At 39.4% G+C, this 69,474-nt stretch overlaps 3 protein-coding genes across 3 annotated transcripts; all 3 read right to left on the bottom strand.

Moving 5' to 3' along the window:
- Nucleotides 1–33,477: 33,477 nt before the first annotated feature.
- LOC110865323 lies at nucleotides 33,478–35,817 on the bottom strand. Its single transcript, XM_022114566.2, has 2 exons — nucleotides 35,611–35,817; nucleotides 33,478–34,369 (listed from the first exon to the last, which is right to left on the bottom strand). The coding sequence occupies exons 1-2, from the start codon at nucleotides 35,677–35,679 to the stop codon at nucleotides 33,719–33,721; spliced, it is 720 nt and encodes a 239-aa protein (XP_021970258.1). The 5' UTR covers nucleotides 35,680–35,817; the 3' UTR covers nucleotides 33,478–33,718.
- Nucleotides 35,818–37,219: 1,402 nt separating this feature from the next.
- On the bottom strand, nucleotides 37,220–39,002 carry LOC110865324. The gene is made up of 3 exons (XM_022114567.2): nucleotides 38,880–39,002; nucleotides 37,711–38,730; nucleotides 37,220–37,630 (listed from the first exon to the last, which is right to left on the bottom strand). The coding sequence occupies exons 2-3, from the start codon at nucleotides 38,722–38,724 to the stop codon at nucleotides 37,370–37,372; spliced, it is 1,275 nt and encodes a 424-aa protein (XP_021970259.1). The 5' UTR covers nucleotides 38,725–38,730; nucleotides 38,880–39,002; the 3' UTR covers nucleotides 37,220–37,369.
- Nucleotides 39,003–41,125: 2,123 nt separating this feature from the next.
- On the bottom strand, nucleotides 41,126–48,491 carry LOC110865326 (peptidyl-prolyl cis-trans isomerase PASTICCINO1). Its single transcript, XM_022114568.2, has 20 exons — nucleotides 48,227–48,491; nucleotides 48,042–48,126; nucleotides 47,518–47,587; nucleotides 46,615–46,712; nucleotides 46,381–46,503; nucleotides 45,936–45,968; nucleotides 45,744–45,802; nucleotides 45,532–45,616; nucleotides 45,283–45,441; nucleotides 45,124–45,181; nucleotides 44,857–45,005; nucleotides 44,683–44,780; nucleotides 44,112–44,181; nucleotides 43,917–43,976; nucleotides 42,904–42,960; nucleotides 42,703–42,771; nucleotides 42,551–42,628; nucleotides 42,349–42,450; nucleotides 41,765–41,836; nucleotides 41,126–41,681 (listed from the first exon to the last, which is right to left on the bottom strand). Exons 1-20 carry the CDS (start codon nucleotides 48,301–48,303, stop codon nucleotides 41,412–41,414), a joined length of 1,872 nt encoding a protein of 623 aa, XP_021970260.1. The 5' UTR covers nucleotides 48,304–48,491; the 3' UTR covers nucleotides 41,126–41,411.
- Nucleotides 48,492–69,474: the final 20,983 nt, after the last annotated feature.

The following is a 69,474-nucleotide window of genomic DNA, read 5'->3' as shown; positions in this document are numbered from 1 at the left end:
GAGAGTACTCGGGGAGTACGTAAGCATAATTCATGTCAACTGAGTATAATTTAAAATGAAACATGTTTAAACTTCAAATATTCTGAATACAAGTCCAACTAGTCTGAGTACAAGGTCGAATAGTCCGAGTACAAGGCTGAGTAGGCCGATTTTGACCGATTTTGACTAATTAAAAGTCAACAAACCACGTTGACCGACTAGGCCGACTCTTTCCGACTACGTCCGACTAGGCGCCAACTAGGCCGACTAGGCGCCGAGTTTGACTGAGTTTGACCGACCGACTAATTGAGTCCGCCTAGGAGGAAGTCGCCTCGGAGGGGTTCCGAGGACCGAGTACTCGCCGAATACTCGACCTTGGAATCCGACTTTTACAACACTGGTCATAATAAACTGATAATAACAACCTAAGTTATAACGACATAATATAGTCACTAAATGTCACACCCCCAAAGTCCACCCGCGGAGTACCACCGCTTGGAGGCGTGACATGACCAGGATCGAGCCATCAATCATATCAAACATTGTGTATAGTAGTTAAGTAATTCATAAACCCAATTCAATACGATTGATGTTCAAACCAAACTTTGTTTAAGTAGCGGAAGCATGTAAGTAAAACCCAACATAATTAATAATGTATGAAATGTCATAAGTGTTCAGCAAGCATTCACGATCCATTGCCCACAACGACCTGCTCCTCCCTGTGCAAGCTCCATAAGTACCTAAGGTCCTGCAAGGCATGCAGCAGAGAGTCAACAACTAGTTGAGCGAGTTCACAGTTAACAGTTCAGTAATAGTATAGTGTGAGTAGCATTATGTTCGTTCGTTATGTCATGTATCGTATCAGTTTCCACCGCGGCCTCCCAGGCAGGTATGCGAAGATTAGGGATGTTCTTCCCAAGTATTCTAGACTAGGTTTATTCGTATCGCGGCCCCCCAGGCAGGTGTGCGAAGATTAGTAAATTTAGTTCGCGGCCTTCCTAAGGCAGGTATGCGAAGTCGGTCATAATATCGCGGCCAACCCTTGGCAGGTGTGCGAAGATCAGTTCAATAAGTGTTACTAGTCTAGCCGTATCTTGTCGTTAGGTTCTATCATCTGAGTATATACAATAAGTCATCCAATCCCATTCCCACCCGGGAACCCATGCCTTGGCTGTGTGAACTCACCTTGGTTTGCTCGGCAGATACACAGAAAGTAAATCAAGCTATATGGTGATCAACCACGCCCTAGCATGGTTATCATACAAGTCAGGTTCGTATTCGAATATAGCACGTATGTTCTACACGTAATGTACACAAGAAAAATCATGGCATGCACAAGTATTTCATAGCAGTCAGACACGTAAACAAGTCCAAGTATCCGGCCCAATCAATTGGGCTCGTAATAGTGAAAGTCCAATAGTGTGCAAGTGTTCATGGTCTCGAGTCGAGACTAACGATCTCGAGTCGAGACTAGTCGGTCTCGAGGTGTACTGGTTTCGAGGTCTCGAGTCGCAACAAGGAGGTCTCGAGTGGTCATGGTCAAGTCGAGACTACACGGTCTCGAGTCGCAACGGGACTCGCAGACGCTGGTCTCGAGTTGTGCTGTTTGTGTGCGAGTGTTGTGGTCTCGAGTCGAGACTAAGGGTTCTCGACTCGCAACCCTGGTCGAGACAAGCAGATTGTAACAGTTTCCTTATTATCAGCTCAATCAGTTCCGTAATATCAGCAAACAGATTAGGCAGTTTCGCAAACAGATCAAATCAACAATTAATCCATATTTAAGCATGTTCATAATCATCATCATCAAGAACAAACAATCGGATTAACATTGTGACAACTCGACCTTTTGACTTTCACTTTCGCATTGAATGCACGATAACTTTGACCATTGACTTTGACTGTTTACGTGTTGACTTGATTGACTTGTAATTGTATACGTTGTGTTATGATGAATACGCGTTGTGTTGCATGAACATGTGTGATTGTGTTTGCAAAGTAACGTGTTAGTCGTGTAAATGCAGCATGAAAACTTAAATGATTAAACCCTTACGGACCCGACGAATCATATGTGATTCGCCACACAACATCTCGACGAATCAGAATTGTGATTCGCCAAGAACCATTCGACGAAACAGAAATCCTGTTTCGCCAATCCTGTTTCGCCGGCCCAACCAGTTTCGCCAAAGCCCAGTTCGGGCCCATTACAATATAACGCGTATATTAACATGAACAGACCTATGTTTCATACGTTTTAGCAAAATAAGAAACCCTAGAACCCTCCCCACTTTGACGGCAGCCCTGTGATACTCACGCTCTCGCTCTAAGCGATCTAAACCATCATCTTCGATATCTCGGTTAGTTGTATGCTTGTTAATCGGTTTCTTGATTTCCTGAATTTCTCTGTACACATTGTGTATGCTTGATTTACGATCGGATGTGAGTACATGTGTAAGATAATCTTGATTCGTATGCATGATTAATCGGTTACGTATCCTTATGCGAATTATGATGTTGATTTAGGAATACTAATAACTGATCGGATTAATGTGATTATGTGATATGGTGAAATCAGAATTTGTGATGCTCATGACGGTTTGGACGGTCGTTAATATTGTTGATTGAATACTGATCAAATATATGTTATTATAATGAATCTATCTACGTTCATATAACTTGCGATTCGTGTACTGATTAGATGATGATTTCATGATGAATGACTTATGTATGATCGATGATGTGACGGCAGATTAGGGTTTCCTGTGATTTCTGTGTAACTGTTGAATGTGTAACTGATATGTTGACGTAACTGCTGCTTGACGAATTAGAGTGTTTGGCGAATTAGATTTTGTGTTCCGCCCAAGGATATTTGACGAAATGGAGTGGGTGTTTCGCCAAGAGTGTTTGACGAAACAGCTGGGCTGTCTCGCCAAAGGACAGTCAACGAAATAGAACCCTATTTCGCCAAAGGGTAGTTGACGAAACACAAGTGTTTCGTCAAACATGTGTTTCGCCAAGTATGTGATTCGCCAACTTCTGTTTCGCCAACTTGGATAACCTGCACAGTAAACTGATTTAATTCTGTTAAGTGTTGACTGAGTTAACTAACTGATGTTAAACACTATGCATGACTTGTGTGATGTTGATTAGTGATGTGTACTACTTGGTGATCATTGATTATGCTTATACGTGAACTGTATGAATTCAAACTGATTGTGTACATGCATACTCTAGGACGTGATTGATTTACTTTGAGCACATACTTAGCATACCGAGCAAACCAAGGTGAGTTCACACAGCCAAGGCATGGGATTCCCGGGTTGGGAATTGGGTTGGATTATTTGAAATGGATGATTACTCGTACTTACGCTATTGCTAGACTATAGACCATCGTCCTCAGGATAGTCAGGACACTTACGTAAAACCTACGTAAACTAGTATCTACCATTGTCTCCCGGGTCGGGAGGACACTTACGTAAAACCTACGTAAACTAATACCTACTACTGTCTTCCGGGTCGGAAGGACACTTACGTAAATCCTACGTAAACCCCACGCGTACCACTGTCCTCGGGGAAGGGCACTCACGTAAATCCTACGTGACCTTGTACGTATTCCTGTTCTCGGATTAAGAAGAACACATGGTTGCAAATAGTCTAGTAAGTACCATATTGGGAAGCCCCCATTAGTAAAGATAAACGTGGGAATCCCCCACTAGTAATTTATATATATAAGCATGGGAAACCCCCACCATTAGTACATACATGCATGGGAAGCCCCCAACTAGATGAACATACTCATTACTATTACGAACTTATTTTCTGTGAACTCGCTCAACTAGTTGTTGACTCTCTGCTGCATGCCTTGCAGGACCTTAGGTATCATATGGAGCTTGCACAAGGAGGAGCGGGTCGTTGTGGACAAGGATTCGTGAATGCTTATTAAACATTTTATGACATTTCAAACTATGAACTATGTTGGGTTTACTTACATGCTTCCGCTACTTAAACAAAGCTTGGTTTTGAACATCAATCATGTCGTGATGAATTACATTATCTACTTTTATTATTAAATGCTATGTTTGATATGATTGATGGCTTAATCCTGGTCAGTCACGCTCCCAAGCGGTGGTACTCCGCGGGTGGATTTTGGGGGGTGTGACAGATTGGTATCAGAGCCATTGGTTATAGAGAACTTGGTTTTAATATGGGAAAAACGTTTTTATTAAAACCAGACTATAACCAGAACAGTGCTCTCAACGATCCACAACGACGCTTCGCTCCACGTGCAAGACTCGACACCCTAGGTAATAAGGTTTATATTTATTACCTGCTTGCTAGAACTGCTTAGAACTTTGCTCGTAGTATGCTAGATTACACTGCTTACCATATGTCGTTACACGAGAACCCCTATGTGCTTACACTCTTCTGTCATCGCTCTATTCGCGAACCTCTCTAACTCATGTTGCATTTGGTATGAAGATCATGTCTGGACGAATTAACATGACTCAGGCCCAGCTAGAGGCTCTCGTTCAAGCTCAAGTTGCTGCGGCACTTGCAGCTGCTCAAGCAGGTAGTATACCCTGCAGTATAGACTCACACTAGGATCTTTAGATCCTACATTAACTCTCGTATTTAACTTTGTCCTATTCGTACACAATAGGTCAACACGCGCAGCAGCCTGTCTGCACTTTCAAGAACTTCATGGACTGTCGTCCAAGCTCATTCAGTGGCACCGAGGGGGCAGTGGGACTCCTCCATTGGTTTGAGAAGCTAGAGTCAGTGTTTGAAATGTGCGAATGCCCTGAGGCTCGCAGGGTCAAGTATGCCACTGGCACGTTGGAGGGGATTGCGCTCACCTGGTGGAACGCGCAAGTACAGATCCTAGGGTTGGCAGCTGCTAACGCCACACCTTGGGAGGATTTCAAGGAATTGATTAAGCGTGAGTACTGCACGCGAGACGACATCCACAAGCTGGAGAATGAGCTATATCACTTGAAGATGACGGGGTCAGAGATTGAGGCTTATACGAAACGGTCAAATGAACTGGCCATCTTATGTCCAATAATGGTGGACCCTCCAGTTAAGCGCATTGAGTTGTACCTCAAGGGGCTTGCGCCAGAGATTCAGAGCCACGTGACGTCGGCTAACCTCAACAATATCCAAGACATTCAGCGTCTTGCCCACCGACTCACCGATCAGGCAGTGGATCAGAACAAGCTGCCAAAACGCATCAGTGCTACTACTACTGCTGTCACTACTTCTGCTACTCCCAGTGACAACAAAAGAAAGTGGGATGGGGATTCTAGCAAAGGTTCAGCAACAGTTCAGTCTCAAGCTCAGCAGCAGAAGACTGACCACTACCAGAGTCCTAGTCAGCAATCCTCTGGTGGTCATAGACAGAGAAGGTATCAAGGGTTTCACCCCAAGTGTCACAACTGCAACAGACATCACAGCGGCCAGTGCAACAAGGGTCGTTGTCAAAGATGTCTCAAGATGGGTCACGAGGCCAAAGACTGTAGGAGCCCACGGCCTGCAAATCAGAACCAGCAACCGCAACAACCAGCTCCACAGAACCCACAGCAGCAGCAGCCACAACGTGGAAACCGGGGATGTTTCCAGTGTGGAGCAGAAGGTCATTACAAACGCGATTGTCCTCAGTTGAACCAGAATCAGAACCGCAACAACAACAATCAGGGCAACGGGAACAATAACAACAATAACGGGGGAAACAACAACAACAATGGCAACGAAGCTCGGGGTCGTGCTTTTGTGCTAGGTCGGGGTGACGCAGTGAATGATCCCAATGTGGTTATGGGTAAGTTTCTTCTCGACGATATTTACGTTACTGTCTTATTTGATTCGGGTGCTGATACAAGCTATATGTCTTTGAAAATGGGTAAATTGTTAAAACGTACACCAACACCCCTAAACACCAAACATGTAGTAGAACTAGCTAACGGTAAAAGTGTAGAAGCCGCACATGTAATCAAGGGTTGTAGCATCGTTCTAGCTGGTCAGACCTTCTCGATTGATCTTATACCCATAGTTTTGGGTAGTTTCGACGTCGTTATCGGTATGGATTGGTTATCCCAGCATCACGCAGAGATTTTGTGCAAGGAAAGGTCATTCGTATTCCGCGTTCTAGTCAGGAACCTCTTGAAGCTCAAGGCGACAAGAGTGGTGCTGTGGTTGGCATCATCTCTTTCTTAAAGGCGCAGAAATGTTTACGAAAGGGACACACTGCAATTCTGGCACTTGTCACTGACGCATCAGCAAAGGAAAAGAAGCTGGAGGATATTCCAGTTGTACGTGACTTCCCTCAGGTGTTTCCTGAAGATTTACCTGGATTACCGCCTCACCGTCAGGTCGAATTTCAAATCGAGCTCGCTCCAGGAGCAGCACCCATAGCTCGCGCACCGTATCGTTTAGCTCCAACCGAACTGGAAGAGTTGTCAAAGCAGTTACAAGAGCTCTTGGAAAAGGGCTTTATTCGTCCAAGCTCTTCGCCTTGGGGAGCTCCAGTACTTTTCGTGAAAAAGAAGGATGGCACTTTCAGGATGTGCATCGACTACCGTGAACTGAACAAGGTGACGGTGAAGAACCGTTATCCTCTTCCGCGTATAGACGACTTATTCGACCAGTTGCAGGGGTCGAGTTACTACTCCAAGATAGACTTGAGGTCAGGGTATCATCAGCTGAGAGTCCGGGATGAGGACGTCTCCAAAACCGCTTTCATAACTCGCTACGGTCACTACGAGTTTCTAGTCATGCCATTCGGGCTAACGAACGCGCCTGCCGTATTTATGGACCTGATGAACAGGGTGTGCAAGCCGTACTTAGACAAGTTTGTGATTGTCTTCATCGATGACATACTGATTTACTCCAAGAGTCAGGAGGAGCACGAACATCATCTGCGATTGATCTTGGAACTTCTTCGAAAGGAACAATTGTACGCCAAGTTTTCCAAATGCGACTTCTGGCTTCGTGAAGTCCACTTCTTAGGCCATGTGGTGAACAAGGATGGGATTCATGTCGATCCATCCAAGGTAGATTCGATCAGGAACTGGCCTGCACCGCGTACACCAACGGAAATACGCCAATTCTTGGGTTTGGCGGGTTACTACAGACGATTTATAAAAGACTTCTCCAAGATCGCACAGCCGCTTACACTACTGACACAGAAGGGTGTCACCTATCGCTGGGGAGAGCCCCAGGAGACCGCTTTTCAGTACCTAAAGGATAGGCTTTGCAGCGCACCTATTCTCTCATTACCGGAGGGCACAGATGACTTCGTGGTTTATTGTGACGCATCGATACAGGGACTTGGGTGTGTATTGATGCAACGGGATAAGGTTATTGCCTACGCTTCTCGTCAACTCAAGGTTCACGAACGGAACTACACGACACACGATTTAGAGCTGGGAGCTGTTGTTTTCGCGCTTAAGATATGGCGACACTACCTGTACGGTACCAGGTGCACGATTTACACCGATCACAGGAGTCTCGAGCATATCCTTAAGCAAAAGGATTTGAACATGCGTCAACGAAGATGGGTTGAACTTCTGAACGATTACGAATGCGCCATCAAGTATCATCCAGGCAAAGCCAATGTGGTGGCTGACGCTCTCAGTCGGAAAGACACTTTACCTAGACGCGTACGAGCTTTGCAGCTCACTATTCAGTCCAGTCTTCCTGCACAGATACGAACTGCTCAGATAGAAGCTTTAAAACCCGAAAACGTCAAGGCTGAAGCCTTACGCGGCTCAAGGCAACGAATGGAACAAAAGGAAGACGGCGCCTACTATGTAACGGGGCGTATTTGGGTCCCACTTTTTGGCGGTTTACGCGAGCTGGTAATGGATGAAGCTCACAAGTCCCGCTACTCGGTACATCCAGGGTCGGATAAAATGTACCACGACATCAGAACAACATACTGGTGGCCTAGTATGAAGGCCCACATCGCTACTTACGTCGGCAAGTGTTTGACATGTGCAAAAGTCAAAGTGGAGTATCAGAAACCAGCGGGCCTACTTCAGCAACCCAAGATACCGCAATGGAAATGGGAAGAAATTTCCATGTATTTCGTTACGGGCTTACCTAGATCCCAGCGGGGGAATGATACCATATGGGTGATCGTGGATCGACTCACCAAGTCTGCACACTTTCTGGCTATAAAGGAAACGGATAAGTTCTCCACTCTCGCAGACGTCTATCTTAAAGAAGTTGTTTCGAGGCACGGGGTGCCCACATCCATCATTTCGGATCGCGATGCACGATTCACGTCAGAACTATGGAAAGCAATGCACAAATCTTTCGGCTCACGATTAGACATGAGCACAGCATATCATCCTCAGACGGATGGGCAGTCTGAGCGAACGATTCAAACTCTTGAAGACATGCTTCGGGCATGTGTTATCGATTTCGGCAACGGCTGGGAAAAGCATCTCCCTTTGGTGGAGTTCTCATACAATAACAGTTATCACACCAGCATACAAGCCGCTCCATTCGAGGCATTGTACGGGCGTAAATGCCGGTCACCTCTCTGTTGGGCAGAGGTGGGGGATAGTCAGATTACGGGTCCAGAGATTGTAGTGGACGCCACGGAAAAGATTGCGCAAATACGACAACGCATGGCGGCAGCACGCGACCGTCAGAAAGCCTACGCGGACAAGCGTAGAAAGCCTTTGGAATTTCAGGTCGGGGACCGGGTTTTACTTAAAGTTTCACCCTGGAAGGGTGTGGTTCGTTTTGGCAAACGGGGCAAATTAAATCCGCGATATGTCGGACCGTTCGAGATCATTGAGAAAATAGGCAAAGTGGCCTACAAGCTAAACCTACCAGCTGAGCTCGGTGCAGTTCACAATGTATTTCACGTGTCGAATCTGAAGAAGTGCCTGTCAGATGAGACCCTCATAGTCCCTTTCAAGGAACTCACTATCGATGAGCGGTTGCAGTTCGTCGAGGAGCCAGTTGAAATCACGGACCGGGATGTTAAGGTCCTCAAAAACAAGAGAATCCCTCTTGTTCGAGTTCGTTGGAACTCCCGTCGTGGCCCAGAGTACACCTGGGAACGCGAAGACCAGATGACAGAAAAATATCCCCAGTTATTCGGAACCAATACAACCACTACTGAGGCTGAAGCTACTACCACGGAATTTCGGGACGAAATTCCAGATCAACGGGGGGAGGATGTGACACCCCAGGAAAACCAGTGAACGATGCAACCTATCTAGCTTCCTCAGTAAGTACGTACCAAATTTCGGGACGAAATTTCTTTCAAGTTGGGGATAATGTGACAACTCGACCTTTTGACTTTCACTTTCGCATTCGCATTGAATGCACGATAATTGTCATATTGCCAGTCATACATGCAGTCGATTTCATGAACACTAAGAATCAACAACATAATAATTCATGCTAACAAGAACCCTAGATCATGTAATCCGATTAATAACAACATCATCACAAGATCACACATATTAAACATGAAATCAGTAAACATACACTAACCGGATTCGAAGATTAAAAACCCGTATGGTCTCGAGTTGCAAGAGGGTTGTTGCCGGCTTCAAGAGAGAGAATGAGAGTGTGTACTTCAAGAGAGAGAATGAGAGTGTGTAGGGTTTGTGAACTTTGTGTATGTTTGGTAAAAATGTGAGATGTTTACAACACCTCATATGTTATGCGATTTGGGGGATGGGCCGAACCCATCTTTGGGTTGCCTCTTGGTCTCGAGTCGGACAAACATACATGGGTCGAGTGGGTTGTGTAGTTGGATCATGCAACCATATAAACAAACATTCACAATTTCACACAAGGCACATATAGCATGTTATTCAAGTAGAGTTCACATAATCACGTAATGTTACACGAAAGTAGGTTCGAAATACGGGTTGTCACATTATCCCCAACTTAAAAGAAATTTCGTCCCGAAATTTGGTACGCACTCACTGAGGAAGCTAGGTAAGTTGTATCGTTCACTGGTTTTCCTGGGGTGTCACATCCTCCCCCCGTTGATCTGGAATTTCGTCCCGAAATTCCGCAGTAGTAGCTTCAGCCTCAGTGGTGGTTGCATTGGTTCCGAATAACTGGGGATACTTTTCTGTCATCTGGTCTTCGCGTTCCCAGGTGTATTTTGGGCCACGTCGGGAGTTCCAACGAACTCGAACAAGAGGGATTCTCTTGTGTTTGAGGACCTTAACATCCCGGTCCGTGATTTCAACTGGTTCCTCGACGAAGTGCAACTGTTCGTCGATAGTGAGCTCTTTCAAAGGGATTACGAAGGTCTCATCTGACAAGCATTTCTTTAGATTCGACACATGGAATACGTTGTGAACTGCCCCGAGTTCAGCTGGTAGGTTTAGTCTGTAGGCTACTTTGCCTATTTTCTCTATGATTTCGAATGGTCCGACGTACCGCGGATTTAGTTTGCCCCGTTTGCCAAAACGTACCACACCCTTACAGGGTGAGACTTTAAGTAAAACCCGGTCCCCGACCTGAAATTCCAATGGCTTCCTACGCTTATCCGCGTAGGCTTTCTGACGGTCGCGTGCTGCCGCCATGCGTTGCCTTATCTGTGCAATCCTTTCCGTGGTGTCCACTATAAGTTCTGGACCCGTGATCTGACTATCCCCCACCTCTGCCCAACAGAGAGGTGACCGGAATTTACGCCCGTACAATGCCTCGAATGGAGCGGCTTGGATGCTGGTGTGATAACTGTTATTGTATGAGAACTCCACCAAAGGGAGATGCTTTTCCCAGCCGTTGCCGAAATCGATAACACATGCCCGAAGCATGTCTTCTAGAGTTTGTATCGTGCGTTCAGACTGTCCATCCGTCTGAGGGTGATATGCTGTGCTCATGTCTAACTGTGAACCAAAAGCTTTGTGCATTGCTTGCCATAGTTCTGAGGTGAATCGTGCATCGCGATCCGAAATAATAGAGGTGGGCACCCCGTGCCTTGAGACTACATCCTTCAAGTATACGTCTGCAAGTGTGGAAAACTTGTCCGTTTCTTTGATTGCCAAGAAGTGAGCAGATTTGGTGAGTCGATCCACGATCACCCAAATAGTATCGTTCCCACGCTGAGATCTAGGCAGGCCTGTAACAAAATCCATGGAAATTTCTTCCCATTTCCACTGTGGTATCTTTGGTTGCTGAAGTAAGCCTGCTGGTTTCTGATATTCTGCCTTGACTCTTGCACAGGTCAAGCATTTGCCGACATAGGTGGCAATGTGGGCCTTCATGCTAGGCTACCAATAAGTAGTTCTGATGTCGTGGTACATCTTATCCGAACCTGGATGTATCGAGTAGCGTTGTGTGCTTCATCCATCACAAGCTCTCGTAAACCGCCATAAAGTGGGACCCAAATACGCCCCGTTACGTAGTAGGCGCCGTCTTCCTTCTGTTCTAATCGTTGCCTCGAGCCGCGTAAGGCTTCAGCCTTGACGTTTTCGGGTTTTAATGCTTCTATCTGAGCAGTTCGTATCTGTGCAGGAAGACTAGACTGAATCGTAAGCTGTAGCGCTCGCACGCGCTTAGGTAGGGTGTCCTTTCGACTGAGGGCATCAGCCACAACATTGGCTTTGCCTGGATGGTACTTGATGGCGCATTCGTAATCGTTGAGTAGTTCAACCCATCGACGTTGACGCATGTTCAAATCCTTTTGCTTAAGGATATGCTCGAGACTCCTGTGGTCGGTGTAAATAGTGCACTTGGTACCGTACAGGTAGTGTCGCCATATCTTAAGTGCAAAAACAACAGCTCCCAGCTCTAAATCGTGCGTCGTGTAGTTCCGTTCGTGAACCTTGAGTTGGCGCGAAGCGTAAGCAATGACCTTGTCGCGCTGCATTAACACACATCCAAGACCCTGAATGGATGCATCACAGTAAACCACGAAGTCGTCTGTGCCCTCTGGCAATGAGAGAATAGGTGCACTGCTAAGTCTATCCTTCAAGTGCTGGAAAACAGTTTCCTGAGTATTACCCCAACGGTAGGTGACACCCTTCTGTGTCAGTAGTGTGAGCGGCTGTGCAATCTTTGAAAAGTCTTTGATGAATCGCCTATAATAACCCGCCAAACCCAAGAATTGGCGTATTTCCGTTGGTGTACGTGGTGCAGGCCAGTTCCTGATCGAGTCTACCTTGGTTGGATCAACATGGATCCCATCCTTGTTTACTACGTGGCCTAGAAAGTGGACTTCACGAAGCCAGAAGTCACATTTGGAAGACTTGGCGTACAACTGTTCCTTTCGAAGGAGTTCCAAGATAAGGCGTAAGTGCTGCTCGTGTTCCTCCTGACTCTTGGAGTAGATCAGAATGTCGTCAATGAAAACAATCACAAACTTGTCTAAGTAGGGTTTGCACACCCTGTTCATAAGATCCATAAATACGGCAGGCGCGTTCGTAAGCCCAAATGGCATGACTAGAAACTCGTAGTGACCGTAACGAGTTCTGAATGCTGTCTTGGAGACGTCCTCCTCTCGGACTCTTAGCTGATGGTAACCCGACCTTAAGTCTATCTTGGAGTAGTAGCATGACCCTTGCAACTGGTCGAATAAGTCGTCTATGCGTGGAAGAGGATGACGGTTCTTCACCGTCACCTTGTTGAGTTCACGGTAGTCGATGCACATCCTGAAAGTGCCATCCTTCTTTTTCACGAAAAGTACTGGAGCTCCCCAAGGCGATGAGCTCGGACGAATAAAGCCCTTTTCCAAGAGCTCTTGTAACTGCTTCGACAGTTCTTCCAGTTCGGTTGGAGCTAAACGATACGGTGCGTAGGCTATTGGTGCTGCTCCTGGAGCGAGCTCGATTTGAAACTCGACCTGACGATGAGGCGGTAAGCCAGGTAAATCTTCAGGGAACACCTGAGGAAAATCGCGTACTACTGGAATATCCTTCAACTTCTTTTCTTTCGCTGATGCATCAGTAACAAGTGCCAGAATAGCAGTGTGACCCTTCCGCAAACATTTCTGAGCCTTCAGGAAAGAGATGATGCCAACCACAGCACCACTCTTGTCGCCTTGAACTTCGAGAGGTTCTTGACCAGAACGAGGAATACGTACGATCTTCTCGCTACACAAGATCTCTGCCTGATGTTGGGATAACCAATCCATCCCTATAACGATATCGAAGCTTCCCAAGACTATGGGAATAAGGTCGATGGAGAAAGCTTGACCGGCTAAGGCAATATTACAACCCCTGACTACTTGCGTGGCTTCTAGGCTCTTACCATTAGCTAATTCTACTACATGTTTGGTGGGTAAGAGTGTTGGTGCACATTTTAACAATTTACTGACTTTTAGCGATATATAACTTGTATCCGCACCCGAATCAAATAAAACAGTAACATAAATATCGTCGAGAAGAAACTTACCCATAACCACATTGGGATCGTTCCTTGTGTCGCCCTGACCTAGCACGAAAGCACGACCTCGAGCTTCGTTGCCATTTTTGTTGTTCCCATTGCCCTGGTTATTGTTGTTGTTGCGATTTTGGTTCTGGTTCAATTGAGGGCAATCACGTTTGAAGTGGCCTTCAGCCCCACACTGGAAACACCCCTGGTTCCCACGCTGTGGCTGCTGCTGCTTGTTCTGTGGAGCTGGCGGTGGGAGTTGCTGGTTCTGATTTGCTGGTCGCGCACTCCTGCAGTCTTTAGCTTCATGACCCATCTTGAGGCATCTTTGACAACGTTCCTTGCGACATCTTCCACTGTGGTGTTTGTTGCACCTACTACACCATGGGTGAGTTCCCCGATATCCGCTCTGCCCCTGACTGCCTGATGATTGCTGATTCGGACTCTGGTAGTCATTAGTCTTGCGCTGTTGTGCTTGAGACTGAACAGAAACTGATCCCTTGCTGGAATCCCCCTCCTATTTTCTCTTGTTGTCACTGGGAGTAGCAGAAGTAGTGACAGCAGTAGTGGTAGCACTGATGCGTTTGGGCAGCTTGTTCTGTTCCACCGCCTGATCCGTAAGGCGATGAGCAAGACGCTGAATGTCTTGGATGTTGTCGAGGTTTGCCGATGTAACATGGCTCTGAATCTCTGAGGCTAGACCCTTGAGGTACAATTCGATACGCTTGATTGGAGGGTCCACCATGGTTGGACACAAGATGGCCAGTTCGTTCGACCGTTTCGTGTAGGCTTCAATTTCTGACCCCGTCATTTTCAGGTGGTAAAACTCATCTTCCAACTTGTGGATGTCATCCCGCATGCAGTATTCACGTTTGATGAGTTCCTTAAAATCGTTCCAAGGGGTGGCGTTAGCAGCTGCCAACCCTAGAATCTGAACTTGCGCGTTCCACCAGGTTAGCGCGATTCCTTCCAACGTACCAGTGGCGTACTTGACCCTGCGAGCCTCAGGGCATTCACACATCTCGAACACTGACTCGAGCTTCTCAAACCAATGGAGTAGTCCCACTGCTCCTTCCGTGCCACTGAATGCGCTTGGACGACAGTCCATGAAGTTCTTGAAAGTGCAAACTGGTTGCGGTGCGTGTTGACCTATTGTGTACGAATGGGGCAAAGTTAAACACAAGAGTTGGTTTAGGAGTGTAGGATGTAAAGATCCTAGTGTGAGTTATGACTACAGGATATACCTCCTGCTTGTGCGGCTGCAAACGCCGCAGCAACTTGTTCGTTAATGAGAGTCGTCAACTGGGCTTGAGTCATGTTAATTCGTCCAGACATGATCTTCATAGCAAAGATAACATCGGTAAGAGAGAGGTTCGAGTAAAGTGCGATGACAGAAGGGTGTAAGCACATAGGTATTCTCATGCAATAGGGTCATGTGTATCTAGGCATACTACGAGCAAAGTTCTATATAGTTCTAGCAAGCAGGTAACAAACATAAACCATATTACCTAGGATGTCGAGTCTTGCACGTGGAGCGAAGCGTCGTTGTGGATCGTTGAGAGCACTGTTCTGGTTATAGTCTGGTTTTAATGAAAACGTTTTCCCATATTAAAACCTAGTTCTCTATAACCAATGGCTCTGATACCAATCTGTCACACCCCCAAAGTCCACCCGCGGAGTACCACCGCTTGGAGGCGTGACATGACCAGGATCGAGCCATCAATCATATCAAACATTGTGTATAGTAGTTAAGGTAATTCATAAACCCAATTCAATACGATTGATGTTCAAACCAAACTTTGTTTAAGTAGCGGAAGCATGTAAGTAAAACCCAACATAATTAATAATGTATGAAATGTCATAAGTGTTCAGCAAGCATTCACGATCCATTGCCCACAACGACCTGCTCCTCCCTGTGCAAGCTCCATAAGTACCTAAGGTCCTGCAAGGCATGCAGCAGAGAGTCAACAACTAGTTGAGCGAGTTCACAGTTAACAGTTCAGTAATAGTATAGTGTGAGTAGCATTATGTTCGTTCGTTATGTCATGTATCGTATCAGTTTCCACCGCGGCCTCCCAGGCAGGTATGCGAAGATTAGGGGATGTTCTTCCCAAGTATTCTAGACTAGGTTTATTCGTATCGCGGCCCCCCAGGCAGGTGTGCGAAGATTAGTAAATTTAGTTCGCGGCCTTCCTAAGGCAGGTATGCGAAGTCGGTCATAATATCGCGGCCAACCCTTGGCAGGTGTGCGAAGATCAGTTCAATAAGTGTTACTAGTCTAGCCGTATCTTGTCGTTAGGTTCTATCATCTGAGTATATACAATAAGTCATCCAATCTCATTCCCACCCGAGAACCCATGCCTTGGCTGTGTGAACTCACCTTGGTTTGCTCGGCAGATACACAGAAAGTAAATCAAGCTATATGGTGATCAACCACGTCCTAGCATGGTTATCATACAAGTCAGGTTCGTATTCGAATATAGCACGTATGTTCTACACGTAATGTACACAAGAAAAATCATGGCATGCACAAGTATTTCATAGCAGTCAGACACGTAAACAAGTCCAAGTATCCGGCCCAATCAATTGGGCTCGTAATAGTGAGAGTCCAATAGTGTGCAAGTGTTCATGGTCTCGAGTCGAGACTAACGATCTCGAGTCGAGACTAGTCGGTCTCGAGGTGTACTGGTTTCGAGGTCTCGAGTCGCAACAAGGAGGTCTCGAGTGGTCATGGTCAAGTCGAGACTACACGGTCTCGAGTCGCAACGGGACTCGCAGACGCTGGTCTCGAGTTGTGCTGTTTGTGTGCGAGTGTTGTGGTCTCGAGTCGAGACTAAGGGTTCTCGACTCGCAACCCTGGTCGAGACAAGCAGATTGTAACAGTTTCCTTATTATCAGCTCAATCAGTTCCGTAATATCAGCAAACAGATTAGGCAGTTTCGCAAACAGATCAAATCAACAATTAATCCATATTCAAGCATGTTCATAATCATCATCATCAAGAACAAACAATCGGATTAACATACAACCCTAAACCGAATCATTTAACTAACATGTAACCGGATTCTAGACCAAACATGCCATCCTAACCCGAAATCATATTATCACATCCGGTTTAACAAGCAATATTCGGACTAATTGTCATATTGCCAATCATACATGCAGTCGATTTCATGAACACTAAGAATCAACAACATAATAATTCATGCTAACAAGAACCCTAGATCATGTAATCCGATTAATAACAACATCATCACAAGATCACACATATTAAACATGAAATCAGTAAACATACACTAACCGGATTCGAAGATTAAAAACCCGTAAGGTCTCGAGTTGCAAGAGGGTTGTCGCCGGCTTCAAGAGAGAGAATGAGAGTGTGTAGGGTTTGTGAACTTTTTGTATGTTTGGTAAAAATGTGAGATGTTTACAACACCTCATATGTTATGCGATTTGGGGGATGGGCCGAACCCATCTTTGGGTTGCCTCTTGGTCTCGAGTCGGCCAAACATACATGGGTCGAGTGGGTTGTGTAGTTGGATCATGCAACCATATAAACAAACATTCACAATTTCACACAAGGCACATATAGCATGTTATTCAAGTAGAGTTCACATAATCACGTAATGTTACACGAAAGTAGGTTCGAAATACGGGTTGTCACACTAAATGTTGTTGGAAATTTATCAGTGGACTCATAAGTTTATTAACTCCATATAATTAATATATTGAAGACTTATTGTGATAAAGTCAGCTACCATGTCTCCCTGAACAGTAACAGTTCGAGAGGTGGTGCATTAAATTTCGATACGCAATTAATTATTCGTTTATAAACGAATTAAGGAAACAAAATCTTTGTATCGAATGCATTCATGATATGCTTAAGGATCCTATAACTAAAAGTCTATCACCCATAACTATTATGTAAGTGCTTATAATAATCACGGGTATATTGATGACTATGTACAACTGCATATCGTACTATGAATGATTAACTTTTAATATTCCTCATCAGTTTGATTTTGTATGTCTCTAACATATGTTCTGCCGGTGTAATGACATATAGACAAATATAAATACAAATCAAACGCTAAAGGGCTTGTTTGTATTTTGATCATAACTGTTAGGTTTTAAATTGAGGCTATAGTATGACTAATGAGGGTCCTGAGTCGCATAATGATTCAACGGCTGTATTTCTCTGCTATAGTTCTTGGTTTAAAGCTAAAATGAGTATTAACTTCTGATCAGACTAATCTAATACTCATGATAAATTATTACTCGGCTAAGTGGGAGAATGTAAGATTAAATATAATTATTTTGGTTATATTTAATTGTGTAGCCATTATAATCATTTATATTATTTGGATCAAAATATATAAAACCTATAATATAATTAGCTGGTAATTGTTGATGGGTCAGATTACCCTAATTAACTAATTGGGTTTCCCCTTGGGTGTATATAATGAGATTACTAGAGAGGGATTAGGGTTAGACATTCATAACATCACACTAAAAATCGCCCCTCCTCTCTCTCCATTACTACGAGTTCTTCAACCCTAAAGAACTCGGTACTACCATCAAGAAGATACATCCTAAAGGGGGAACCGGATCAAGCTGACAACTAATGTCGAACTCCATGGCTGCGTCTCTGACTGGATTCTCTGTTGGCTTGTACTGATGCAATCAGGTATGCTATTTATGTTTTTCGTTATGCTTAAAACAGAACTGATCAACATGGCACCGGTGTTACCGAAGGTACCCATTCTCGTATGCTGTTTTCCAGGCAAACAAATACACACAGTCATCACCTTCATTCTTCGGTAACTATTCCAGAATTTCGCTTACCGATTCGGGTACCTAAAGTGGCGGTGGCGGTGTACCCGATCGGTAACCGCTACCTGGCCACCGCTTGCCTGTCTAATGCTATGTGGCTTAAATATGACTTTCTCCATATAGCACGCATGAGCATCAAGAAGTATTTAATATAACTAGTTATAAAAACTGTCGCCGCGTTGCGGCGAACTTATTTTGTTATTTAGTCTGTGTTTATATGTGTTTGAAATCAATACAAGCGTTGCACACGGAACCACTGACAAGAATAAAAAGAAAATGTAGAAAAAAACACTAAAAAATAACCGAAAGAAAATCAACTAAAAAGTTGTATGGTAATAATGTTGTTCGGTAGAAACTCGTAGTCAGAGATGAGCAAATAGTAATGGGTACCGGTACCGAATTTCCTGAACCGAAAGATCCTAAGTACCAGTTCGGTACTGACGTTTGGCGTTCCTGGTACCGGTTCGCTATCGGTTTTTACATTCATATACCGATACCGTAACCGGGGTATCAGTTGGCACAATCATATACCGATACCGTAACCGGGGTATCAGTTGGCACCAAGCTCATCCCTATCCCTGAAACTAAAAAAAAAGGTGTACGATACCGTTGTTGTTCGTACGGTACCCGTGATCAGAGATGAGCAAATGGTACTGGGTAGCAGTACCAAATTTCTCGAACTAAAAGACTATCAAACTCAAGCCGGTATCGACTTTTAGCATTGAACTGGTAATTTCAATACAAGTACTAGTTGACACCAAACTTATCAAACACTAAAAGTAAAGAGAATAACAATTATTATAATATTTTATTATAATATAATATTTAAAAGTTGCTGTTCATTTCGTTTGGATTTTAATATGTAGATTACCCAGTACCAAATTTCTCGAACTAAAAGACTATCAAACTCAAGCCGGTATCGACTTTTAGCATTGAACTGGTAATTTCAATACAAGTACTAGTTGACACCAAACTTATCAAACACTAAAAGTAAAGAGAATAACAATTATTATAATATTTTATTACAATATAATATTTAAAAGTTGCTGTTCATTTCGTTTGGATTTTAATATGTAGATAATAATAAGTAAAAAATGACCTTTTTTCATATATGCTTAAAAATGACTTTCTATCATATGTTTACCTTGATTTAGCTGATGACCTACATTTCAATCACCATTTACCAACTCTTATGTATTCACTAATACTTAATATACTAAGTTAAATCCCACAAATCCAAAACATAACTCCTCAAATGTGAAACAAAAACTACATATCCATAATGTGAAAAATACATGAAGTTGCATAAAATGATACAATTAACATTGACCATATCACCAAACAATAATGGGTTTTTTCCTATATAAAAAAATCCTAAACATTTCTTGTGAGTTGATTTGGTTGATAAAAAAACTAGAGGTTTAGTTAACCGAACTAAACTAATACAAATAACCAATTCGAATTAATCGACACCAGTCAGTTTTAGAAATGTCATAACAAAAAAAATTAGGTTTGTTTCCGGTTAGGGCTCAAAACCGAACCGACCATACACACCCATAGCAATCAAGAGTTGACAACGACATAATAAAAAATAACATTCTAGTATGATAATGCAACTAAAGATATCCTTTTTTATTTTTCTTCAGGAACAAAGTATGATAATGCAACTAAAGATATCCTTTTTAATTTTTTTCAGGAACAAAATATGATAATGTAACTAAAGATATCCTTTTTAATTTCTTTCAGGAACAAACTAGGAGTCAACTATACATGTTACAATATATGGAATACGTGTGAGAAAAGATGCAAGTTGTTTCAAAATTTAAAAGCATAATAACCCAACTTAACTTGTTTAAATGTTACATTATTACGATGGCCATGGCGGCAAAGACAAACAACCACTTGCATCTATTTCTAGTTTGTTTTGAAAGATGATGATAATACTATAAAACAAGTTTAAAAAAGATCATAAAATCTATGTAGAACAACTTAAATATCATACATCACTTGTCAACTAATGGAATGTAAATCCTTGAACTTTTTACTTGGACACTCATCTAAAAAATTAAGAAGAGTAAATTGCTAAAATCGTCTTTGAGTTTTGAGCATGTTTGTAATTTTCACCTAAAATAATTTTTTTGTGCCATATAGTCCTTCATTTTTTGGGATTTTTTTTTGTCATTTTCATCCAAACGTCTAATTTACTTTATTTTTTCTATCAAACATTTGTATGAAAATGACAAAAGAATCTCAAATCTCATGGCAAAAAATCTCAAAAGTGAAGGACTATATGATACAAAAAAGTAGTTTTTGATGAAAATGACAAATATGTCTAAACCTGAGGGACAATTTTGACAATTTACTCAATTAAGAAATTGAAAACTTTGAGTCTTTGACCCATAGCTTTTGGTTGGTGGGTCGGGTCACGTTTCATAACACTTGATCAAAAGTCTTTTTAGTGTACAAGGGGGTCCTTGACAAGATTTAAAAAGTCACGAAACTTTAAATTAATAAACGAGGCCACCTGGTTTTCAAATTCGTGTCGTTTACATCAATTCTAGTTTAAAACGTCTTCCACCGTACAACTTGTACATCATAACTGTTTTCAAATTATTAATGAAATATTTATACAAACTTAGTTGCATTCCATACAAGTAAGAGCTACTCCTAAATTTGATATTTTATTTTATAGAGTTTACCAACTTTTAGATATAGGTTAGGTATTTCAATCAGAATTCATGAATAGCTTAAAATTCGTGAATATTGTATTTTCTATGAAGGGGGTGCTCACCTAATAGGTGAGTCCCCTCTCTTACGCCAAACCAATCCCCGTGTGCCACGTCAACTCCCCTCTTAAACTCCTCTAACACCTCAATTTGATGGCGCCACTCCCCTCTTAGGTGAATTGGTTTTTTTTTTTTTAAAAAAAAGGAAAGCTTGTGATTGGACCAAGTCTCCCTCTCTCCTCTCTCTCTCCTCTCTCTCTCCTCCCCTCTCTTCGGTGCCTCCACCCCCAACTTCTTCCCCGATTTCACCCACCGCCTTATTGGCGGCACCCCCCAATTCGGCAAAACTGGTCCCCGATTAACCTTCCCGAAGGTGCCCCGCACTCCCTAAGGTATTTTGTGTGTGCACGAAATCAAAAATCCAATAAGACATAAAACTGTTAGCAAAGAACGAGAACGTTTGACTCCCCTTTGCCGTACACAAATAGTTAACCAATAGTTGGTCGAACCAATAATAATAGTTCCGAATAAAACTAAAAAATTACATTCATTCAAAGGATCCGTTCTTGCACACAGAATAACTAAATATTGTATAACAAACAAAAGACCAATATATATATATATATATATATACACACACATATTGTGTAATCTAGATTGGGATAGGTGGTGTGATTTTAATGTTCTGGACATAATCATGTAATGGGTTTCAGTTTCTTGCTGGCCCAAATTTTGCCTTTTCTATAAATTTTATAGAAGTTTCGCCGTTCAAAAAAAACATATAATGATACGAGATAAATGGAACCTGGACGAAGAATTACAACTCAACATGTCGACCTTTAAGATTTTTTAATTCAGTTGTGATTTATTTATTGTGTGGTGGGTAATCTATGGTTAAACAAATGAGAGTTCAAATATATTTACCAGACTATACATCATTTATATACAAAGTGTATAAATATTTAGGATATACAATGGGTTAATGGATTTAAACATCCCCAACTATTGCCATTTGGCCGCTGGCACTCTCAACTTTGACTTTGGCTTATACCACTCCCAACTTAACACTTGGGTTGTTGTGTCACCCCGTCGTTAAATAAACACTAACTGGGTTAGTTCTTTTTGCTGACGTGGCCAATATTTGCTGATGTGGCATGCTGATGGATCCAATATATACACACATCAGCATGTATATAAGCTCCACGTCCGCTCAAACCAGCCACACTATATGCTTCTCCCTCATCTCCTTTTTGTGAAGAAAACCCTAACATCCCTGCCAACACCCCCCCCCCGACAACAACACCCCTTTACTCCTTTCCTTCTCCGCTACCCCTAAACCAGCCGACTAGAAGTGGCGTCACCGCTCACGGCGGCGGCGGCGGTTGATCTCAACGGCACGACACTCAACAGCGCCCCCCCTTTCTCGTTTCTCCGATGACGGTGGTGTTTGTACGACAAATTTCCGGCTGCCGACGATGAAGATGGTGCTGCTGAGTGAGGAAGATGATGAGTCGGAACTGGCCGACGACGGCACTTGCCGTCGGAAATTCACCGGCGACCTCTGGTCGGCGTCGACGACGGACGTGGAGCTTATATACAACAGGTTCGAGTTTGCTGATGTGCCACACAGGTGGGTAAAGGGGTGTTTAATTACAGGTGGGTAAAGGGGTGTTTAATCAGATGAAATGTTGGTTGGTGATTGATTACAGGTGCGTACACTTATGTGTCGGAGCTATGGAGGAAGAAGCAGTCGGATGTCATGAGGTTTATACAGAGAAGGAATCTTTGACCGGTAACGAATTTAATCAGATTGATTCCGGCAGTGAAGGAATCTTTGACAGGTAACGAGGTTTATACAATCCCGATTCCAACAACCCCAAACCCCCAAATTTCATGAGGTTTATACAATCCCGATTCCAACAACCCCAAACCCCTAAATTTCACTGACAAAATCAGATTGATTCCGACAGTGAAGGAATATTTGACCGGTAACGAATTTAATCGAAGACCGTGTTAAATCTCTGTTGATGGTGGTGCTTCGTTGTTAAAGGTGATGATAAGTTTGATAAGATAGGGCTGATCGAGAACAGAGAAGGAGGAATGAGCCGGCGGAGCTGGCGAGGTGCCGCCGCCGGCGACACCGTGACCGTGTGTTGTTTTGGTTTGAGTTTTGGTTCAAGTGATTGTTCGTGTCATTTAAAGATGATGAATCAGTATAATTGGCACATCATACATGCCACATCAACTTAAATTGACACATGGGCTAATTTTATTAACTAGGTTAGTGATTATTTAACGAGGGAGTGCCATGACAAACAATGTGTCAAATTGGGAGCGGTGTGAGCCAAAGTCAAAGTTGAGAGTGCCAGCGGCCAAATGGCAATAGTTGGGGGTGTTTAAATCCATTAAACCATATACAATTTAGGAAAAATAATCCGAACAAAAAATTGTAACTTATACACTTCTAACCGAAACATTGGAGGGTCGGGTGCACCCCCGGCAGCAACTATCCTTCGCCACTGATCATTAGAACCAAAACAGCTTCCATGCATCATCCAATGACCAAGATTCGTATCACCGTGCAACACCAATTAAAAGTTCACAAAGATCTATTTAACAGAAACAAATTGAAACACACCAAACGAGAGCACCGATTTCTCCTCAGCCCCGCGATTATAGGGGTTGATCCCCTTACTCGAAAGTCGACTCTCAAAACCACCAACTCCAAGCTCTGATACAAATTGTTGGAAAATCGGGTCTTTGAACCAACACAAAGAACACGAGACTGAACGAACACCGCTCGACTCTTTTTATTATAAACCAAAACACACAAATTACAATGACCACAACCATCTATTTATGGTAACTTGTTTTAATCTTAACCCAATTTAAACACTATTTTTAATATTAAAATATACCCACTAAATAAACCTAGAGAAAAATGCCCGGACAGTCCTTGTGGTTTCGCCTTTTTTCACCTATAGTCCCCAACTTTCTAAAATTACATGAATAGTCCCCAAGTTTTTAATTTTCATTCCCGGATAGTCCCTAGCGTGGATGGAGGTTACTTTTCTCAGTTAAGTTGGTGTAAAATGACTATAATGCCCTTACTATTAAAAAACAACAAATAAAACATTAAAATAATAATAAAAAATACATGTGGCCCATCTTTTATATTTAAAACCTAAAACATATCTGAACTTCTTCTCCATAACCACCACCGTATCCACCCTCCGCCGGACCGCCGCCTCCAGCCACCACCTCCACCCTCCGCACAAGAACCTGCAAATCCACACTCTGTCGTGGTTTTCTTCCGACACACGTAAACTAATCACAAAATACTACATCCGAATCCTGATTGTCGAATCACAATCGATAAAATCATCGAATCTCCATGGTTTACAAAGCAAGCTCCAAAAAAATCGTTGAACCCCCAATCTCACCCCCACATTTTTAGTAAAAAACCTACCCCACAACACAAGGGAATCACTTCTAAAATTAGGAATGTAAAATTTCATGAATAAATGTAAAATTCATCTTTGTCTACACAAATTAGAACCTCAGAATCATGGGGTCATTGGGCGGTGGCTTTAATGGCAGAAGATGGGGAATGCGGCCGTTTGATTCCGATAACGGAAGAAACAAATGGAATTCACCCAAATAATCACAGGTTGCCGGAGAAAGAGGCGGATGGTTCCCTATGAAGCCAGCAGTGACAGCCGCCACTCCTGTACTAACCGGTGACACTATTGCTCAGGTTCGAGAAAGATGGGTCAACTCCAAATCTCTCCAAAGTCAACACCCTTCTTATGATTCTAATCAGGTCACTCATCTTGTTAGTGACTGTATACTTGTATTGAATGCCATTGATAAGCACATCAACTGTATACGTTTGATATGTTAGTAACTGGGAAACTTTCCATAATTAAAGTAGATATGCAACCACTAATTCACGTATCATATGAGGATGGGTGTTTGATGGTGGGGTGAGATTGGGGGTGGGGTTGAAGATAGGTTGAAGATGGGTGGGTTGTGGGTGGGTGGGTCTCACAAAGGTTGGAAGGGATTGGTAATATAATTTATATTCTTGTAATGATTTAATAATTTTTTTATTAGTAAGGGCATTATAGTCATTTTACACCAACTTAACTGAGAAAAGTAACATTCATCCACGCCAGGGACTATCCGGGAACGAAAATTGAAAACTTGGGAATTATTTAGGTAATTTAATAAAGTTGGGGACTATAGGTGAAAAAAGTCGAAACTACAGGGACTATTTGGGCATTTTTCTCATAAACCTATCTAATGTTTATTAGAGGTTATATATGCACCTTAACTTCCAAGCTACACCCACACCCCTATTGTTTAACATCCAATCAGACGCCTTCCCGTTGACGGTCAATACTAAAGTGAATAACCACCGCTTAAAAGGGGCACATGGCATCATATGCAGTTGCCTTTTGGCATATGTGTCCTATCATTTTTTTTAAGATTAATTTTTTTATTTAATTAATATCTCCTGCAGTCCTGATTTATTTTTTATACTTTTTAAATGTATACACCTTCATCCTATACTATTTATTATTGGGATGATACTATAAGATTAGTTATCTCAGATGTTAATTAAATTAGATATGTTATTAATCAAAATTCAAAGTAAGACCATAGGGTATGGTGGGGTTTGGGTTGGGCATTTGGTGATACGTGAATCTTGAATATTCCTAACCCAAAGCCAAGTTTTCAAGGGGTATACATATTTTTTTTTAAAAATATGTTTATATTTATAACTACATAAAAAATAAACATACATATTCAAAAAAAATACATAAAACATACATAATAATTATCAAAATAAAAAACAGTCATTCTTCATCGTCTTCGTCGGTTTCGAACCCAGGAATCGTTGAAACATGTTCCACCAAATCAGCTCGAAGGTTCTGATGTATATCCCTTGACTTTATTAAAAATTCATTTGCCGCTTTATCTTCGTCTGTTACGTTACCTGGTTGGGGGTCATCGTCATCGTAGTAGGTAACGACCGCTCTACCTTCATCCTCCAAAATCATGTTGTGAAGAATGATACATGTGTACATCACGTTTCCAATCTGATCCTTGTCCCATAGTCGACAAGGCATTGCCAATATTCGCCACCTTTTCTTCAAAACACCGAATACTCGCTCGACGTCTTTACGTGCAGCCATCTGGACCCTGTTAAACTTTAATCTCTTTGGATCTGAGGTACCGTGTCTTGTGAACGATTTTACGAAAACCCCCCACTCTGGGCAAATCCCATCAACTAGGTAGTACCCGTACATGTACTCAACCCCGTTTACAAAGAAAGTCCTTTGGGTCCTATACCATCTACCCGATCATTGAAAAGAGGCGAGTGGTTTATGATGGTAATATCATTATGTGAACCTAGCATACCGAAGAACGCATGCCATATCCAAAGATCTTGGGACGCAACCGCTTCAAGCATGATGGCTGGCACCCCGTGAAATCCACTAGTGTGAGCGCTTTGCCATTGGGTAGGACAAAGTTCCCAGGGCCATTTCATACAATCTAAACTACCTAACATCCCGGGTAGCCCATGATAATCAGCGTGATGTTCCAATATTTGTTGCATGTCACTGAAGGAGGGCTTTCTCAAATATATTTTCCTATAAAGTTCTAGAATACACGAACAAAAGTTGTGAAGAGTTTCTCTAGCTACACGTGCAGACATTTTTAAATAGTCATCCATAATGTCCGAACTATTGCCGTACGCTAACTGCCTAAGTGCGGCCGTGACCTTTTGCCACGTACTAAATCCTAATTGCCCGGTTACATCGGGTTTTTGTTGGAAATAATCATATTTCTCCTCAGGATCTCTAGATATTCTTAAAAATAAGTTTCTACTCATACGAAAACGACGCCTAAACATTTTTTCATCATACTTAGGTTCCGCTGAGAAGTAATCGCTTACCAACAAATCGTTAGCAGTGTGCCGTTCACGAGCGATGTACCTTCTCCTCCGTTTAGGTTGTTGAGTCTCTTCCTCATCGTCTTCGTCTTCCACGATAGCTTTCACCACCGCCACGATCGATTGTAGAAATATTTCCGCACCATCGTCAGATGATGATGACGATTCACTATAACTTGAAGAACTCATGGCAATATTTTGTTTTATGTGTTTGATATTGTGTGAGAAAAATGTTAAATGTGGTAAGTATTTATAAAGGAATTTTTTTTTTTTTAAAAAGTAGCCCACAACGGCTACCCCAACGGCTACTTTTAATGGACCAATGACAATCCGTCAACTCACCTTGCTCCCCCGCCCCACGCCCGGCTTGAAAGCCAAGCCCCAAGGGGCCACGCCCCAACCCAAGCCCACCCAGGATGGTGACTTGGGCGTTTTACCCCAACCCACGCCCCAATTCAAGCTCCATACCCCACGGCCTAAGCGGCATAAAATTTTACCAACTAAAAAACTCTACAAATTTATTCCATTTAAATCTCACTTATATTTCTGAAAAGTAAACGTGCAATCTTCAATTTTTGAACAGTGATTTTAGATGTTACTATTAATTATTTATAAATAAATATTATAGCTACATTATACTGTATCGTGGCTTCTGACAATAATATATTATGGAGCTCGTTTGTAATAAATATTAAATAATTTAAAGTGATTGCAAAAGTTAAAGATTATTTGACTTTTCATGTATTGTCTCCCGTGCCAGTTGAATTCGTTGGGACCTTGTCAAGGGATCGTTTATGCCAACGAAGACCACCACCACTTAAAAGATTATGTTTGCTTTAAAATATGCTTTTTTATAATTTATAATAGAATATAAAAAAAATATGAACAATATGATATCATATAAACTTTATCTATTAATTTATTAAATACTAGGTTATAACCCCGTGTATTACACGGGTTTGAATAAATAAATTTTATATACTACATCATAAAACAGTATATCTTTAAAAACTTTCTTTATTGCACGGGTTGAATAAATATAATTTTATATATTAAATAGTAAAAAGTTATATCTATAAGAACAATATTGTATGGGTTGAATAAATGTAATTTTATATACCAAATAAAAAAGTTATATCTTTAAAACACGTGTATTGCACGAGTTGAATAAATGTAATATTGTTTACCAAATAATAAGAATAATACATCTTTAAAAACCTCATTTATTACACAGGTTGAATAAATATAATTTTATATACCAAATAATAAAAAAATACATCTTTAAAAATATGCGTATTACACGGTTTGAACAAATGTAATTTTCTGTACTAAATAATAAAAAAATATATATCCTTAAAAAATCCCGTGTATTGTACGAATTGAATAAGTCTAATTTTATACATCAAATAATAAAAAGTTACATCTTAAAAAACCTCATGTATTATATGGGTCGAGTAAATGTAATTTTGTAGAGTGAAAATAAAAATATTTAATATATCTACACAAAGTTTGGTTTTCGTGATAAAAATAGATTATTCCGTTGTTGCAAAATTTTTTAACGAAGTCTCAATAAATTTAAGCTTTTATTTAAAACTACGTAAATGTATAAATGATAAATGATATTAGTTAATTTTATATTAAGTTTCGTAAAACCTTTTTGATACCAAACTAAACAAAATGTTCAAATATATAGTTAAGATCAAATTAGATAATTAAGTTTGAATTTTAAGTAAATAGATAAATATAAAAGTAATAATTAATTCAAATAAATAATAGAGTAAATTACGATCTTAACCCTCGTGGTTATATCACTTTTACCCTTTTAGCCCAAACAATAATTTTTTAACATCTAAACCCCCAACGTCTAGCCCAAACAATAATTTTTTAACATCTAAACCCCCAACGTCTTTTTTTTCTGACCTTTTTGGCCCCTAACGTCTTTTTTTTTCTAACCCTCTTGGCTCCTAACATGTAATGGATGAGGTTAGTGTTAGGGGTCAAAAGGGTTAAAAAAGAAGACGTTGAGGGCTCAGATGTTAAAAATAACATTTAATGGATTAGGTTTGTGTTAGGGGCTAAAAGGGTTAGAAAAGAATACGTTAGGGGCTCGGATGTTAAAAAATTCTTTTTAAGCTAAAAGGGTAAAAGTGATATAACCACATGGGACAAAATCGTAATTTACTCTAAATAATATTATAAATTAGAAGAAGATCAAACTAAATAATAATTATCCATAAGATATTAAACTAAATAATATTTAGTAGAAGGATTATCTATAATTAATTAGAAAAAATTAAATTAAAATAATAATTATCTATAAGAGATGTCCTAATATGATGACAAGTGTCCCAAAAGTGGTTTCTTTTATTATATAGTATAGATATAGATTGGGTATTTTCTTTCCAAAAAATATCAACAATATGATATCAGATAAACTTTATCCATTAATTTATTAAATATTGGTTTTTTTTTTTTCTTTCCAGAATATGCATGCATCTTCGTTTTTGTACGTGATCTTATACTTTTATCATAAAAAATGATTCTTGTAATCCCATCTGATTTATATCATATCTTATAACATGTACAATTATCAAAGTAAATTTGTTAAGTTAATGTTAAAGGATTTTGTGAGACAAAACATAAAGTATGTTGGTTTTTTATATGCAAAAAATTGTTGAGGAACTTTTATGAGATAAATAAAAAAAAGTATGTTGGTTTTTTTAAAGCATTTAGAAAAAAAAATGTTGAGGGACTTTTATGATATAAATAAAAAAGTATGTTGGTTTTTTATAGTATTTGTCCTTTTAAAATTTAAGAGTAAATTTCAAAGTTCGTCCTTTATGTATGTCTAAAATATCAAAGTATGTCCTTTATCTTTAATAACTTCAGAAAACATCCTTAATGTTTGAAAAACCAATCAGGTTATGTCCTTCAGTCATAACACAATTAGTTTTCATGGTTAAAGTTGACTAAGTCAATCCCACATAAGGGTATTTTAGTCATTTTATCCTAAATATTATAATAAATAATCATAAAACCAATAAATAAAACAATTTATTACAGATACACAATTACACAGACAACTCACTTAGCCACCTCCACCACCACTCCCTTTACTCTCACCACCATTCCCACCCCAACCACCGTCCACGGCCACCCCCTAGACACCACCATTTCACCTGCAATCTATGGCAACCTCCGGCCATCACCACCCGCGCCTGCCGGAAATAAACTCAAGCAACAACAAACCATCAGAACCACCACCACCGAGCCTGCAACCTCCGGCAATCTCTAGCCATCATCACCCATAACCACCCGCCGGACATAAATCCAAGCAACAACAATACAAACCTCAACCAGTTTTAAATCGACCTCTTACCTTTCTCTTTCCAAAATCAAATGCAATTACAAATCTCAGGCTTCAATTATAGATCTCAAACATCAATTACAGATCTAGGGCTTCATCATAAGTTCCGAAAATTTCAAGTCTTCACTTACAGATCTAGATCTCAGGCTGGTCACAGCGGTTAGGGTTTCAATCACTGAACAGATCTCCGAAATTTCACTGAACAAATCGTGTGCTGGTCACAGTGGTTAGGGTTTCCGAGTTCTGGTTGCGTGCTATTATGAATCGGAAGCGTGCTGTCGCGCGGTGGTGGGGGAAGTAGTGGTGGTTAGGGCGGTTGACGACGCCGAGGAACTCTGTGTCCATGGAAACGATGTCGATGCTTCAAGATGGTGGTTGCTGATGGGGTGGTGGTGTTGTTGGTGGCAGGTGGATGGTGGTGACGGCGGTTGTGGTGGGAGACGGTGGGAGCAGGTGGTGGTGGTGGTAGGGGAGTTAGAGAGAGATAGAAATGTGATAGAGAGATAAAAATTATGTCTCTATATATGTATAATTAGAGAGAGAGAGAAGAGAGAGAGTGTGTGTGTTCTAGAGAGAGACACAGAGTGTGGGAGAGAGAGAGAGGATGATGGTAGAATGACATTAATGCCCTCATGTGCTTCTCACATGACCTGGCTTAACTGGGAAAACAAACTAGGTTTAGGGTAAAGGACATAACCTGAATGGTTTTTCAAACATTAAGTATGTTTTCTGAGGTTATTAAAGATAAAGGACATACTTTGATATTTTAGACATACATAAAGGACGAACTTTGTAATTTACTCAAAATTTAAAAATATTAATTATTAAGCTTAAAAATAATAAACGCCCCATTAGTACCACACACAAATAAACATAACCTCTACTAAGTACCAACAAACACACTTCTACCGAACGTTTAAACGCTCTTTTAGGGGTTTAGTTAGTTGTAAACATGAGTTACTCAGGTACAACTTGTTAAAAACTTGATTTTAAGTGAGCCTGGGTCCAACTTAAAGGTTATTTAATAAAGTATTGATGAAGCTCAATCCTTATATAGATAGGGAGCTTCATTAGACTATCCACTATCACAACCCAACCCAACCCAATCTTTTATTAAAATACTAATTTCTCTCTCTTTCACCTACACAACCCAACCCAATCCAATTTTTTACCCACTATCACAACCCAACCTAAACTAGTATTTTATTATATAAAGAAATAGAAGTTAAATAATAAAAAAGTAAAAAAAAATTAAATATTATAAAGAAATAGAAGTTAAATAATATAAAAAAGAATAAAGAATTAATATTATGTTGGTTGCAACCATTGGTTGCCATACCAACCTGGTTGTGCATAAATTTCAATTATTTAATTAAAATAATTTCCTACAATTTTGTCTTATTTGCCAAGTGGCAACCGTTTGTGCAATTTGATCACCATAATGGGTAGTCTTATACTCATTAAAGTAAAAGGTCATATTAGTTACATAAATATAATAATTTATATAATATATCGAATTAGATAATAAATATATATTTTTGTTAGCCTCAGTTTCATATTGCATAACTTTGATGATGAAAACATTGTACATTGTCATCATTGTGAACAAATATAGTTCATGTTGATCGCTACATATAACACGTTTCTATTTTTATTAACCTAATGATTCAATGTATGATACTTTTGTTCATCAAAAAGATTGACATGCATCCGGTATCATTACGTTTATTTAGAAAAACAACTCCCTGTCACTTTAATTATAAACATGTTTTTTTTTTTGAAGGCTCACTTAGACTCGCGAGCCTAGTAAAACTTGGTATGTGAAGCAAAGAAATGAAAATAAAAATAGGAAATGACATATGGTAATCTCTCAAACCTATAAATATAAACCAATGAGTGTAAATCTAATCTAACATGAACCAGATAAAGTATCTAAAACTATATTTAGAATTACTCTTTTTGCTATCTGAGGTAGAGAATCAAGTTTTTGGACAGATAATGTTTCTAACTCCATATGATGTCGTTTGATTGAGCTACTTTAAGTGATTGTTTTGTTCTATCACACATTCAGTTTACATTTCTCAGTTCTATAGTCTTATGCAAATCAAGTGTTTGATAAAATGTCTCGATAAAGAAAAAAAGAAAAGGTTTAAATTAAGTTTGTAGGGTTGCTTTAGATCAGTTGTCAGTGGTTTCGTTTCCAGCAGCTCACTTGTATATGGGGTGAATGTGTATGATGTCCGCGACCTGTGTAACGTCGTGGTTCATGATTGGTCTTTGATGGTTCATAAAATAAGGATTAGTGCCTAATATATGTTATGATGCCTTAATGCTTTAACAGATTTTCAGATTCCTTGTAAGAAATTTATACAACCCAAAGGCCAACTTCAATGAGAATAACAAAACAGAACCACAGGTGGCCTTGATTAATTTACTGATTGATGTTGGTCCAACAACTGAGTGCAACAAAATCAAAAGAAATTAAAGATATTCTGTTCTTGGCAATATTTTCGAAACCTGACCGGACAGTGAACTAGATGCGACCGGTCCTGTGCTCAGGTCCCGATCCAAAGGTTGTGAAACATTGGTTCTTGGTCTGTTTTAACATCCATTTGGGTATGTTCATCAATAAGCATGTAGTTGGGGGTTTAATTTAAATTCAAGGAAAATCATGTAGATAGCCATTTTGATTTAGACATATTACCAAAATAGTCATCGACTTCTTTTTATATCTTTATCAATTTCCACCGTTACAAATGATTGCATCCAATCAAAACACGCCACGCCGCCACGTGTATCAAACACTTATACGCCAAATACAACACATGTAATTATGTTATTGGTTGTTAGTCTAATCGTTCCAAAAGTAGTAGACTTCTGCTGCACCAATGTCTAACCAACACAAAAGTGGCTAAGGTTTGCACAAAAATGTTCCACATGTCCAATATTGATTGGGTTTCCTTTGATTAAAAGATTAGTTGCGGTCAAAACCGATGATAAATTTTAAAATAAAATGTCAATGGGTATTTTGGTAGGTCAACATGGTTATTAATGTGATTTTCGCTTAAATTAAGAACTAATATGGGTATGTCATTATCACAATTGGTTAATAAGTGACACTGATGAGTAAATTTAGCATCAATTTCTGATTTTCAAGTGTTAATATCAAATCAGGGGCTTTTGTTAAATTGACCTTTACCTTACACACTGTATCTTATGCATGCATTTTTCATGAAGAAATTGTTAGGAGGGCAGGCTCATAACATAAGCTATACTATATATGAAATACATATAAATAATCAAATCTCATAATATCAGTTTATAACACTAACATGTCATGACTTTGTATAAAATCCACATATATATTTCTGACACATCACCCAGGATCAGAGTTAAATCAACCTTAATCCTGTTTTTTCTTTCATAATTACAACAAAACAGCTATGAGCTACACTACTGACAAAGTGACAGTAAAATTCCGTACCTTTTAGTCTCTGAATTTCACAAATCAACATGAGAAGCATGGTGAATACACATGAACCATTGACCATCAATCTTCTCAAACACATTCGTCGCAAACTGACTTCCCCAGTTTTTACCAGTCGTCCTCACCCTTTCAACACACGTAACATACCCGACATCACCTCTCACCTGAACTTGAACATCCTTAACCTCGATACTCAACGGGAACTCATAATCCGCCCAAACATATTCCCAGCTTCCCATCACAAGCTCATATCCACTTATCCCGCTCACACCAGGATGCACAACACAAACATTATCACTTTTCGACCATAACGCTTGCATTGTCACCAAATCACCGTTCCTAAACGAGTTGTAAAACCGAGTATTCGCAGCTAAAACTGCAGCCTTGCTGTCTTCGTTCAGATGTTTGAGATTATCCCTAAGTTTCGCCGCTTGCGCGTAATTCTCCTCCTGGATAGCAATCTGCAATTCTCGCTTCAAGGTTTGTTCATCCAGTATCATACTTTCGCTGCTTAACGCTCCTTCCGAATCATTCCTCTTCACTTGACACGGCTTTAACATATCGTATCGGTTCCTATACTGCAACGAAGGCGTACTAACCTTCCCGAAACCAATGACACGTGAAAACCGCATGCTACTAACATCCATTTTGTTATACAAACTTCCCTGGGAATTAAATCACTATCATGAGATATGAACTACAGAGTAAACTGTGACCAAATCATCAATTTACAACAGCAAACTTGTGTCAGGTGTTTATAACCATTGGATGTCAAAGTTGCATCAGATGTTTAGTATAATGTTAACTAATTAACATAATATAAATTTAATTATACTATATATAGTATACGTTTTTCACCCATTTAGTTTACATTTTTTTTTTTTGAACGGCCATTTAGTTTACATTTAATTTGCTTTTCCTTCTATAACTAGAGTTTGTTAACCTCTAAAAAACTGAATTCGCAGCTGTCTGTAACCGTCGGTATAAATTTTGCCACAACAAAGTTGCATTCAACATAAAGGGTTTTTTCTGGTATCGTAGGCTATACGAGTGCTGGTACCGCTGGTACCTATGTCCTAACGAATCAAACTAATTACGACCGAACATCAGTACCGGTATCGCTATCATCGAAAATTCGAAACTGGTACTGCTATTCGTTTCTATGGTTTTCGATCAATGTAAAAACAACTTATTATTTTTATTTTTTGGTTTTCTCTTCTAGTTATTCTAGTGAGTAACTGCCCGAACCGATACCAACTGAATGCCTGCAGAGTAGTGCGGGGAATTCCACTAGTTTATATTAACCTAATAATCCCATACCCTAAAATCTTAATTTCACACCCTGTATACGGGCCGTATAACGTTATACGGCCCGAATAGAATAATTTAACATGACAAATACTTGGCCGTATAATGTTATACGGCTCGTATACATAGAGAAAATATTAGGCCGTATAACATTATATAAGGTTTGGGTCGTATAACATTATATCGGTCGTATAACATTCTATACGAGTCGTATAATATTATACGGCCCGTATACATGGACAAAAAAACATTCCCTGATATTTTTTTTGTGCAACAATCAGTTATACGGCCTATATAACTCGATTTTAGGGGTCGTATACATGTAGGAGTGTGAAAATAAGATTTTAGGGGTGTGGAAATAGTGAGACCCTATCATATGTACACATCAGAAATCGAAGAATGCAATAAAGTCAACAACTACATCTAAAGTCAAGATCTTGAGAAACTGTAACCTAATTATCTAGTTGCAGATCGTGACAAGATCTAAAACAATTTCAACAAATGCAATAAACGCATAATTGTAACATCTGACAGGAGAGTAAACAGGAATTTTATATAAGAATCAATGAATTCGTCAAAATTCAGCATCCGTACTCACATTGTTGATAGAAACGGGTCGGGTCAACCGGTGGTTCGCTAGCGTAGCGGAAACCGTCAAAAGCTCCATTATTGTGAGTTAAAGATGTTGAATTGCATAGCAGAAGTGATTATTGATGAGATTTTGTTGTGGATTTTCTAGGGTTTGGATATGTTTGAATTATGGGTTTGTTGATAAACTAGCATTGGCAGTTAAATATTTGCAGGGCTGTCAGCTGTGACTTTTTTTTTTAATTATTATAATTTTTTTAACGGCAAATTTGGATTACTGACGGATCACTAGAGTATTATCGTGCCACTAGCAAAACCACCCGATCATATCCATCTCCACTAGGCAATAATGCTTATACACTAATTCAGGAGGAAACCATATAAATTTGAGAAAAATCTCCTTGTGGAAATCGAACTCATGAACTAATGGTCATAAGCCTTATCACACCATCAAGATGCCACTAGACTTATATAATTAGAAAGTGAAACAAACATGTCTGCAAAATGACAAGTTATACTATTTTTATGTATCGATCATTATATTTAGTCATCTCTAAACAATTGTTATTCTACATTTATATCCCATGATGTTGACGGGGTGTCTTCAAGACGGGATCATGGGTTCACGGGAACACCGTTGAAACTTCTCCAAGATGAGATCATACCTTCGTTTCGTGGTCCATTATTTGTTGCTAGATGGAAGTGTTGAAACATGTTTTTCATTTAATTTTAATTAAAAAACATGTTAGATTCAAATAGGTTCCAAGATAGGTGCTTCATCCCTTTAGGGTTGGTGCGGATTTAAATAAGGTGGCATCATCCTATTGGTTAGCTTCATAGATTCAAATGGGTTACAAGATGGGTACGTCTTCATATACCGACGGGGTAGACCTAGTATATAAGGTGTGGGTTAAATATAAGAGTTCTTTTTTTATATGTTACTAATATTACTGTTTTCCAACCGACCTCACATATTATTAAACGCTGTCCTCCATGGCTCTGAAATAACTTACTATCCCTGTACTCAGAACATTTACATAGATTTTTAACCCATTAAATATAAGATATGAGCCAATTTTCTTAAAATATAACAAGAACAAAATATGTTTTACCAATTAAAAGTGCATTAGCCCATAATCCTTTCACCCATTTGAAAGCCTATTTTACCAATTACTCTTCTATAGAAATTCTAATAGGTAAACACATATTTTCAAAGTTGCATATGCATAATAAGTAATGATCACTAGCATGCACAGATCATGTGTACCACAAGGTGAGATGGTTTATGGACTCCTAGCAGAAAAATGGTCTATATATCAAAGGACCATCCATACAACTCCCAGCTTTAATAATGGTATGTGCTCTTGGAGCACACATAGGGAGACATCATAGTCTGGTCACACCACCATGGATGTTCTCACGCCTTCAATGTTTTAGTGATGCACATGTGGATATTTTCGCATCTCTTCTTAGTATTGGTTAATAATTTTGTTCTAACTTACAACATGTGTTTCTCACATAACTTATCAGCTAACGTGTGACACGCACTCGTGTAGAAGATTTGATATGGAAAGCTTGTCATAGTCGGTTGTTATGTAACGACAAGTCATCGTTTGAACTAGTCATACACCCCATATCTTTTATGTAACATTATATGTAAACATGCATTTTGGTTACTTTTCAAGCAAACATATTAGCATAGCAGCTCAAAGTTAGCCTGCAATTTTCCACATAGGTGCACTCTATTATCATCTCTAAAACTAATGTCTCTACACCCAAGCAACAGGTGACGCGTGTGATTCTGAAACCCGACCGTTGACTCTCTCATTGTCTGTCGCCATCGGTCTAGACAAGTCTTTCGACTCTGGAACATAACTGACTTCAAATATATGACTCAACTTCTGGCTACTTACAACTGCTACACAGATGGAGAATGCTTGAAGCAATGACATTGAGGGATCATATTCAAGCGAGTAAAGTCCATCCTCAACCGAAACCAACCGAAAACCACGCTTGTTCTTGTGCCCAACCTGCAACCACAACCACTGATCAAAAATAACTCTAGCACAAAAGTCCAGCTCATATCATATTTGTCAACTACTATTTATACCTGATAACAAAGGTCGAGACGATTTGAGGTAGATGGAGGCTTGACCATTTCATTCTGATGGCTACCGAGCACATGAAATTGACAACCAATGTCCCAGCCTCCACAGTCACATAATCCACCAAATCTCCATCTCTTTATCAACGGAGAAGGTGACGGGGATCCACCGTTCGGCCAACTATGAACGCTATCCGGAAGAACAACAGTCGTTGTTCTAGAGCCCCCAATACCTCCACAACTTTCATCACTCGGATTCTTGACAATTATAGCAGCTAGCTCCCCTTCTAGAACTGTTCCCTGATCTGCGCGCGTCGTCCCAGAGCTATATAAGACCGACTCTCGCACGACACATAGCCCTTTTTCACTACCATTAAACTCAGCATGGTATGAACTACAAATCTTCATTTGTCCAACCATATTGTACTCAAAGCAGTAACTTTTTTCCTTATACATCCAACCTCCACTCTTCTTCTTGGCGTCGTGTACAGAATAAAACGCGTAAATCAAACTTGTGTCATTGTTACCAGACGGTATTTTTTTCACAGCAGCAGCTAGAATGTCACTGCTGCCTTCAACAACAAGTTTGAAAAACGGAATCCCGCTCTTCAGCCTAAGCTGTAAAAGAGCCTGAACATTACATGATCTATGTTTCTTGCTATGCAGTAACTCATTCGGGGCGAAAGCGAGACTAGTTGGCTCTAGTTTTGGTTGGTGAACCTTTTGGGCCAAATGGGCTCCTTTGGGGTTCAACAATGGGTCCAGAAATCTCCTCAAAGGACTAGACCTTGATGGGTTAGTAGGTGTTTGTTGAATCTTTTTCTTGTTTCTTGAAAACATCACTGATCTATTTTCAACAAGTGTTGAATTATTATTGTTGAATCTTGGTGGAATATTGGTCTTCCAGTCATCTTTAATGGGTTCATTGTGGTTCATCACAGGAAGAAAATGAGACACATGCCTTTGATCAACATATAACCCGTTTTCGGGTTTAGTGTAATCGAAAGATTGTTCCATCATTTGCAACTGAAATAACAAAAATGATTCATAAATTTACAAGAAAACTCACATATCTAAGGTATGAATGGATAAAAATGACGAAAATAAGAAAAAAAATGACATAATTCAAACAGAAAGAAAGGGATTAGGGAACAAATATGAAAAGAAAAGCTTACTCTGTAGTTGATGAATGTTTGAGGTAAAGAATGGAATGGGGGAAATGGAGTAATCAAGAAAAGCCCACGAAATCTGCAGTAGTTGAATAATCACAGACTCACAGTGTGTGTTTGTGCGGTTCGCTTTCAAATTTTAAATGACGGTTAAAGGCAACGAAAGTGGGGCCCAGAAAGGTGAGTGGTGGACCCATGGGTGACGTCATACGGGGTTCCCGTGAATTTATGTTTAGTGATGATATGATGGGTATGTTTGGCAAAAGTAGCTGGTGGCTGGTAGCTGGAAGCTGGTGGCTAGAAGCTGGTAGCTGTAGCTGGTAGCTAGTAGCTGTAGCTTTTTAGATATATTTGGTGTTTGGTAGAGTAGCTGAAGCTTTTAATAAAATGTATAAAATGACCAAAATGGACATAACTAAAAATTTAGAAAGTTGGTGCATTAAAAAATTCCTTATTTTTAGTGGTTAAAATAGTCATTTTTCCCTAAAAGCTTGTAGCTCCTTCTAAACGCTAGTAGTAGTAGCGTTCAACCAAAAGCTTGAAGCTCCTAACCTAAAAGCTTAAAGCTCCTTCAAGCAAACAAGACCTTTTATTGAGTAGGAGCTTTTTCTTAAAAGCTTAAAGCTAGAAGCTCCTAAAAGCTCCTAAAAGCTCCATGCCAAACATACCCGATATTACTTTGTTGCAGCTGAGCATCATGTAGGTATTATTTTTCTTAATTGTGTAACCAAAGATTGAAGTATTTTTATGGATTTTTGTTGAAACAAAATAATGCTTCATGGAAGGGTGTTAGTTTGGTGGTTAAAAAAAAACATTTGACGCTTAATTCTCGAAAGTGGTCATGCGAGCAGTAACTTAGTTGATGATTCATTTGTCATCAGAAGTTTCACACGTTCCTGCTAATCAACAGTTACTATTGGTGTGTTGTCGTCTTGGAAGCTCCGCCAATGGGGCATTGCTCTCTTAAACCCCTTAGTTTATTGGTGTCGGAAATTATATTAGTCTTGAAAGAGCGTGCCCTTCACATCTTCTAACACGTATCGATACTTATTTAGATTTTCCTTTGGTCTTATATAAGTAAAATTACGACAAAAAGATTTTATGACACTAAAACCACCAATACATCCCAATGTCTCCTTCAAGGATGTTGCTAGTGAAACCCAAGTTGGTGGGGGTGGTCACTAGTGATAAAATTCTATCACTCACAATATCCAATCATCTTCTGCCATGTCATCAGCCACTATTCTATCACTCACAAACATTTTGTAGTGACGGTGGTCACTAGTGATAGAAAATAGCTAACAAAAGTTGAGGGGCTAATTTGCACTTTTCATCAAAGTTCTATTAATTCAATTGCAGAAACGACAAAACAATCTCTGCAAAACAAAAGTTTTCAACATGTTATCTACTCAACGCGTTATCATTTCAATGCTTGAAGAAGTTGGCGGCGGCGGTGTGCGTGATACATTAACGAGTGATGGGCAGTCCATCACGGACCGCCCCCACTCCCCTTAGAGGGAAGGACATCATTCAAATCCTAATACATACGTGAGGTATAAAAGGTATATGAACCTACGTATGAAGAATGGCGGACCCAAGATTTTTTTCATAAAATGCTTAACTTTAAAATTACAACTAATATTTATAGCGAGGAAGCCATGGACTATTTCATGCTCACATGTTGGACACGTGAGGAGGTCTTGGTGGTTCAAATATTTATAAAGATATGATTCGAAATGTAAGAGATATGACGTTAAATGTAATAAATTGTGATTGGTTGGCAGGCGTCCTGACCTTGCTTGCCTTAATACTATCAAGACACGGCTATCATATGAATTCTGTAAGAGCATTCACATCCAGCTCTCTAAAAATATACATACATTCCACTAAAAAACAACTACTATATCAATATATTTCCACTAAAAACAAATATTTTTTCTCTCTTCTTTTCAATTAAATAATATTTTTATACCTTTATCATTACATTTTTCTCTCTCCTTCACTCACAACCACTTTCAATATATATTAAATTAAAAGATTATAGTGGGTGAACAGTGTCCCCCCAAATATACAGATGAACAGTAACATTTTCTCTCTCCTCCACTCACAACCACTTTTTATACTCTTTATATTTTAAAAACCTCACACACAAATTTTGATTCCCAGGATGTGAATGCTCTAACAAGTGGTATCAAAATGGGTTTGAGCCAAATTAAAAAAAAAAAAAAAAAAAAAAAAAAGGCAGGAGTTCATTTTAAAATAACCCGAAACAATGTACAACTTTTGGTGCAAAACGTACAAGTTACTATAACATTATTACTTGAGCTAACCCTGCCCAAATGACAACACATGCTTAAAAAAAAAAGACAACGCCAGTAACAACGTTTTGGCCGTTCTAACTCCGGAAAATGTATTGTTACTAATTCTGCGTTAGGACAACCAAGTGAAATCCAGTAATACATAAGCAGCTATAAATTTTGGTTTGCCGAAGCTTGTAATACGATCTACTCTCATTTTGCGTTTTCCAAATTTCTTAACTCACAATATAGAACATCTGTTTACCCCGAGGGACTTAAACAGATTCACACCACCCGTCCACAATCGTGAAAAAGAACTCGTACGTGCAGGCGCAGGAGCCGGCTGTTCATCTTCACCCTCATCCTCCTTTTCCTGGCTAGAAATCAATGGTTCCTGTGCATCGTCAATCCTGGCCTCATTAACTTTATTATCTAGTCCAGCTTCTGATATTTCTCCAGGCTTCTTGTCAAATAGTCCTTTAAATTGCTTACGCGCTTTCTTCTCAACTTCCTGTTATAAACTTGTAATCAGTGATCATATCGTCAACTAATGCGTATGCAAAGTCAACTTTTTTGGATATCTTATTAACTAACCTGTTGGGTCTGCTTCAATTTAAGAAGAGCTGCTTTTGCATTGGCTTCAGATGATTTGTCTATGGTCATCATCTATTATTGAAACAGATGTCCATCAAATATTATTTATGTCTTGTGTCAAACCGATAAAATAGAGTAAAATGCCATTTTGTCCCTGACGTTTGGCCAGTTTTGCAACTTTCGTCCAAATGTTTGTTTTTTCGCACCTGGATCCAAAAGGTTTGAATTTTTCCATTTTCATCTGACTCATTAACTCCATCCATTTTTCTCCGTTAAGTCAGGGAAATTTTCGACTTTTTTTTTAACTTAAAGGGCAATTTGGTCTTTTGAATACTTGTACATTATGTTAAATGTTTGTACATAAAGTGAAAAAGACCGAATTGCCCTTTCAGTCAACAAAAAAGACGGAAATACCCCTGACTTAACGGAGAAAAATGGATGGAGTTAACAAGCCGGATGAAATGACAAGATTTTAAACCTTTTGGATCCGGATGCGAAAAAACAAACCTTTGGACGAAAATCGCAAAACTGGCCAAACCTCAGGGACGAAAATGACATTTTACTCAAAATAAAACAAAAAATACCTTGTTGAAATCTGCTCTTGCTTCATCAAAATCACCAACCTCCATGTAAGCCATTCCTCTTCGATACAGTGCTTTAACATGAACAGGATTAGCATCTAATACCTACACAAAAGAAAAAACCATCGTGCAGATTAATATCAACCACCAAAATATTCTGATCATAAGAAATAAAAAAAGCAGATTTTGGAATAAAGAAACTTACTTTATTACACGTCTCGATTGACTTTCGACAATCTCCCATCTTCAGGAGGCATGCTGCCACATTCAGATTCAACAGATTCTTTTGCACCAAAAAAGTCAATAAGAGATATAAATTACTCATGGGAACGTGTAAGAAATAGTGAAGTAACATACTCGTGTATTCGCGAACTCTTTTCCCTCCTCGTCATCTTGAGGATTGACATGATTGAATTCACGTAGAACCTGAAACAATATGCATAATCATTTCAATTTACAGCCAAGAATCACATCTTAATAGGACAATACTGTCGTATTCACATATAAGGCTCGGGTAGTTTTAACTTATAATGCAACAATGGTCCAGATAGTGTGTACCTTCTCGTATTTTGTTTTTGCAAGTGCGTATTTTCCTTCTTTAAATAGCCTGTTACCCTGGATAAGAAACAGGACCTTGTAAATAACTTATCCTAACAGCATAGCTTTCTACAAGTTGTGTTTGATATCTATATATTCACAACATTCCTGGTTTTATTCTTCTTTAAAAATACAGGAATATCAACACAAGCATCGGGTATAAATGTATATTTTAATATATGTAACAGATTCACGATTGTGATTTCCTTAATACATTAAAGTCCCTGTCAGAACTCCTAGTTTACTATCTCTTAAAACAAAATGCCACCCACCAAAAACACCCCATACTTTCAAAATATGACCAAAAGACCCCCAAACTTTCACAACTACACCTTCTCTTCTTTAAGTAAGTTACACATTCACTTCTAACTTTTGGTAATTGACAACTTTGACCCTCCAAACTTTTCTACTTAATAACTTGACACCTTATTTTGTTTAAATTACTGACTTTACACCGCAACAAACGACACATTATTATACTCTCTTTTATCTATGCCTAACCATGTTAATGCTAAATTACTTTTATGACTTTACACCACGACTGAGACCCTCTTTTTTTTTAATCTATTTCTAATGACGTTCGCTATCTAAATTACTTTTATGACTTTACACCACATCTAATGATGTTACTGTCATGAACGTAAAGTGTGTAACAAAGTAAAAAATGCGTAATGTCACATGCGGGCATCACACGTTAATGTCATCATCGTACAATGTAACCGCAATGCTTATACAGGTTAAACTGAGTTAGATCGGATATGACGAAACACGTGTTTTCATATAGTTAACGCATCACATATGACATAACGTGCCGCCAGCTATAAACAACTAAGGCGTCGCTGCGCAGCATGCGGCCTATGGCAACAATCTAGTCATGTTTATGAACGGAATGTATATGTACAATTCATATGCTAAGTAATTAAGTTATATACATGTTAAAATACTGAACTAGGTAACAGGAGGAGATCATATACCGTGCCTTTGGTCTTCTCAACATCGTCCATAATTGCTCGAAAATTCATGCCGGTCCAGTCCTGTAAACATTAATTGAATGAGTAACCAGTATATATCCAAATAAGAACATCAAGTAGTTACAATCAGATTTACATTAGACATATGTTGCAACGATACAAACCAAAAGAACCAACATCAACATCAAACTAGTTTACCTTTTCCATTTCAAACCCAAGGAGCTCAATCTCCCATTGAACATGAGCACCTTCAGGAACATTAGCCGGTCTAGTCACAGGATAAAGAATATAAACAGAAAAAACAAACAAACGTCAAGATTAGTTAATCTAATAACCGCATAGAGATGCTCATGAGTGATAACCTATAAGAACACTTTTTTGAATGTAAAACTGTATAGATAGAGGTGTACAAATCGGTTTTTTTTCAAAAACCGGTTTCGGTTATTAACCGAACCGTTTTTTTTTTCACCCAAAACGAAAACCGTTTTTTTTTATAACCGGTTTCGGTTACTAACCGGTTTTTCAAGTCCAAAACAATAACCGGTGTAACCGGTTAGGACCGGGTTTTAACCGGTTTTTTTAAAACCGGTTTCGGTTATTAACCGGTTTTTCAGATAACCGGTCACAAACCGACGGTTCGGTTATAAAACCGGTCCGGTTAAAAAAAAAAAAACCAGTTTCGGTTTTTTTCCCGGTTTCGGTTCTAAAACCGTTTTTTTTGTACACCTCTATGTATAGAAACAGAGCTGACTGGAAGGAAAAAAAAAACCTGGTAAACTTGTCATATGCATAATCAGGGGGACAGGTAACAAGTGATATCTCTTCAGGCAACATTAACCGAACACACATTTCAAATCCTTCAGGTACCTAACATCCAAAAGAAAAAAACTCATCCATATATTTTTCCTAAAGACGAGAACGTTATGACATATGATTAACTTACAAGCCCTTCCCCTGAGGAAAACTCCAAAGGTTGGCCATGATTGTCAACTCTTGTATCATAAAAAACCGTATTTTCTTCATTATTAAGCATGCCCTTGTAATGCACACGTAAGCGACTGTCTTGAAGAGGGCAATCCATAGGAAATTCACCTAATTGTTTCAAAAGAACAATGAGCACAAATAACATCATCATATGCTAAAAAAATGGCCACTAAATTTAGATGGCTAATAGAGCTGAGAAATAATCAAATAAGGACTGAAACAGCACCTTTGCCGTCTCTTATGCGGCGTTTTATTAGACGGCCATCTCCTAGTACATCCCGTACCTGTAAAGCGATATCCAAGTGGAAATATACCAGAATTAGCGTTCAAATGCAAAGATGCATGCTTCCAACTAAGAAAGAAAAAAAAAAAAACATTTGCAGACCTGAATAAAATGGATAAGGTCCACTTCAAAGTGAACTTCTTCGATACCTTCTACAGAAGGTATCAGAGGGCTTTGACTTAAATACTGACTTGTTACATAAATCACTGCTTTTTCTCCCCGTGACATTGTTCCGATACCCATTTCAAGACCTTTAGGTACCTACCATAGCAATATGACGAACACCGTAATGAGCATACACGAATCTTATTTTGTGCATAGACAAATAAGAATGTATGCTAATAAAGAAACCTCGGATTTTCCAAATGTGAACATGATTGGTTCGCCAGTTGTAGGTAACTGAAGTGGTTGTCCGTCCCCCGCCTTGGCTGAAACTCTGAAATCAGCCATTGTCTACAAGTATATTAATATCACGGCCATTTCTGAAATAATTAGATTTCCTTCAAGTGTGTGTGTGTGTGTGTGAGAGAGAGAGAGAGAGAGAGAGATGACATTGTATGAACCTGGCTTTTACTTCATAAAGATCTCTCGGATTTTCCCAACTTTGTGCCTCATTTATAACCTGTTCAGTGAATGGCATAGTGTAATAAAAAATCCAATTTCATCATAAATAGCAATTCTACTTACAGAAAGGCACACTTTTTATGTATCTTGTGTGATGCCCTGTTCTATTGTAACCACACAATTAGATATACCTTCTTCAAGATTCCCAAATCTTCAGTTACAACCTGAAGAATATTTACATAGAAAAAAAAATATGGGTTATGATCATAGTTATTAAAGCGAGCGCCCAGGCGCGCCTAGGTGCAAATAAGCCCCCGGGCCCAACAAATCGCCCTGAGTACGCCTCGCGCCTTTAATCTTCAGGTTAGTTCATAATCTTTTGCATAGTTATTAAAGCGAGCACCCAGGCGCGCCTAGGCGCAAATAAGGCCCCAGGCCCAACAAACCGCCTAAGTGCACCTCGCGCCTTTAATAACTATGGTTATGATGCCAAGTATAATAGAGAAAAGAACTACTAAACTAACGTAAGAAAAAATACTTATAAGTGTGTACTGCAAATAGCAGTATCACATCAAAGTTAGGCATGTATAGTGCGAATTTAGTGTGTAATTATAAATAACCAACTGTAGTTCTTGCCTTGATTTTAGAAAACTCGATGAGCTCAATCTCAAAATTAAGTTCAGCATCCTTTGGAAAGCTATCTGAAACAGAAACTGGACAGTCATCCTCGCCATAGTGCAATTCAGGCTTCATTTTTAACTGAAATTGTTAGCAAATATATATGTTAAAGATCAATAACAACCAACACAACAATCACAATTTGAACCATGAAATTAAACTATGACCACTACCCGATAGTCCAATACTTACCACTGCAACTTCACCCTTCAACATTGTGGGAATTCCTTCTAGCAGCCCTAATATCATCTTGCTCTTACCCAAGACCTGACGAATTGGAGTGCCTTTGCCTATAACAAACAAATAAAACAGCGCATCACAATTCAAGAAGCATTTTTTATTAGATATTTGTAGTTGGCTGAAACTGCAACCAAGATAAAATCATATATAAAGGTAGTAGGAAATGATTGTTGGTTTTTTTATCGGCCAAAAAACAAGAAATGCAAAAGAAGAGCTAAAATGAGCTAGTAGACACTAAACAACACTACAATGGCTAGAAAACCTAAATACCTAAGTGCTTTGGTGTTCAAAAACTTTTCGGGGAAATACAAAACTTATCTTGATGATAGTTTGTATCATAAATATCTTAATTGTTCAATGAGCCAAGACTTCTAAGAAGACAAAAGATATGTAATGAGATTATACTTGCTCAACCCGGGTGCATTCAGATAATACTTTTAATTGTAATATTGAACACCACCAGCTGCCTATGAAGCTAAAAATTTTACATCAGATAATACTTTTGCAGCAAAAAAAGAATTTTAACATTCACCAGTACATCCACATCCTCCTTATACACAAAAAAAAAGATTAAAAGAACATAGTGCACTTTAAATCCATTTTCATCATAAATAGCAATTCTACTTACAGAAAGACACACACACACAGCCAGAAAGCCACTTAAAATTTTTTGTGGACTTTTTAACTGGCTTTCTGGCCGTGTGTGTGTCTTTCTGTAAGTAGAATTGCTATTTATGATGAAAATGGATTTAAAGTGCACTATGTTCTTTTAATCTTTTTTAACTGATTAACAGGGTCAATGGATAAAAATCCACAAAAAAATATGAAAAAAATAAAATGTAAAGTCAAGCGCACCGCCAAATTCTGAGCGAGTAGACTGGACAACCACCCCATCTAGCGTACGAACAGTGCAATGATATATGACCTGCACAAAACAAAACATTAATAACAGAATGCAGTTATGCTCTCTCTATGGCACCTTACATACTTAGGTAGTTAGGTTCATAACAAAGGTAATCCGTAATCGTAGTAACAAATTAGTTCAATTACTGCCACATATTATTCAAGTACTGGCAAAAAGGGGTCTAATTTCTCCAACCTTTTAAAATACCATTCGCCTTACGAGACGAATTAGACAGCTTTCGCACTTTCAAAGAAATGTTACAATAACTTCCATATTGATCTTATTGAATACATGGATTTAACTAGTTATTCAACCCGAAACTTAAGATGTGCATCGAAAAATTGCTAGAATTGTCATTTAAACCTATCAACTAACAGTTAAAATTATCTATGCACTAAATCCAAATAAAAAAATAATACAAAAAAAAAAACATAGATCATGAATACAGATGCACAAATAGAAATCAATTTGAAACCTGATCACCATCAGAAGGCATAGCATCACCACCTCCTGGTCTTATCACAGCCTTCATCAATCCTCCTGGAACCATCTTCTTTCTCCTAAATAAATTAAATTAAAAAACACTACACGTTCATACTAATATACACACAAATTTTAGTAACAAAAGACGAAATGAAGCTGAATTAATCGAAATTGAACCTCTTATCATCCTCATCGGAAGTTGATTTCTTCTTGTTCGGTTTGTACTCTTGTTCCGCATCTTTCACCACCGCCATTGCAGATTAATTTTCTTGTAATTGGTGAAATGATTGAAAACGAAAACCCTAAGTTGTGATATGTAGAGTCGGCAGATAATTTAGGTGAACGAACAGGATTATTGATGAGAGTCAGAGTTGTTCTACACGGTTCAGTCAACCCCTCACTTCTGACTTGTGGAGTAGTGTTATTGTTAAGTTTGTGAAAAAATTATGAAAAATGAAAATAACACAAACCTAATATCAAATTTACATGTTTTGAAATGTCATAAATAGGTTCGGATTGGGTTCAGATTAGGGTGTAAACGAGTTTTTGTCGATCATGAGCTACTCAAGATCTGTTTGTTAGAACTTTGAATGAAGGATTTCGAATGAAGGATGTAATTTCTACATCCTAGTAAGCATACGATGATTATCAGGGGCGGACTTAGTTCTTTACGAGTCGTAGCACGGGCTACGGCTCCACTTCGTATCGGTATTGTATTTTTTTTCTCCGGTTTTATACAAATGATACCCCTAAACAACTACGAGGATACCTCTGAAAAAATAAGTTCGTAAACCCAAAAGCTGTTTAGCGTTTATATCTAGCCCAACGAAAAATACAAAAGTCGAAATTAGTTTATAATTGATAGACATCCCAATTCTTATTTAAAATTGTAAGCCCAAAACAGTTTAATTGATAAGGCAGCCCAATTCTATTGATTAACAGCTAGCCTAATAGTCCAATATGTAACACCCCGTGTTTCGAAAGTCAAAGTCAAAGTCAACATTGAAGTCAAAGTAAGAAAAGATTGCTAATTGCGATCTGTCACTCCTTGCTAACTCCTGTTTTGACTTCTTTGACTTGTAGATAATCTATTTATTTTATCGCATTAGTTGTATTATATGGAGTACTTGTTAATAATTGAGGTTTAATCGCTATTTATCGCATGTTTTATCGCTTTATCGCTTATTGCATCGCAATCGCATTCACAACTCGAATTATGCGTTCTGGATATTGTTTTACGTGTGTGTGCTACTTATGTGTTATTTGTGTATGTTTACTTTATGTGCTGTGGTGATTAATCGAAACGCAATCGCAACTCTATCGTAACCGAATCGTAGACGTTAAACGCAACTTACTTAGGATGATTGTATGTTAGATATAGTAGTTGGGATTAACGGATAATTCTATTGTATCGCTTAAACACATCGCAAAGCTTAACGCACGAACGAAACGCCAAAACTCAGTCGTCGGAGCCACTCGATCGAGTGACCGCTCGATCGGATGGTCAACCGATCGGATTGCCATCCCATCGGATTGCCACCCGATCGGACAGTCATCTGATCAGAGACCCACCCGATCCTATGCACTTTCCTTTTTGGGAAACCCTGTAAATACCTACCTGTCACATCATTTGTGACGTGACAGCACTCTCACTCGACCCACCGCTCTCAAGCTTCTTTCTCTCGATTTCTCGCGATTCTTGTAAGTTTTCAACCTAAATCTTGTACTTTTGTGATCTACACGCACTCCTTCACCTTTCTCTCTTTTGAATCTTAACTTTCCACCGTGAAATCACTAGATTTGAGGTGTTCTAGGATGATGTCATCATGTGGTTCTTATGAACTTCATGTTTTGGCTTCAATCCATCAAGAACAACTTAGATCTGGACAATTTCCACATGAATGAACGAAGATCTTGCATAGATCTGAACATACTCATGGTGAAAAGGATTGAAAGATGGTTTTCCAATTTTCTTTCAACTCTTTTACACTCAATGCACAAAAAACCGATAGAATCGGAGCTTGTTCTGATCTTCTACTCATTCTTAGTGATGTGTTGGTTCAAGATCTGGGTTCTACCAAAGAGACGACCGATTCCAGGTTAAACATGAACCACCATCACGAACTAGAGAACGGGTCGGATCTGGGTGATTCCTGTCCGATCGGGTCGCTAGGGTCTTAACGAGGTTCTGTTGTTTAGCACGTATCACACCGTCTCGATCAAAAGCTGTAAACTTTCAAAACAACCAAGTGTCAAGATGGTCAGGTCGTTGGGACGGATTGTCGTCCGATCGGATTGCCCACCGATCAGACAGCCATTCGATCGGCTTGTACCTTGGTCCCACACTTAAACTTTTAATTCAACTTTTCAAGTTTTGAACGTTGAACGGATTGCCGTCCGGTTGGATTGCTATCCGATCGAACGACCACCCGACTATGAGATGGTTGGAACTTCAACACTTAATAATTTTCAACATGTTCAATGCACTATCAGTTCTAACGGATTGCCACCCGATCGGTAGACCATCCGATCGAGTGACAACACTGCTGTGTACTTGTTCTCTGAGAATTACCTCGCCGAACGGATCGCCGTCTGATCGAACCGCCGTTCGATCGACCGACCTGAAAGGTAGAGATACCTCTCTATTTTCAAAATGCTACAAGGAAAACTTCAAAGTACAAACCCTCATACACAAACTGTCAATCCAATCGAATGGCCATCCGATCGGATGACCATCCGAATGGATTGACATCCGATCGACTGGCCATCCGATCCGATTGCCATCCGATCGTATTACCATCCGACACTTACCACTTTGCACCGTTTTACGCGCTGCTTATCGTTTATGCTATCATTAACTGTTCAGGCTAATCTCTCTCAGCGATCCATTCAATCCAAGAGCGTGTTTACTTGTTAAACACAATCTGTGAGTATACTCGATCCCTTTTTGCTTTACGCACTTTTGGGTGTTACATACATTATCTATATTCAAATCACAATCGACACACAACGCAAACACTATTTATACGTTAACCGTTATTGCATGCTACGTGTTATTCGATGAATGCTTGTATGTTATGTTAACACAGTGATTGTTGCCTGACACCTTAGCAACGATAGTACTATAGTTTGGACTCAGCACCTGTCGTGGACAGGGGTTGTTAAGGGCTTTACTTCACGTGTCCCAGTGGGGATATGTGTTGCGCATTCTACTACTCGAAGTCACGTCTGTGCATATTTCTCTGTCGACAACCTACTTGCCTTCACTTTATACATGTTTCATGTTGGTTATGCATAAACTATTTCGAACCCTATTATGTTATTATCAAACTTGTATGCTCACCTTTACACTATGTGTATTGACCTTTATTTTAACGTATGTGACAGGTGTTTAGGATGCTATCTGCCAGGACGCTGTGTATTTCCTGCTTTTGTGGAATCAAGTAGGATGGAGTCTAGAAACAAAGACAATTTATTTTATTTGAAATCTGAGTTGTCGAAACAATTGATTTGTCTGTGAGATATTATGTCTGTATTAACTAATTTGCTAAGTATGTTATGGTATGGGACTTAACTTAAATATTTGGTAAAATTAGTTGTTATGGATTTCTCCTGGACAATCTGTTTCGCTCAGTGCCATGCCCCGATGTTTCCGTCATCGGTTGGGGTGTGACAGATTGGTATCAGAGCCATAACTATAGGGAATTAGGCAAGACTCGACCTAGTCCGGGTCGATGTCTTAGAAACGACCTAGTCTATAGTCTAAGTACCAACAGACCGACTTGTGCAAACCCTTAGGGGTTTTGTACGAGCTTACTTGATATATATCGCTATTCTCGCTTGCACTACACTATCACTGCACGTTAATTTTCAAAAATGAACAAGTGATTCGGTCGAGATTAGGTGTGAAAACCGCAAACTCTCGACTAAATTGCTTGTTCGACCCGCATTTTTAGGTGTGAAAACCGTAACTAGAGGGATGCGTGTCATTCGCCCAAATTCGAGGCGAGAGCACAGTCCTAAAGGCCAAAGTGTGTACCAAAAGTCCTTATGAATAATCGAATCACTTTGGGTAGTCAACGTCTATCAGCCGCAGACAATCTATTCTCGATTTTTATGTGTTCCGATTCTGAGCTCGCAACTGCCGACTCTGATATTTGTCATTTTTATGAGGATTTTATGTGTTTATGTGATTCATTTGTTTATATGTTTCGATTTTGGTGATCTATTCGCTTCGCTTTCGCTTCGATCGACACACACAACCCACACTGCACATCTATCTCAACACCTAACAAATCGTTACTACTGGGGGATAACTGTATACTATGTTACTCGTTGTGTACTCGCTACCCGAGACATGTTCAGAGACATGTTCAGCAGACTTAGATTTTGAAACTCGGCTTTCTCACATCGGTTGTCGAAACATAAAGTAGAAACAAAATCTTTTTGTATTTTACAAAACTTATGCTAAAACTCTCCAAAAATCTTTTTGTAATTTTGTCTGAAATGCAATGCAATAAAGAAATATTTACAGACATTTTTATTGAGTTCGCGTCAGAGGATCATATCAGTTTATGACACATCACTGGCACCGTTGATCTATATAAACTTTAAGCTTTAAATGATTCACTTAGATTGTCAGTATATTGATCCACTTAAATTCTCACACAAACTTCAATTGATTTAAGATACGAGATTAGTATTTTAAAAACTTAACTTATTCGTGTGTCCCACCTCAGAATATACTCCCGTATCAATATTCCTTAGATTCAGTCTTACAGGTGAATACATGTAACACCTCGAAAATTTGTGTCCAATAAATAAACGACACGTGTCACATACGACAAAAGCATCATAAACCCGGATTTAGTTAAGGATGTATGGCAGGATTTTTTTAAAACACGTCGACATGTTAATTTATACCTTTGAACGACTTTATTATAAATCCCGAGACCCTAACATGATTAATAAACATATGGTATACCTTTAATCCGGTGATTACTAATAATAAAGGATGTCCAAATTAGCAAGTATGGGTCCTATGAAATAATGCTCAATAAAAAACTTTCGTATATATTTTCCATCATAATGCAAACCAATGATACATAGAGATAGGTAGACACAACTGATCAAGCATGGGTAAAAAGGCCTCCTACTGACATTTTTCCTGTCCAAAAATAATGCTACGCAAGTTGCCTGTTCAATGCATGGAAGGTTAATTTTTTTTTTTTGCTTCTGGCAAGGGCTTACGGACCGTAAAGGTCCTACCTTACAGTCCATAATACGCGAAAGGTTATTTTTTTTTCTTCTGTCAAAAGGTTTACGGACCGTAAAGGTTATGCCTTACGGTCCGTAAGGAGTGCCCATCGACAGCAGCTTGGCTGTTGGCTGTTATAAGAGTTTAACCGACTTAGTAAGATATTTTCAGCAACATGGGCGACCCCTTACAACTCCTAGACACTAGGAAACACTTGTAAATGATCTGGGATCAATGATAGACCTAGTTGTCATGATCTCAATGGATTAAGAACACTATAAAAGGCCAATGAGTTGCAACATTGTGTTCACTCATCACTTCTGCATTCTTGGTGCTTTCTGGAGCTCAAGAGACTTCTCTAAGCCTTCCTAATCGTGCATTAGACTTCAGTAAGTATGCTTAACCTCACTTAGTTGAGTTTTTACTTAGTTTTAGCTTAAAAGTCAAACCGTCGTAATTAACGGTTGACTTAACGATTAATCATTAATGGTCCAGTGATTAGTCGAATCGAAGGTAGTTATAAGTTGGTAATCATGTGGGCTTTAAACCCTTAAAAGGGCACCCCCTGGTTCCCACTCTATCTAGATCAAATGTCGGGTCAAAGTTGTTTAGAAAAAGTCAACATAAGCTTAATTTTTTAATTAACATGTAATTAACAATGTAGAATGCATGTAACCTATTTTATCACTCATATAACTTGATAATAAGTATAATAACTGGTCTAAGCTTGTTTGATCCGACAATTTCCTATTTAGACCCGGTTCGGAATCGAAAGTCGCAAAACTTTGACTTTTGCTTTGACTTCAATTCTGACCCGTTTTAGTAGAGTTTAGAAATGCCTTAGGACTTCCTTAGGACCAGGTTACATGATGGTATAACCCTCTGTGACTGGTTCGTTGTTTATCCGAGTCATTCGCACATTTCCGTTATATGCTTAAAAGTTGACCATAATGCCCTTTTGACCTTAAAACGAGAATTTTGGATATGTGAAAGAACAATAACCTTAGTTACTGATTTCTAAACATGTCCCTAAAATTTCGTGTCAATTCGAGGTCTAGAATAGGAGTTATGCTAAATAGCGCAATTAAGAAAACTTTTGTTAATAAAACGGCGCACTTAGCATAAAGCCTATCTAAACCCAAATTTCGACACCAAACCTTTTACACAATGATGTAATATAATATTTTGGGAATTTTAAAGATTTTTAATTATTTTTAACCTGCTCATAACCTAAGATTATGACCTTGACTCGGTAAATACCGAATATACCCTTTTCGGACATAAAACAAGTTCTACATAGCATTTTGACGCCAATCCAATTGCTACTGATTTTAAATAGTAAATAAAGTATTTTGAACTATATAACCTGATCAGAAAACTCAGATTTTTCTGTATAACCCAGAAATCGCTTAAAACGACTTTATACGCGTATTAAACGCATAGTTTGGGTTTAAAACCATTTTGTCATAAAGAATTATTACCTGCTGATACGACTTACTAAAATAAGTGGTTTTACGGATTTCTTCAGACCCGAACATCAGAAGTATAAATAATCTCTTTTATAACCTTTAAAATGACCAAAATACCCCTACGGGGCGTATTATGGGATTAAACTCGTTGTGGGCATAATGGAAGGTATCCTACTAATATCACAACATATTTAGAGCATATAGACTTAGGAAACCTGCATAGGACTCTTACGGTTACCCGTTACGCCATTTACGCGTTCGGTTCGGTTTATGTAACTAGTTTACATAAATTAGCCGAAACGGGTCAAACCTTATTGTTTTTATCTCAAAATCCAGAATGTGGTTGGATTACCCATATTATACAAGTCTTCAAACTTGTCGGGTCTAAATCACATTCTATTCCGGCCTTCGCCTAATCGTGCGTTCGAACCGTATCTTTCGTTAAAACTACGGTCTAAGTTTAGGCTTAACTAAAGACCCGTTAGGATTATAATAGGTTATTATAAATCTTCGTTCCAGAATAGGAGACCCGGTAAAAGCTACTTGCAATTGCTGATTGTGAAATATACTTTGCAAAGGTAAATACTTTTAACTTATTTCCCTATACGGGCTTGGGGTACGGTATATAGAATACCGCTTGGTCCAGCATTGAACCTTTAATCGAATAGAGATTAAATCATTGATATGCTTTGTTTTGAAATGTTTTGTTTGCTTAAAGCCTTTGGGGGTTAATGACCATGTCCCGGATATCCGTGGCATCATCTTACGAGATGGCCACGACTTGAGCACGGGGTGTAGGCGTACACCCGTCTGTGCATAAATAAATGAATAAATAATGTGGTGTGTCTGTTGATCTTTAACCCGGTCTACGGAACGGGCTACTGAACGCATAAGGAACATGTAATTCGTTTACAAGTATTATATTCAAATAATTATCCCAAGTTATAAAAGTTTGTGCCACGTGCATTCAAATCAATTTTATTAAACCTTTTCAAAAGTGTCGGTTGAATGTATTTACCAGTGTAAACTGACGTATTTTCCCAAAAAGGTTAAGTGCAGGTACTATGCGAACTAGGCTGACTTTCTCCTAGCATCCACAATAAGTCTCGCAAGCTTGGATGTCAACTGTTGAACAATATTTCCTATTTATTTTTTTTTTTGATCCCCCTGTGGATTATTTTCAACTGTTTGTGATACATGATATTACAATAACATTCGGTTGAAATATATCTATCTTTTGCTTCCGCTGTGCATTTAAATGTTGTGTTGTTTGACTGTAATGTTACCAACTACGTCGCGATAATCCCCCACCGGGCCCACCGGTGAAACGTGTGAAAATCGGGGTGTGACAGGTTGGTATAAGAGCCAACGTTGAGTGAATTAAACACTATCCTTATGTGTTTAATCTCAATGACACAATTGCACATACTCGAGTCTAGACAAGAACTTAGGACGAATTCGAATTGTTGTTCTAGTTTGTCCTTTATTGCCTGTTATTTTATTTCATTTGTTTAAACAGGAAATATGTCACCGGCAATCAGAAGAGGAGGAAGAGGCAAAGGGCCAATCACTACCCACAATGATCACGAGGCCGGGCCTTCTCACATGCGAGCTCCTGCCAGCACAATGAGTGCCGACCCTCAGAGAAACAGAAGGAACCTTTTTGAGCTCGCTAGGCGGTCTATCTCGCACAGTTCAACACCTTCTTACCGTCACTCTTTTGGGCCGAACTCAGAAAACGAGCCCGATAACCCTCAACCTTCATTCATACCTCTCCAGCGTTCTGTTTCGCACCGTTCCTTTGGCGACCCCACTCCTGTCTTTCAAGGCCGGTTCGACCCGGCAAACTATGTCCAAGAACCAGTGGGTTTTAACCCATTGGGACCGGAGGACCATTTCTCAGAAGACAATGCGATGGACATGGACGAGGATACGGATCCCGTCGAGCCTGCAAGAGGTACCCCCAACCATCCAATCGAGATCTCTGATGGATCATCCTTCCATGGAACACCCTATCAGGGTCCAGACAGTTATCAAGCAAGGTTCAACCAGTGTGAGTGGTACTTTACACCCTCTCACCATTTATCGCCTCAGGAGCAGCAACAACAGCAGCAGCAGGATCCCTCCGAGGATTCGCGTTTCGTGGCAGTCACGCCACCGCCTCCACCGCCGCCAGTTCATCAAGCACCTCCAGATCCTCCAAGGCGTAGGAGATCAGGCGCGCGGATATCCACACGAAGAGGGGATTTTCACTTTACACCCCTCGACACTCCAGTGGCAGTCATTATCCGCCACTACATGAAGACCCACTAATGGGTGGACCTTCGAACCCAGCCGCAGAGGTGAATTCTGCACCAGTTGCACCACCTCCGCCACCATTTGGTTATGATAACTTGATACCTACATACGCCGGTTCCACAGCATACAACCCGTTTGAGCAGCCAGCTCACACTCACTACAACTATATTGATGTCGACCCATACATAGAAGCGGCGGCAAACTACCACGCCCTTCATCCTGAAGTACCTTATGAAACACCTTGGGGAATGGGATACTCAACTCATGGGTATCCAATACCTGCTAGACCTCCGGCTCAGCACCTATCACAGCAGCCACGTTTTTCCCCACCGGAGCAGGAAGAAATCCTCCACCGTTTAAACAGGGTGGAACGAGATTTTGAAGAAGAACGTAAGAACAACTGTGGATTCCTCAAAGGTTTGGCAAACCTGTTAAAAGGAAAGAAGAAGCGAGATCATTAGTCTCTTTATATACTATTGTATTTCCTATTTCAATCAAGTCCCTGCGTGGACATTTATGTGTGTATTTAGTCCCTGTGTGGACTTGTCTTGCAGTCCCTGCGTGGACTTGCCTTTCAGTCCCTGTGTGGACATCTATCCTAGTATTGGTCCCTGCGTGGACTTGTTTTCTGTTTAACCTCTGTGTAGGTACTTTGTCTGTTTAAAAGTCCCGTTTGGGGCAGTGTGTAATCCTTTTTATGTTTAATGGAATGTTAAGTTTATGAAATTCATTTTGTCATCATGTACAATATATATGAAATAAATAAATCAAAAATCATTCCTTTTAAAATTAATATGCCTACCATATATTAAATAAGAATCTTAACAGTGTAACCTAGCCTTCGTGTCACTATAAGACCTGGCCAAGATGGTAAGACCTGATTAAAGGATTCAATTTCCTGTTAACCTCTGTAAGCATGTTAACACTCTTGGCAGATCTGATTCGTTAAAATCGCATGCATCATTCTTACACAAGGATCCTTTAAGGGATTCCAAAACCTCACTTAATGATCTATAAATCAGGGGTTTAAATCATCAATTAAGATGATCATATGTTAGTAGTATAGTGCCTACGGGCCATACTCAGTGTCCTATAAGACAAAAGACAGTAGTAGTCTATGGCTCCCTGTCAAGGAAAGGTAAAAGAACTATGTTCAAACCTTCATGCCTTGATTCTCTGAAATCATGGCTTATAATTTAAAATGTCATTGTGACTAGGCTTTTGTGCCACTAACAATATTGTTTATGATTAGGATAAGTTATTTTAAAATCCTAAATAAATGTGAGTAACAAATTAACCCAATATGGTCTATGTTTACCATGGTTAATGAATTGCCATAAAAGACAATTCCATAATAAACTCCCAAATAAACTTTTGTCATTATCTTATGTAGCAGTTCAAGATAAAATGGCTGACTCGGATGAAATAAACAGTCACCCAAAGGAGAATCAGAATAATGCCCGAATTAATATAGCAGAGGCGGAACTCTAAGCATTAATTGACAATGCTGTTACAAGGGCCTTGGATAGGCAGTATAGCGAGTCGAGCGGTACTCGGAGTAGGACTCTATCCACACCGCATTCTAAGCCCAAGACTCATTCTGGGGCGCACAGCAAGCCTCCCTCCAAGAAGGAAGAACCAAAGAAAGATGATGACGATCGTCACTCTTCAAACCATCATAGTGTCCCGTCTCAAAGGGTCGTGCTGAATCAAGGACCCCGTGATAAGGGTTGCTCCTACAAATACTTTGTTTCATGCAAGCCCCGGGATTTTACGGGGGAGAAAGGAGCAATAGACTGCATGACATGGTTAGATGAGATGGACACGGTGGTTGATATCAGCAGGTGCGCCGAGAAGGATGTGGTAAAGTTTGTGTCTCAATCATTCAAGGGTGAGGCCTTAGCCTGGTGGAGATCGTTGATTCAGGCAACTGGAAAGAATCCACTATACGGTATGTCATGGGAACAATTTGTTGCCCTCATCCGAGAGAACTACTGCCCTCAGCATGAGGTGGAAAAGATTGAGTCGGATTTTCTGTCGTTAGTGATGAAGAATCTGGATTGCCAAGCTTACCTTACGAGCTTTAATACAATGTCAAGGTTGGTTCCTTATCTGGTGACCCTGGAACCCAAAAGAATAGCTCGTTTCATAGGGGGCTTAGCTCCGGAGATCAAGGCAAGTGTGAAAGCCTCTCGGCCAGTTACATTCAGGTCAGTAGCTGATATATCCTTATCCCTCACGCTGGATGCGGTCAGGCAGAGATCGCTGAGGAACAAGGATGCCGAGAAGAGGAAGCATGATGATGATAACAACTCGCGTCGATCAAATAAGAAGCACCGAGGAAACAGTGACCACAGGAAGGGGTTTGGTTCGAAGAAAGATGGGCATCAGTCTGGAGATAAGCCCAAGTGTAAGACTTATCAGAAATACCATTTTGGGAAGTGCAGGCTTGACACAAAATCCCAATCACAGACAAGGCCTTGTGGAATTTGCAAATCCACGGAACATAAAACCCTCGAGTGCAAGAAACTGAAAGACGCGACATGCTACAGTTGCAACGAAAAGGGGCACATTAAGACAAACTGCCCAAAGTATGCAAAGAAAGCTGATGAGGGGAAGAAGACTAATGCTAGGGTCTTCAGAATGGATGCAAAAGAAGCTTTGCAGGATGATAACGTGATCACAGGTACCTTTCTCATAAATGATGTCTATGCAAGAGTACTTTTTGATTTCGGAGCTGATAAATCTTTCGTAGATAATAAGTTTTGCAAATTGCTGAATTTACCTGTTAAAACCTTAAGTGTGAAGTATGAGGTGGAATTAGCATATGGCACCTAAGAAACCGCCTCAACCATATTAGATGGATGTTTCATATCCATTAAGAACCACTCTTTTCCTTTGTCCCTACTTCCTTTGAAGTTAGCCGGTTTCGACATAGTTTTGGGTATGGACTGGTTATCTCATAACCAGGCCTAAATTGTCTGTAATAAGAAGCAAGTAGTGCTCAAAACTCCGTCTGGTGAGTCACTTACCGTTCAGGGATATACCCGATATGGACTACCGGAGCAAGTATCTATGCTCAAGGCCTCTCAGTGTCTGAAGATGGGTTGTGTCATCTACATGGCACAAGTAACTATTGATGAGCCGAAACCCAAGATTGAGGATATCCCTGTCATTTCAGAATACCCTGAAGTTTTCCCCGAAGAACTACCTGGGTTATCCCCAGATAGGCAAGTGGAGTTCAGGATTGATATTATTCCTGGGGCAGCACCTGTTGCTAGAGCACCTTACAGATTGGCACCAACAGAGATGAAGGAATTAAGAACACAACTGGATGAATTGCTAGCCAAAGGTTTTATTAGACCTAGTTCGTCTCCTTGGGGAGCACCAATCTTATTTGTCAAGAAGAAGGATGGATCGATGCGTCTGTGCATCGATTACCGTGAGCTGAACAAGGTTACTATCAAGAATAGGTATCCATTACCCAGGATCGACGATATGTTCGACCACTTCAAGGAGCAAGCTACTTCTCCAAGATCGATCTGAGGTCAGGTTATCACCAACTGAAGGTTAGAGATGAAGATGTGCATAAGACTGCATTTAGGACTCGTTATGGCCACTACGAGTTCCTAGTGATGTCTTTCGGGCTCACTAATGCACCAGCAGCATTCATGGATCTCATGAACCGCGTCTGCAAACCATACTTGGATAAATTCGTTATCGTCTTCATAGACGACATTCTGATTTATTCAAAGAATCAAGCTGATCATGAAAAGCATCTTCGATGTATTCTCTCACTACTTCAACAGGAGAAGCTCTACGCCAAATTCTCTAAATGTGAATTCTGGCTTCGAGAAGTCCAATTCCTTGGACACATGGTTAGTGAGCGTGGTATCCAAGTGGATCCCGCTAAGGTGGAAGCTGTAACAACTCTCACTAAAAATTAATACTTAGTATGTTAATTATCTATTAAGAAAACCCTAATTAAGACACCCAAGTGATTCTGCACAAACCCTAAAATTTTCAGAACAATCGGAATCAGGATCAGGGCCCCTAAAACCCAGGGGGGTAAATCCTAGTGGACGATTATCTAAATAACTTGTTGTCGAATTCGAATTTGGAGAAATCATCAACTCAGCAGGCCTAGTCCCACACGTGGCAACCCTATGACCATTAGGTGTCCTTTATGGACCGTAAGGAAAAAAAGTCTTACGATCCGTAAGCATGTCAAAATCAGTGTATAAATAGTAGACATTGGGACTTGATTTCTGGCACTAAAACGAGGAAGAAATTCGTTATACACACTGAGATATCATAGAAACAGTCCACAACACACACAAATTCACGAAGTGCTGCCGCAAAACAGGGTAATAACTCGATCGCCATTACGATTCAACGTCCGATCGATTGTAACTATCCAACGATTGTTTGAGTGCTGCTCAAATTGAGTTTATACTTTGTTATTCATCGTGATTTCGACTTGAATGTTTGAGTGTTGTCCGAACTCGGACTATACTTTGTCATTCGTTGTGAATCCGCTGAATTGTTAAGTATTGCACTTTATTAATCGTTGTGAGGGTTTAATCTCGTGAATTGTCGTAACTGCTGTATTAGTTACTAACCCCGTTTGTGTGCATTGTTATTAAAATTAGGTTAAACAAGGCTAAATCAGTAGGCTTATACACTGCTCGTTAAATCTGCAATGTGAGGCATTCTCTTTTTATCAACTGTTTTACAATACTCCAAATTATTTTTCAAAAGTTATAATTACAGGGATTAAGTCGTGGTTATCTTGAATCACTGGCTAGTGGGGTATTGTGCACATTACTAATTTTCTCCCAGTTAGGTTCATTGACCTACTAGGGATAATCATCACTATTTAGGTTCATTGACCTAATAGTGGTATGACCATCGTCACCATTGTGACACAGCGCCAGATAAAAATAAGATATAAACCATTGTAATCGCTCTTATGCTGTAATTTTATAACTAAGGGTCATTTTATAAAACTTGAATGAACTCACTCAGTATTTCCCGCTGACAAAACCTTTTTCAAACATGTTTCAGGTGATCTGTTATGATCCAGGAAAAGTGCCGTGAAGCACTACAAGCTTAAGAAAGTGGCTCAGGATAAAATAAAGAAACATGTTTTGTAAAATAAAAGATTTCTTCGTGAAATCAAATGATTGTAATTTACCGGGGTTTTATCCCTAAATTATGTAAACGGACAGTTTTAAATATTGAAAGATCCTGTTTTAAAAGACTTCCGCTGTCGCCTAAATTAAATACCACGGGATTTCTGTCCCGCGGCTCCTGAAACGGGTCAAACCGGGTCGGGGGCCGTGACAGAAAAAGGTGGTATCAGAGCCACTGATCGAGCCACTAATTTAAGCCAATTAAGTATTTTAAAAAAATACTTAATTTTTATTAATTGCTATTCTGTGATTATGTGTTTTATTATCTGATTAATTGTGTATAGTATGGGCAGATCTTTATATGCTAGCCAATGTAGCGATTAATGTAAATCCTTAAATAAATTTGACCCAAGTTTTAGCACCTTTATTATCTACAGTCTAGAAACCTTATTCAGTAAATAAATAAATTTACAAATAAAACTTAGTGTGTTTTAAATTTCAGTTGTTTTGGTAGTTACCCAGTATGAAATAATATTTAAAAGTTTTTCTATAAAATTTTGTTATAAATTTTAACTTAGTAATTGTGTGTATTTTGCTAAACAGCATGAGTGACTTGTCTGACGCCCTTCAGAATTTAAATCTCTATCCAGTAAGAATAGAGGTTTCCAGAGATTTCAATAGGTATATACCAGACATAGAAGAACCTATAGAATTCAACGCTTTACCTCTCGAGAAACCCAAGCCTAAGAAAATGGAAATTGGGGAAAGTTCTAGGCAAATTGAAATGTTACCATCTCAGGAAGAGCTAGATTTTATATTGGCAAGCTATAATACTATTAAGCCTGTTAATGAAAATGTTTTTATTCACTTTTTTGAAACACAACTACCAATGAACTTAGAACCAGCTATTCCAAATCCTTTAATCCACTCGCAAATAGACGAATGGTTAACTAATGAAATACAGTTCCAAAACAATCCCTATAAGCTTTTTCCTCAGTTCAATCCAGAACCTTTACCAAATCCACCAATGAGTAACGAGAATATGGCTGAACTCCGCCACTTTGGCAAAGAACTAATGGATACTAGGAATAGGATCCAAGAGATTGGGGGACAGATCTCCTGGAAATACGATGAGAGGGAACGCCATTACTAGAATATCATCTGACAAAGGATAGGGGATTTATGGAACTGTGGTTGTGTAATAGTAATAGTAAAAATCAGTCTGTAAAATAACCTAAAATAAAACTTTGTAAGATAATGGTGTGTATTGACGCATACTATTAAATATAAATGGAAATCAAGAAATCAATAAGTTTGGCTATATGCGTATTGTAATTATTTTATGTATAATGGTTATTATTAATACTAATAAATGTATTATCAGATGGAAAACGCTAGTAATGAACCAGTTAATGAGGTTAATCATTCTGAGCAACAACCGGGGGATCAATATATGACTAGGCAGGATATAGAAAATATCGTTGCTCAAGGGATAGCCAACGCTATTCCAGCAATAGTTGCTCAAGGGATAGCCAACGCTATTCCAGCAATCGTTGCTGCTGTTAAAAATCCAATAGAACCATAACAAATCGTTCCTAGCAAACGTATTTCTGAAGATAACTTCAGTAATAGCGTAAACGGAGGCAATAATCATACTAATCATGAGAATGAACCACGGCAAGCCCCTCCCCCCTAAGAAAATGAAAGCTGCAACGCCTGGTTGCACTTACAAAGAATTTCTTGCTTGTAAACCCACTGAGTTTGTAGGCAATGAAGGAGCGACTGCGGCACTGCGTTGGTTAGAGAAAACCGAGGCAGTAATTGCCATAAGTAAATGTGCTCAGGATGATCAGGTCATGTACGCGTCAAACCTTTTCAAAGAAGGGGCGCTAGAATGGTGGAATACGGTGTTACAAGCAAAAGGAAGAAGGATGGCGTATGCTATGAACTGGGAAGAATTTAAGAGCTTTGTAGAAAGAAAATACTGTCGCGAATATGAAAAGGAACAAATGACAAATAAGTTTTTAAACCACCGGATGGTGGATGTAGATTGTCAAAAGTATACTTCGACATTCTTCGAGTATGCTCGAGTAGTACCAACCCTGGCTTCGCCAGAGCCGGTACTTATTTCTCGTTATATTTGGGGATTGATTGCTGAAATCCGTAATATCGTCAAGGCTGCGAAACCTCGCACGATTGATGATGCGGTGGATTTAGCCAATACTTTGACTGACGAACTAGTACGGACAAGAGAAGAAAATATAAGGAAGGAAGTAGCCCAAAAGATTACCCAAGGATTCCGTCCGGGTAACCATAACAATTTCAAGAAAGGAGGGAATGGGCAATCTTCCACTAGCCCATTTTGCAATTCTTGCAAAAGAAAGCATTTTGGAAGATGCAAAGGATATTGCAATTTTTGCAAAATTCCGGGGCATCAAGAAGAAGACTGCAGGAGGAAGAGATTTTCAGTCTGCTACAACTGTGGAGAAGCTAGACATCTTAGGCCAGATTGTCCAAAACTGAACAAACTATCTAACAATAAAGCCAAACCTGCAGAAGAAGCAAAAAGGAATGTAAGAGCCTTCCAACTGACTGCTCAGGAAGCAGAGCTCATTCCAGATGTGATAGCTGGTACGTTCTTAGTTCACAACGTTTACACAAAAGTATTATTTGACCCTGGTGCAAACCAAAGTTTTATAAATATTTCATTCTGCCAAACTCTTAACTTACCTTTAACCAGCATTAGGCAAATTTCTACAGTAGAAACGGCATATGGGAATTCAGTTAAAATAAATAAGGTTCTGCAAAACGTAGAAATAGAACTTTTAAGTCATAAATTTCTGCAACCCCATTATCTATGAAATTAGTTGAATTTGATGATGTGTTAGGAATAGATTGGTTAGTAAACAACCATGCTTAAATTATCTGTGATAAGAATTCCATAAAAATTTGTGCACCCACTGGAGAAGTAATAATGATTACAGGAGATAAGCCATGTAAACCCATAAAGTTTATATCAGTAATGAAAGTTGCTAATTATGAACAAAAGCAAGGAATAGTTTCAGTAATCATTAATACTAAAGATAAAGAACTTAAGGAAATTTCTGTAGTTTCAGAATACCCAGATGTATTCTCAGAAGAATTACCAGGGTTACCACCAGATAGGGAGGTAGAATTTAGGATTAATCTAATTCCAGAAACTATACCGATAGCCAAGGCACCTTATCGGTTAGCACCCACAGAAATATTAAAACTGAAAAATCAATTAGATGAATTATTAAGTAAAGGGTTCATACAACCTAGTTTATCCCCGTGGGAGGGGGCACCAGTGTTGTTTATTAAGAAAAAGGATGGTCCGATGAGAATGTGTATTGATTATAGAGAATTGAATAAGGTTACAATTAAGAATCGATACCCATTACCTAGGATTTATGATCTTTTCGATCAACTTCAAGGAGCTAGATATTTTTCTAAGATATACCTACGTTCCGGATATCATCAATTAAAAGTACAAGAGGAAGACATACCTAAAACTGCTTTCAGAACTAGGTATGGTCATTACAAGTTTACAGTCATGCCCTTCGGATTAACGAATGCACTTGCAACATTCATGGACAAAATGAATAGGATCTGTAAACCATATTTGGATAGATTTGTAATTATCTTCATCGACGATATACTTATTTATGCCAAAAGACAGGAAAAACATTATCAGCACTTGCATGCACTCTTAACTTTGTTAAGAAAAGAGAAGCTTTACGCCAAATTCTCGAAGTGTGAATTTTGGCTGCCAGAAGTACAATTTCTAGGTCATATGGTGAATCATGAAGGTATTCACGTAGATCCTGATAAGATAGCAGCAATTACCAAATGGAAGGTTCCGCAATCCGCAATAGAAATTAGGAGTTTTGTAGGTTTAGCCGGATACTATAGACGGTTTATTAAGGATTTTTCCAAGATAGCTATATCATTAACTAAGCTAACCTGTAAAACAGTTAAGTTTGAATGAGGACCTAAACAAGAAGAAGCCTTTAGGATCTTAAAGCATAAATTAACAAATGCCCCAATCCTAGCCTTACCAGAAGGAACAGAAGATTTTAAAGTATATGGTGATGCTTCAAAGCTAGGATTTGGATGTGTGTTAATGCAACGCAAAAAGGTAATTGCGTACGCATCAAGGCAACTGAAAAAGCACGAAGAAAGCTATACCACTCATGACTTAGAATTTGGAGCCATAATTTTGCCCTTAAGATTTGGAGACATTATCTGTATGGAAGTAAGTTTACTGTCTATACGGGTCATAAGAATTTAAGATATATATTTGAGCAAAAAGAATTAAACATAAGGCAAAGGAGATGGATGAAAATCCTAAGTGACCACGACTGTGATATTAAGTATCACGAAGGGAAGGCTGAAGACGGCTAGAGATCGCCAGAAGAGTTATACAGATAATAGACGAAAGCCGTTGGAGTTTCAAGTTGGAGACAAAATGCTATTGAAAGTATCTCCTTAGAAAGGAGTTGTTAGATTCGGTAAGAAAGGAAAGCTAAGTCCAAGGTACGTAGGACCATTTCCAGTGATCCAACGTATAGGACCAGTTGCTTATCGTTTACAACTACCAGGAGAGTTAGCTGGAGTACATGATGTATTTCATGTATCCAATCTCAAGAAATGTTAATCAGACGAATCCCTGGTAGTACCTCTTCAAGATATAGAGGTAAATGAAAAATTGAAATTTGTAGAGAAACCACTACAAATAGAAGATAGAAAGATCAAGTTTCTCAAACACAAACGTCTAGTATTGGTCAAAGTCAAGTGGAATTCAAAGAGAGGACCAAAATACACTTGGGAGCTGGAATCAGAAATGAAGGGGAAATATCCTCATTTATTCCAGTAAATCTCGATGATGAGATTTTTCTTAAGGTGGGGAGGATGTAACAACTCTCACTAAAAATTAATACTTAGTATGTTAATTATCTATTAAGAAAACCCTAATTAAGACACCCGAGTGATTCTGCACAAACCCTAAAATTTTCAGAACAATCGGAATCAGGATCAGGGCCCCTAAAACCCGGGGGGGTAAATCCTAGTGGACGATTATCTAAATAACTTGTTGTCGAATTCGAATTTGGAGAAATCATCAACTCAGCAGGCCTAGTCCCACACGTGGCAACCCTATGACCAATAGGTGTCCTTTACGGACCATAAGGAAAAAAAGTCTTACGGTCCATAAGCATGTCAAGATCAGTGTATAAATAGTAGACATTGGGACTTGATTTCTGGCACTAAAACGACGAAGAAATTCGTTATACACATTGAGATATCATAGAAACAGTCCACAACACACACAAATTCACGAAGTGCTGCCGCAAAACAGGGTAATAACTCGATCGCTATTACGATTCAACGTCCGATCGATTGTAACTATCCAACGATTGTTTGAGTGCTGCTCAAATTGAGTTTATACTTTGTTATTCATCGTGATTTCGACTTGAATGTTTGAGTGCTGTCCGAACTCGGACTATACTCTGTCATTCGTTGTGAATCCGCTGAATTGTTAAGTATTGCACTTTATTAATCGTTGTGAGGGTTTAATCTCGTGAATTGTCGTAACTGCTGTATTAGTTACTAACCCCGTTTGTGTGCATTGTTATTAAAATTAGGTTAAACAAGGCTAAATCAGTAGGCTTATACACTACTCATTAAATCTGCAATGTGAGGCATTCTCTTTTTATCAACTGTTTTACAATACTCCAAATTATTTTTCAAAAGTTATAATTACAGGGATTAAGTCGTGGTTATCTTGAATCACTGGCTAGTGGGGTATTGTGCACATTACTAATTTTCTCCCAGTTAGGTTCATTGACCTACTAGGGATAATCATCACTATTTAGGTTCATTGACCTAATAGTGGTATGACCATCGTCACCATTGTGACACGGCGCCAGATAAAAATAAGATATAAACCATTGTAATCGCTCTTATGCTGTAATTTTATAACTAAGGGTCATTTTATAAAACTTGAATGAACTCACTCAGTATTTCCCGCTGACAAAACCTTTTTCAAACATGTTTCAGGTGATCTGTTATGATCCAGGAAAAGTGCCGTGAAGCACTACAAGCTTAAGAAAGTGGCTCAGGATAAAATAAAGAAACATGTTTTGTAAAATAAAAGATTTCTTCGTGAAATCAAATGATTGTAAATTACCGGGGTTTTATCCCTAAATTATGTAAAAGGGCAGTTTTAAATATTGAAAGATCCTGTTTTAAAAGACTTCCGCTGTCGCCTAAATTAAATACCACGGGATTTCTGTCCCGCGGCTCCTGAAACGGGTCAAACCGGGTCGGGGGCCGTGACAGAAGCTGTCATGAATTGGCAAGAGCCTAAGACACCCACTGAAATTCACAGCTTCTTGGGATTGGCAGGATATTACAGGCGATTTATTGAAAAATTTTCAAGGATTGCAGCACCCCTAACTTCTCTGACTAGGAAGAAAATTAAGTTTGACTGGGGACCAAAGCAACAAGAAGCCTTTGATATCCTTAAGCAGAAGCTAAGCAATGCACCTGTGTTGACATTGCCGGATGGAATAGAAGAGTTTGTAGTATACTGTGATGCATCACACACCGGGATGGGATGTGTGCTTATGCAGAAAGGCAAGGTTATTGCCTATGCTTCACGTCAGTTAAAAGTGCATGAAAAGAATTACAGCACCCATGACTTGGAGTTGGGTGCCGTTGTATTCGCACTGAAGCTATGGAGGCACTATTTATATGGCATCAAATTCGTGATCTATTCTGATCACAAGAGCCTCCAACATCTGTTCAACCAAAAGGATTTGAACATGAGACAGCGACGATGGATGGAGGCTTTAAATGATTATGATTGTGAGATAAGATACCATCCTGGAAAGGCAAATGTAGTCGCCGATGCCTTGAGTCGAAAAGAGCGGGTGAAGCCTATAAGAATCAATGCCAAGAGCATCGAGATAAAGAATAGTTTGAATGAAAGGTTGTTAGCTGCACAGAAGGAAGCTGTACTGGAAGCTAACTATCCTAATGAGAAGATAGGAGTAACTGAAGAACAGTTATCCTACGGAAAGGACGGAATTCTAAGGTTAAACGGACGAATATGGGTTCCAGTTTATGGAGGACTACGAGAAGTTATCCTCCGGGAAGCCCACAGTTCCAAATACTTTGTTCATCCGGGAGCTGACAAGATGTACTAGGATTCGAAGGAATACTTTTGGTGGATAGGCTTGAAGA

The sequence above is a fragment of the Helianthus annuus genome, chromosome 6 (assembly GCF_002127325.2).
Source record: "Helianthus annuus cultivar XRQ/B chromosome 6, HanXRQr2.0-SUNRISE, whole genome shotgun sequence".
In the NCBI taxonomy this organism is placed as follows: Eukaryota; Viridiplantae; Streptophyta; class Magnoliopsida; order Asterales; family Asteraceae; genus Helianthus; species Helianthus annuus.
Note: the sequence above shows the minus strand (reverse complement) of the source record. Positions and strands in the feature narration are given on the sequence as shown.

What these genes read in the sequence shown, in the direction of transcription:
- LOC110865324 (XM_022114567.2), bottom strand. Translation starts at nt 38,724, where the DNA reads ATGATGGAACAATCTTTCGATTACACTAAACCCGAAAACGGGTTATAT. An exon ending in GTCTCGACCTTTGTTATCAG is followed by an intron (nt 37,631 to 37,710) that starts GTATAAATAGTA and finishes TTGTGGTTGCAG; the next exon opens with GTTGGGCACAAGAACAAGCG.
- LOC110865323 (XM_022114566.2), bottom strand. Translation starts at nt 35,679, where the DNA reads ATGGAGCTTTTGACGGTTTCCGCTACGCTAGCGAACCACCGGTTGACC. An exon ending in GACCCGTTTCTATCAACAAT is followed by an intron (nt 34,370 to 35,610) that starts GTGAGTACGGAT and finishes TTTAATTCCCAG; the next exon opens with GGAAGTTTGTATAACAAAAT.
- LOC110865326 (XM_022114568.2), bottom strand. Translation starts at nt 48,303, where the DNA reads ATGGCGGTGGTGAAAGATGCGGAACAAGAGTACAAACCGAACAAGAAG. An exon ending in TCACATTTGGAAAATCCGAG is followed by an intron (nt 45,442 to 45,531) that starts GTTTCTTTATTA and finishes TTGCTATGGTAG; the next exon opens with GTACCTAAAGGTCTTGAAAT. An exon ending in AAGAGTTCGCGAATACACGA is followed by an intron (nt 42,629 to 42,702) that starts GTATGTTACTTC and finishes TTGGTGCAAAAG; the next exon opens with AATCTGTTGAATCTGAATGT.